Source organism: Falco rusticolus, chromosome 3 (genome assembly GCF_015220075.1).
Source record: "Falco rusticolus isolate bFalRus1 chromosome 3, bFalRus1.pri, whole genome shotgun sequence".
Classification (NCBI taxonomy): Eukaryota; Metazoa; Chordata; class Aves; order Falconiformes; family Falconidae; genus Falco; species Falco rusticolus.
The window spans coordinates 80,971,738-81,032,685 of NC_051189.1; the positions used below are offsets into that span (position 1 = coordinate 80,971,738).

Genomic DNA, 60,948 nt, shown 5'->3' on the forward strand with positions numbered 1-60,948 from the left:
AGACTATAGGGACACAGCGATATATCAAATACATTACAGCTTTCAATTCTGTGGAATCACTTCCCCTAAATCAAGGCTATCCCTTGTGCAGAGAAATGGAAGGGGATAGTCTTGGATTTAAAACATAAGAGGCAGGGAAGCTATCACAGAGCTTTAAACAAATGGAAAGATACTGTCAGAAATTCAAAAAAGGAACTTGATACCACCTGGCCAAGGACGTTAGTATTGTCTGAGTTGCTAAGCAACTATATAATAGTTATTCATTTCAAGATTAAGTAAATTTTGTCATTTAAAGAATGAATTACAGTCTACTCTGTATTATTCAGAACAGACCAAAATGTACTTTGTGGTGATACAGTACTTCTGATTCTTTCACTTCACAACAGCCTGCTACTAACATTTCCATGCACTGGTTAAGAAAAATATAATTCTTAATCCAAATTTGGATACCCAGATAGAAGCAGCCTTTTTTCCTCATTTTTTCCCCTTTTCTTGAGATCTTTTATTGTCACCAAACCTGAAGCTGATCCCTACCACTCCAGTCCTCTTTTTGCATCTGCATCTCTGTCAGTATATGACAGAAAGACATATTACAGTAATCAGTGTTCTGCTGAAGGCACAGCATCTTGTTTGATGCTTATGAGATTTATGAGCTAAAATAAGTCCTGGTCAGCATAGATGTTAACTGTTTCAAAAAAAATGCTGTTGAATCCATCCCAGAATACTATTTCTTTTTAAATGATGACATATTACAATCATTTACAATTCCCAGTTTGCAGCACTGGAATAGATGACGAAGTGTGTTCAGATATTTTGAAGGTTACTCTACCACCTCAAGTTAAAAAAAAAAAATTTTAGAAAGATGCCATAGAGAAAGCCATGCAGGATAAGAGGGGAAATTATTTACAAGAAGATAAACAGCTTAATACACTTTCAGATGTATCTATTTATGTCCTTTTGTGATTTGTATCATATAATAAATCTGTACCACATACTTAATAGTAATACATAGACCATTACTTTAACGCGCTCGTTGGTTAAAATGATTCTGCTTTTGATTGTACCATCAATACAATGGGCCAAATTATAATTGTCAACTAAAAAATGGAGAGGTTTTACAGATCTCAACTGACCAATTTGCACTGGTCAAGCACCTGATTCATTTCTTTTTGTGCAGCAGTCTCCTCACTTGGCACTTCCCAACTGCTCTTTGGGGAAGGAAAGTGATTTAACATTTGTAGTCTGCCTGGGGATCTGTTTATTTTTTAATAAGGAAAAGTTTCTTCTGGGTGTTATTTAAGGGTGAACAATAGCCCTAGAACTTACTCAAAGAGCAGTTCTTAAGCACACAGTTGCATCATGAATATTTATCTGACTGCATGCAAAAGCTGGGAGCATCTTGGCTTTGCTTTTCTCCTTCTGCAAGATACCCTCCTTTGTTGGGAAAGTGCTGCCATAGCAACGAAGGGCGGCAGAAGGCAAGGGGGCTGACAGGCATGTATATAAAGCAGGTTGGATTTTCAGGCTAATTAAAAGGGTTTGTGTTCTGGGTCACCTTGTAAATGAGATATGATGCTCGGAAAGCTGCAGCCAAAGCTGCTCAGCAGAAAGCGGCGCAAGTGCACAAAGGTTCTTCTGGTGTTTACCCTTTCTTGAACACAACCTGTAATTTTCATGGTAAGCAATTGCAATGGCTCTAGAAAATTGGTTCCTAGGTCATCTTGCTAAATAGAAAAAAAGTTGTTTTTCTCAGCCAGACTGTAAAACCATTCACTCTGGGTCTGCTGACTGATTTGTATCAGTAGTCTTCTACTCCAGGATTCTTTTGACATGTTTGTTAAAATGTATTGAAATTAACTTTAATACAGCCTGAATGAAATGGATTTGAGCAGCTCTGCAAGATGATGCTGCCTCAACATATTTTATTATCTTGACCAGTTCTGTGCTCTTTCAGTTTAAGGCTGGTGTGTTTTTTGATTGTCTGTGCTGTACATGTAAGCATTTCTAGTCTACCCGAGGAACAGATCTGGAGGCAGCTGGTGCCTGGTTCCTACATTTCCTCCACCTGTGGCCTCTGTTTATGTTTCTGATTTGCTTTATAATTCTGCACCTTGAACCACACTTGCCACAGGAATATTGTGAAAATTAGTATTTGCACTGCTCTTTGGAGATGCTCCACCCTCACTACTGTTACTTTCTTGGTGACAGTGGGCTAGTACTTTATTCATGCGGTAGGATTCAGTTTCAAAGTGCTGCTTCACATAAATGAGCACCAAGGAGACTTTTAAAAACTGTACAGAGTGTGTATGTGGTAGACTCAGAACACACTGGGGCCGCCTCCTGATGCAGGGTAGGGATGTTGTGAGAACACATACCTGCAGACAGAACTGTGCACTGTGGGGCCCCCAGTCCCTGCGCAGCCCGACATACCTGCAGGCAGCACCTTGGCTTCACGGGCACGTATCTGCAGGGCACGTATCTGCAGGTTGGCTCTTTTGCAGCTGACAGTGTTTACCCGGCATGTTGACAAGGACATCAGGATGGACTGCCGTCTCTCGCAGGCTATTCCCAGCATGCCATTAACAAGACTGATTCTCTTATGGTTTTGGCTTTGTTCCTGCCTTCCTTTAGCGATGTGGATCAGTTGTTTGCAGAGAGAAGACACTGGGTACGGTGAATCATTGCTTTGGTAGCTCAGGTCAGGTACATAACTGATAGAGCTTGCTCATAAATTTGAGGGTGGTAAGGTTTAGTTTTCAAATTACATCAGAACAACTGTGTCTAAAGCCTGTTTCAGGACTTTGCCTGATTTTTAGTGAGTTGTTTTAACCTAACTCAAGTTTTACAACTTAGACTAAGAATACTGAGTGAAACTTCATGGTGTCTAATATGAAGAATTTTGCAGGAATTTAGTAAGGCTGGTAAGATGATCTAGTCTCTTCTGGCCTTATATGTAAGCATTTTTTAAAAGCTTCTTTATCTTATTTATCTTACGTTTGTAGTCACTCTGGGTTTGTAATTTTTTACCTTAGTTACAATAATACTAAATGCTGGTGTTGTATAAGAGATACAACTGTATTAAAAAATCCAATCAATTTGCAAATTCTCTCTGCAGCACTGGGGCAGCTTCTTCATTTAAGGCACATTGGTCCTTTGAAATTAGCAAACAATTTGCTGGTCAGTGCACCTAAATGAGAAACAGGCAGTAAATCAATGCCTGCAATCAAGTTCCTAGGCTCTGCAGTTATTGCAAAAGCTGCAAAATTAAACGAGATTTTATTCTACCATACAGAACCAATTCAGGCCAATGGAAGGAGAATATTATCAGTCCTTCAGGCAAACCTAATCTTTCATCCCACCCTTTCTGGTGCTGCCTCACAACTGTTGCAAAGACAACTACTATAAAAGTGGACCAGAGTAACCTTTTTGCCTGTCCTTCAAATTAGTATCACCTCTCCCAAAGTACTGCTGTCTGTGCAATACCTTTTTCTGTTGCTGTGCCCAGAAGATAAATCAGTTCCAGTAATTTGCAACAATTTATAATTATTGATGAGTCTTGAGGATGCCTCCTTTGAAGGGAATACGTATCCAATTAACTGTGTATTTGATTATTAGGACTGTCTTCAACCCCCTCTTATTTTACTGATAACTCGACAAAATTGTATGGAAAGTGTTCAGCAGTTTTCTTGCTCTTCTGTGTACCAGATCACTTGCAGAAAACAGACTAGTGACATTGTTATAATTCACATCAATTTTTAATAGCTCTTTTGTGCTGTAGCTTTAATCTGTATGAAATTACATAAGGGCTGAGTAAGGAAAGCAGCTGTTACAGCTAATGGAGCTACCATATGACCGGAGCTTTCTGATGAATGAGAGTAGTACTGCACAAAGTACATATGTTTACTTATAAAAATATTAATTATAAAATACAGAATTATAGATAATAAAAGGCTCCCAGGTTCTTACATGAGAAAATTTAAGTACAGTATGGTATTTTCAGCACAGTATGGTGGTTAAGTCACCAGAATCTGAAAGATGCACACTTTCTGGTTGTGCACAGTTGAATGATTGCATACCTGTATATTTAATAGCATTTTTTTATGTATTTACATATAATTGCTAACATGCATCTGAGGTTATTCAAATGATTGTTTGTACAACCGAAGGCCATGCAAGTTTGAACTTTTACATATTCATTTGAATGTGTCTCTCTTTACTTAAGAGCCCCAGAGTGCAGTATAGATAAGAAAAGAAAATGCCAAAACTGTGCGATAGACATTTCTTTTTCTCTCCTTTTCAAAATGCATTTGATCTCCTTCCCAGGTGTTTACAGGAGTGAGTTAACATGATTAACAATACTAATACTTAGTCCATTAAGCTGTTTTCAAATTAAGCTTAATTTTATATCAGTGGCAAGAGAACTTAGACAAAGCAATGTCATTTTATGCTGGACAATCCCTGGGCAAAGGAGGATGTCTTTATATCTCCCAGTTTAATATTTACTCTTAAAAAGCACATGTACCTGATGCAGCAAAGATGATGACAGCACTCCTTGTTGTCCTTTGCCATCACGTATAAAAAAGAATTTGAAAACATTTTATTGATGTTGACAAAAGGTATTTTCATCCTCTGAAAAAATATTGGAGGATTTTATATATGAATCATGAACTGGCATATACTTAATGCAAATGTTTGTTTAAAAGCTGTGTATTAAATGGCATTTTCTGGATAAATATGGTTTGTGCAGAAATCTTTGTATGACAGGAATCTGACTTGCCCAACTACATTTTTAATCCTGAAATGATAAAAAAAAAAACTTTTCAATCATCCAGGAGCAGCAAAATCAAGATTATATATCTGGGAAAGTAAGTATTAGAGAAAAGCTAACACAGATTTTGGTACAGGAAAGGCTTTACATACATATAGGGAAGGCTGCTGGAGTTCTCTAAAGATGTATGTGAGTGTTGGATATCACTGATGCACAGATTAACTCTGTTTGGATTCCCTCTTGGCCTTCCACAAGATCCCTTGTTAAAGAATCTTGAAGAAACTCAGGTTTCAAAAACAACAGGAATGAAAATTGGAAACAGTTCAGAGAAGATTGGCAAGTATGATCTGAAGTACAAAACAACTTCTGTATGAGGAGCAGCTAAACAAAGTAGACTTCAGCCTGGAAAAGATGATTGGGAAGGGAGTATTACCGTAATCTATATAACCACAAGTGACATGAAGAGAAGACATAGGAGATGTCATTTCTTTATCTCTTCTAGTGCAAGGACTAAGTATGAAATTAGTGGATGGCAGATTCAAAACAAATGGAAGCAGACATCTTCATATAATGCTAATATGAATTGAGGAACTCCTTTCCGTGAGATTTTATTAGATATTGAAGTTTAATGGGGTTCAAAGTGCAGCCCAACAAATTCATGGAGAAAAAAAAAAATCTATGGAGACTTATAAAGCTCAAAGGTAATATATATCTAGGATGAGGATGTCCCTACATCCTAAATCAGTGGAGGCTAGAGGAGAATAATACAGTCACCTGTGTACTGCTAAATTGTTCTGAGTCACAATTTTGTCTACTGGGAATCTTCTCTTCACATATCTGTTGCATTTCTTCTATTTGTGTCCTCAAATAAAGATAACGGCAGCAGCAATATTTCCATGATAAGCTTTGTAAACTTTGGAGCCCAATAAACAAAAGAAAAGTGTTTTCACTAATTGCTTCCTTTCACCATAATCTCGAGGAGTTCCAACATGTAATCATAATGGTTCTTTCCCCTCCACTTGATCAAAATAAAGGATCATTGCTGAGCTGCAAATTAGATTTTCCTTGCAATCTTAACACTCTGCAACCATGAGTATCAGCCTCTAGAGATGACAGAGCTTAGAGGTACGCTGAGTAACCCCAGGAAGTTCATCTACATAAAAGCAGAAAGTCTGCCCAATGAAAAAGTGCATCCGTGAAGCTGTGTCTTCTGCAATGTGTTGCATAAGAGAAGAAATTCCCAGGCTAAGGAAAAAGCAATGAAAAAAACCTGTCACAGAATTTATGCTTATTGTACTCTGAAAACATTTCTTGATTTGAAAGTTAATCAGGTTTCTTAATTTGAAAGAACTCTGAAAGAAGTTTTGTTGATTTTTTTTTAAAATACTTCTCAAGTAATATTTGTTCTATCACTAGATCCATCTTTTGTTTTATTGCATACCAGATGCCTATTCAATTGTTCATCTAAGTATTGTAACCTAATACATGATCACCATAAATTATATTAAATAGTATTAAACCAAGTAACATCTCATGTTTGATAAGAGATCTATTCAAAGCCATTTTTGTCTGTTGAAACCTCTTGGGTCCTGAACTTTGACTCTATAAAAGAATATCTCAAGAATGTATTAGTCAAATGTAATAAAATAATAGCCTATTATTTAAAAGGTAATATTTTGAAACAAATAGTAAGGTTAAAGATGGAATTTCTTATATATTTAAATAATAATCTCTTACTTCAGGAGTGTGTTTCTAAGGTGCCTATGGGTAAAACATTTTCACTACAAAAATGGCACCTGCCAGTGATTTTGGTGACAGACAATTATAAACTTCTGGTTTTTTACTGACAAGGACTGAAAATTTTGATGACAGTACAGAAGTGGCTTGGTATATTTATATATATATAAAATATATAAATGGTGTATATATATATAAAAATATAAATGGTATATACCATTACATCTATATAAACACAGGAATTTTGAATCCCTAGCAACATTCCAAGTAAACATTTATGAATGCCAACAATTAACATGAAAAGTAAATGCTGGGTTTGCAGCAGAAGTGATATAAATATGGCCCAGATTCCCACAAAGCAACCTGTCATATTGGATTATTTCACAATTGTCGCGACGGAGGGAAGACACAGTCACTCAATATGAGTGATCAGCAGACTTCATTTATTGTCCCTTACAGTCACCTTTTATGCCTTGTTATAATTAGCTCATACATATTACAAAAGTTAAGCTCATTATTGGTTAGCTGCCTAAATACCAAGCCCGCCCCTTGTTTCTCTTCTGTAGTTATCTGTTCCCACCTGCAACATTCTTTTCCCACCAAAATCTTCCTGTTACTGTGTAACAAGGACAGCCAAAGACAGTGTATTTTGCTTTACTTCAGATAAGCTGAGAGCGATGTGCATTTTTGTCCAGCCAGCTGGACTATGTCTATGTGACCCTTTTCAGCTAGCCAGTTATCCACACACAATAATTTCCAATTACCTTTTCCCAGATTATCTATAAAAGTAGCTTCATCTTCCTTTGAAATATTTGGAGAAGTTTGTTTAATATAATGACCACATTACACATAGCAAGTAAATTCGATTCAGATCAGATCTTTAGGACTGGGAATATTACGTGCTGTTTCTTGGCTCATATAGGGACCTTCTTTCAGTAGAAAAGAAAGAATTGTTTTGAAAATTTTCATACTATGCAGAAAAATGTTTTTTGTTGGCTGCATTACATCTTGTTGAGACTAAACACAATCTAGTTCTCAGCATGAAATATGTCGCCATACAGAAAACACAGATTTCTGGTTTGAATTAATAGTATTACAAGAGCTTTAATAGAAGTATCTTCCAATGTGTGCTCCTCTTTAATTAAGAAAATATACAGAAGGATCTTATGCATGTGGAAGTAATTGAAGTACATGCAGTAAACACAGTGTTCTCAGAGCAGGGCAGATTCTCCTGTCACCTTGACTCTGTGCTCTGCAGAGCTGGAAGGAAATCTGGCAACTGCCCAGAAATGCTACCGCTATTAATCATAGTAAAGTAAGAAATAACTGTGCTGAAACATGAGAATCCAGAAGTATTCTTGACAGCAATATTTCTTTTTTATTAACTTGCTGTTAAGCTCAGTATTTGGAACAATTACAGTTTTTAAGTCTTTGTATATGTAGTTTACCTTTTTAATACATTGATTTAAAGAGGTTTCAGTAAAACTGCAAACTCAGTTAGTAGTTTCTAACTGATCTAGTTAAAGTCTCAAAGATCACTCAGCGCAAAAAAATAGATTGCATGGTTTATAATTCTATGATCATAGGAAGTCAAAGATGAGATTACAGAGTACCTGGGATAACTTTACTGGAAGCATACAATAAGCACTTTCAACCTCTTGGGAGCTGCACTTAAAGAGAGTAATTTACAAAAACATCACACTATAAAATACTTGGGAAATCACCACTCGGCAGTACTTTATCAACCAAATGAATTAGAAAGGTCAATGAAAACCAAACTGCTCCGCCTAGAATGATTTTTTGCATCAAGAACTCTTTTCTGAACAGTATGAGTAACAGATTGCTTCAGGTGCACTGGTGCTTTATCTTATTCTGATAACTGGCTAACAAGAGTGCCTTGATCAGCAAGGAAAATCCTAGCAAGAGCTAGGGGTTAGATATACAAACAGCTGATCAGCTGCAGCATGTAACTCCTGTAACAGGTATTGTCATTACCTCTTAGACTTCACAGTTTGATGTCAGGCATTCTTCATAGGGAGATTTAAAAGGTCTCAAGGATGGAGGAAGGCTGGGCAGCCAACTGCTGCTACTTCCAGTAGAAAAAGGCACAGAGAAGATGCTCAACCTTAGCAGGTTGCAATAAAATCCTTTGCACCTTCTTGATCAGTTTCTTTTCAAGCCCGAACAAAAGAGTTTTATACTGTCTTTGTTTATCCTACAGTGTATAGGAGCACAGTCTCCATCTTAAAGAAGTATATACTCAGCAGCATTATCTAGAATCTCTTCATTTCATAGTGTATATAATAAAGATAACAATATAAGATATATAATAAACATAAAAATATAAGCAATTAACTGTAGTTACATATTCTCTGTTATTTCCAAAATCTTACTAAAAATTAAGGATACACTTGAAATTCTCACTGTTTATAGGCTTTCATACCTTCCTTTTAGATAAATTTGTTTTGCCCTTTAATTATTATAGAGATTTGTGGCCTGGCTGATGTTATTTTTAAATAAAATTCCAGATCACCTCCAACCATTCAATGCAGGTAACAGAACGGCAAAGAGCAAAGATGTAAATTCTCCTTTAACAAATGTCTTGAAAGTTATCATCTAACCAGAGCATACATTAGTGTAATTTATACATGTGCTCCTTTACAGAGAACCAATTAACAAACTAGAGAAAAATTAGTTTAGATTTTTGTGTTCCGTATGCAACTAGAAATTGAAAACACCATTGTTTCTAGCAATTCTCATTCTACACTATAAATTCAAATGCACTTGTTTGAGCTACCTTCCTTCTCTAAAACATGCATAAATTACAACAGTTATGTCTCTTCCATATTATGTTAAATACGGACTGTTTGGGGCAGTTGCAGCAATAGCAATAATTTGCATGGCTGGCCTAGAAACAGTAAGCGAAGCAAGCATAAAATAGCATAAGAAAGTGTCACAAATATAGAACTGGAGCTGAGCAGAATGTAAAACTTGATGGTTTAGCAGGGTTTTTTTCCTGAGTTTTTTGGTGTGGGTTTTTTTTTTTTTGTTATTGTTGTTGTTATTATTATTCCTGATGTATATATCCCCCAAGCCAAAAAAAAATAATGTTTTCTCACACAGACTGCCCACGAAACACACACTGCTGGGATCCCATGATGATGTCACCTGTAAGGAATATTATTGCCTAATCCTCCATCTCCACTAAGTATCCCAATCACCATGTTTACCATGACCACCTAGATATCCAGGGGGAAGTATGTGGTCCATGTGTCATCTGTAGATCACCTTTCTCTGAGCCAAGGAAGCCTGGGACCTTCCATCAGCAAGCATGGACATTGGTGTCACAGGGGTAACCATCTTCATTGTGGCCAGCACTGGGTACTTAGTAACTAACAACAACAATAACAAATTATACACTTAAGGAGCAAACATTTCACACGTTTTCAGGATCTTGGGGCTGTGGAGGTGCTTGGCCCCCACAACTCCACCACTGCTCCAGCCTAACCTCTAAATCCTGTGGGAAGCTATGGCCAGCATGCAGACGCAGACTGTAGCCCTTCAGCCTTTTTAATACCTCCTGCACCTGGAGTGATGCCAGCTCCCCAGACTGTTGAGAGGGGATCAGACAGGGATATGGTGATCTATCAACCAGATGCAGCTCCTCTTCAATGCCTGTGCAGGGACTTACCTGGCAGGCATTAGCTAGCTGTTCAGCAGTTATAACACCCTGGTTCTCATGAACACCCTCTGACTGTGTCACTCCCTGTATGGACCACCATAACCAGAACCCTGCTCTGCCACCCTGACAACTTGTTCATCACTTTAGAGCTGTTTTAGGGGGGGCACAGTTGCTCAGCTGTGACTGAGGCTGCTGCTGGAGCCCTGGAGGGGCTCAGATGGCTGCTGACAGGCACAACTCAGTTTATAAACCTAGCTGCGGAAACTGCATGGGTAAAACAAGCGCTTATTTTCCACCACAGATTAGGGCTGACCAAGGCCATCAAAGTGGAGCTGGCCAGGGCTAACTTGCCCCAGAGCCAGCCTGTCAGATCTGGAGAGGCCCTGACTACATGCCACGAAGACATACCCACATGCTTGCTCAAGGTCCAGCTACTTTTTGCTCCATCTCACCTGCTCACCATCCCTCACAAAAGAGGAGCTTGTGGAGGCAAGTTTCACAGCCCACGGAGAAGCCAAAAGCAGATACACTTCTACAGCTAATAGCAGTTAAGAAAGATGCACTGGCCAAAAGGGACAAAACAGTTCTCAAAAAGGTCCTCTCACATGGAAAGGGAAGAATATATTATTTTGGCAAAATATTCTTCATTAATGTCCACTAAATATGATTGGGTACGAATTCTTATGAGATGAAGGAGAAAAGCAAGATGTGGAGGGAAATGCACTACCTGTGGAAAACGTTACCCTTTATACAATAAAATAATTGTTAAATACTGGAATTCAGAATAGAAAAATCTTTGTTAATTGGGTTAAAAATAGAGTGAACTTTAAAAATAATAGTTCCTATTGCATTTTTATAAAAAAGACCCTGGAAGCTACTGTAATTTTTGTTTTGGAAGTGTGAGAGTTGTTATTTGTTAGAATCCTGTGCCACTGCTGTTTATTCTGCAAAAATCAGCTTACTCAACTACTTTAATAGCATTGCATAACAACAGCAGAGACAAGGCCCTGCTGGGGCATTGTGCAGCTGGCATAATCAAACCCGTGACATGGTCCCAAAATGAGGAGAATGTGGCCAAAACTGAATGATGCTTCACAAACAAATCAAATGCATAGATTTACTCCAAGTCCTTGGTCCAGCGTTTCTAAAAGGATGATGGGGTTGTAACAGTTGCAAAACGAACAGTCTTTTCCACCAAGCACAGAAGACTGCCTAATGCAAAAGTGCACTGGTATATCTGTGGAGTGACATGATGGCTGTAGCCAAGACAGAAAGGATGCGTACTGGACAATTCAACCAATTTCAAAGGCTTCCCACACTAAACCCAGCAAAGCATAGAAAATTCACAGGTTCTATGGACAGAGTTTCCCTTTCACCATCCTCTGCCAAAAAAATCTCATCTCACCCTACCCTGAGGGTGCTCTGAAGAGGTGGAAAGTAGCAGAGCCGTGGGGAAATGGTTCAGCTGCATAGCAGGCAGAGGGCAGCTGTGACGCATTGAAACAACACACAGAACTTGCATTTCTCCTGTTAAGTAAGGGAAATTTTTAGCACACAGAGAAATATTTAATATTCAGAATGTTAAATTTTTAATTCTGTTCAGGTTTTTTTTATTATTTTCAAGGAACAAATACTCTTTCCAGCAAACCTGTGAGTGTTCCTTTCCTTCTCACGCCTTCTTTTCCTATCAGCAGTAGGAGTAAATCCATACATTACAAGCTCTACTAATCCATTATGTTTCTATGGAATATATAGCATGGAATATAGATATGGAAAGAACACTTTACAAAAAAACCCTATACTATATAAAGGTCATTAGCTCTGAGCTGATTAGCACATAAACTGATGGAGATATATGTGGTGCTAAGCTTCACACAACATCTAGAGTGTAAACCCTGTGGTAGTATTTTCACAGTAACCAGCCAAACATTGTGTGATACTGTTAGGAATGAATACACTAGGCTCAAAATTCAAAGTAACCATATGTGTAAAAACTAATTCGAAAATGAGGACTACATTTTAGACTATGGTGTTTAAAGCAAAAATTATAAGCTAAATGTTTTTGAATGGCATCACAGCAAAGGAGTTGAATCAAAGAAGGAAGCAGAATGTAAAACTAAGTATTTGATTTTTTAATAAAAAAACCAAAAAGGTAAGGTCTCTCCTGGTTGAAAACCTGGCTTTTATGTAACAACATTAGTGTCTCTAAAGTTACCAATGGAGAAATCATCATTAGCGTGAGGAATTGGAAACAGGTACAGAGATGCCCGCTAAACGTAGTGGACTTAGAAACGAAGAGAGCAGATGCACTACACAGACAGATTTACCTTAAGAGTTCAGTTCCTCCAGGCCTCACCTTTGTTTCAAAGTAAATTTGACTTTACACATACCTTAAACTCTGATTCCAAACATCTTTTAAATCATTTATGCTCACAACCCAATGCCTTGAAAAGCAAATGAAAAAGCTTCTTGCAGCATCTCTTTGGTACTTCACCTACAGGCATGGGTGCTAATCACAATTTGCGTTCCATAAAAGCAAATGTCCCTGCACTGGTTAAATACCTACTATCATCTGCAGCATACTGCAAGAATAAAAAAATTCATTGTTGAGACTGAGAAGTTGAAAACCTTTCACTGTGTTAAGGTAATAGAATCATAGAAAACAAGAAAAAAAATGGCTGGAAGGAACCTTTGCTTGTTATCTAGTTCAGCTGCCTGTCCCAAGAAAGGCTAAATTTCAATTAGACAATGTGTCTAATTGCTCAGGCAAGATGGGAAAATCTCTGACAGCAGCAGTTCTGCAGCCACTCTGAGCACCTGTGTCAGTGCTTAACCAGTGTCTGAGTGACAAACTTCATCCTCCTGTCCATCTAATTTCCTTCATCGCAGCTCAGGTCCACTGCCTCTTGTCCCTGCTCTTTTCAAGAAACACTTTACATGAATCCATATGGATATAGTACTTTTTTTCCTGAATGGCAAAATCCTATGATCAAAAAAGGGCTGGAAGGGACCTCAAGAAGTCATCTTGTTTCACCCTCCGCTTTAAGACAGGATCAACTATACCAATAGCTCATGAATGTTCTGATGGAAATGCAACAAGACTACACCATTGCTTTGCTAGCCTTACAGTAAGATTGGTTTTGAATGCATAATCCAAATTTCTCTTTCAGTAGTTTTAGACTCTAACCTTTATCCTTTTTGTACTTACAAACTGTTGTTATTTGAACCATAAAGAGCAGAATTATATTTATTGGAAAAAGCCTTTAGAGTTCACCTAGCCCAGCTCTTTCTCCAAGTACAGCCAACTACTAAGTTAAATCAGGCTGCTCAGGACCTAGTCCCAGTGAGCCTTAAAAACCCGCGAAGGTGGTCGGAGATCCTACCACCTGTCTGGTTAACCTGCTCCAGTGCTTCCTCAGGGAATCTGCCTACATTGAAAGAAAATGCCAGCTTTTCTGCAGAGGGATCCTGTATGTTTTAATTTGGTTTTCAGAGTGCTTTCATTTTTTTTCTGAAGGTGATGTCACAAAAACTAAATCTACCAAGGATGCTCTAAAGTATTAGGAGACTCGCCCTGTAAAGTTTACAGATCCAAAAATGCAAATGGCAAGGATAATCTACTTTTTTTTTAATATGAATTCCTAAGAGAATTTGCACAACAAGAGTAATGTATTTTGTAACAAGAAGTAGATATAAGACTTCCTAGAAGCACCAGTTGTAAGCATACTACTCCCCCAAGTCTGACACACAAATCTGGTGTCAGCGCTAGCAGCCAGAATACTCCAGTACCCAGACCAGTACCTGCTGGCTTCTTGTCCCACAATCGTTCTCTCAACTACCATTTAAAACAGTTGCAGCTACCTGCTGCCAATGCTTTTGCTCTCGAGCTCTGCTTCCTGCCACATTATATGCACTGGAAAAATACTCTTACCTTCCTTGCTTGTGCCCTGTATACATCCCACTTGCCAATCACAAGCCTTGCTTCAACATCTCCTGGGGATCAAGGGCAACCCAGGCAGAGCAAAATGCAAGTACGGTGCATTACATCGTTCTTTTCTGCCAAGCTAATACAGTAAAACTAAGGGGGTGAAAGGGAGTGATTAGTGGTGGAAAAAATACAAGGAAAATCATGTGTGGAGACTAGGACTGGGCAGAATACGAGGCAGCAATTAGGTTAGACTGTCAGGTAACAAGTCTTAACGCAGAGGAACACCTAGTTTTCTGGGGGTTTTAATTTTTTTCCTTTTGTTATGCCAGAGCTAGGTCAGACACAGTGTTGCCTGGCATCATGGACGGGCTTTGCTTCAGCTAGGCACTGAGCACAGCCAGTACTTCAGGTGTGGAAGCCATGATGCCAACAACATTAACATACCAAAATCCCCATTAAGGCCTTCAGTGGGCTAGGTAGGTCTGCTACAGAACACACGCACACGGTGCAATTTTAAAGCTCCTGCCCAAAACCACAAAGCTTTGCAACTAGAAAAAGTTAACAAATTCATTTGCTGGGGCAAAAAAATGCCAAATTACATCTGGAAGGACAAATGTAAGCACAAATAGTTCAAGTTTCACAAATCCCCAAGATCAAGAGAGGTCCTCTTGTTTCCACTGTAAAATTAGTCTTCCACACGTGCACTATGCCCACGGGTAGTGCACCCAACATGCTGTTTTGTGTTGGAACTCTTATCTATGCACAGTTACAGATTTCACCTAAGTTTGCAGCTAACCAGAAACACCTCAGGTGACAATTGCTGACCCCCAAGATCGCCTCCTACAGGTACTACAAGAGAAGCTTTCTCCAAAACCAAAATACCAAGTTAACATTATCTTCAGACACAAACTTTTAACAGCCAAGTTCTGACATACATTTTATTTCTATCACTCCAAGGCTATTGTTTGGAGAATGAACTGAAAGCTACGAAAGTAGCAGACAACAGAAAAATGCTGGATATTTTTTTTCCAGATTTTTATTCAACAATCCGCTTACAGAAAATGAATAGAACAAAAGCTTACATTAAATACTACAGAAAATGTTAACATTGTTGAGCTAGTCCCCGAATATGCTCACTTTCTATATTCTCAGCCATCTGCACTGCAGTTCATTGAACAAAACAAGAATATATGAAGGCTTTCTTGGCTGCAATTCATTATGACACATGAAAACTGCAGCCCCTGACAGGCTCCCGTTCAGTAGAATTTGGCAAGACAAAAGCAGTCAACTGTTTTGTACTGTAATAAAAAACAAAGCAGTTTACAAATGAAAAACAGTCAATACATTTCTCTTAAAAACAGATGAGCCCACAACCCTGGAGCACACTTTTCAGAAGACAAAAAACATGATTATCTGCTCTGGAAACGTATTTTGTGGGAAGTGCTATGTATGGATGACCTGTAGGCACCTGTATCTCCAAAACCTTTCAGGAAAGAAGAGATTACCATAGGAAGTTTCAACTGCAATCTTTTGAGTAGAACTCTTCAGAAAGATTCAGTAGCTTCAGACCAGAACCATCAGCAATCATCAAGCTCCTTTACAGTCCATCACTGCCATTTTTAATACAGTTGTTATGACAGCTTGGATTCCCCCTCTCTCCCATCAATGTTTTTATAGAGTGGTGTCAGTTTATGGAATTGACATTTTTAGACCTATCAAAGACCAGCTTAAGGAGGAGGATCTTCTCCTCGAATAGCTTTGTACTTTGCCATGTCTTCTGGGAACACTTTTGTCAGTTCTTGAATTAACAGACTTTTAAATTTCTGGAAAGAGAAAAAATGTATATACATCATCTGCACAATTTCTTTAGATTTCATCAAGCAATGTTATCTGATGAACAGGAACATCTGCACACAACACAGTTCTACATTTCAGTGACCTAAGAGAATGGTTGTTCCCCCCCCCCCAAATAAAAAAAAAAAAAAAACCCCAAAAAAAACCCAAAAAAACCCCCACACCAACCCAAACCCCCACACACAAACCAGGAAAGTTACTCTTTAGAAAATTCACAGAAAATACTCAAGTGAAATCCACTAGGAAAGCACTAAACTAAAATGCTTTTAATTTCCCATAAATTAACTATTTTCACCTAAGAAAAACAAAGTAGTTGGACCTCTCCAGTACATCAATATCTGTCTGACTTTATTAAGCAAAGTTGATAAAGGACATGTCCTCTTGATTTGACATGGAATACTCTCCACCTCCAAAAAGGAACTTACACGTAGCTTAGGAAGAATTACGTATTTCTACAACTTTACAAGCACAGAGCATACCAAAACAAAGAGCAGGTTAGAATGTATGGAGATACATCTACATTCTGCAGCACAAATTGCCATCCTCCACACTAATTTTAAGTTCAGTCAAAGAACATTCTGAAACACAAACAGCCCTTTCTCAAATCTCACTAAACTTCCTTTTCTGTGTTTTGCAGCAGTAATTCCAGCAGTTAAATAGTATAAAAGAATGCTTAGGTTCATATTAAATGAAAGTGCAAGTTCAGAAAACCCTGAACACTGGCATACCTTTTCAGTAATTTTTATAAAGATTAACTCATGCTTATATAGCACGTTTGATATTTTAATACTCTAAGATCCATTCAAGACAGGAACAATATCCCTTCTGTTTTGCTTGTTTCTAAATTTACAAACATCATAGCTACAAGGTACATTAAAACAGTGCGAGGGGTTCACTAGTATTCAAATGGAAACAACAAACCACACACACAAAAAAAGACCTGTAATGCTACATACATCTTTAATCAAAATAAAATCATAGCGACATCTCCATCTCCAGCTGTGGGATGAATTACTATTTCCTTTCCAGAACAGCTATATTAGCATCAGTTAAGATACAGGGATGCAGAGCAATTCCTAATACAAATCACCTAATAAGGGAATAACTGCAAAAGTGAAAAAACACCCACATATTTATAGAAAAATAAAATCTTATCAAATACACTATTACATTGGCATTGCCATTTCTGATTTACCTTCATTGTGTCAATTTTTCCTTTTACTTGCTCATTTTTTGCCAAAGCTCGCTCTAGACACTCTTTAGTGTAAAGCTGAGGATTGCGGCCTTGATCTATGTATCTGAAAATAGAAAAGATACTACCTAAACGATCATATTCCTACTAGGATGTTCTCCAAAGTATAGAATTACTCACCTTGCTGTCTTTTTGTTACTACTGTTATCTGAAACGTGTGTTTTAAAAAACACAGTTTAACTCAGCCATTTTCAAAAGATAGCTCAAGGAGGAGTAGGCCATGGACAGCAAACGTCTATCTTGGTACACTGTTTTAAATCTCTGTTTCTAGAAAGCCTGAAGCTTTGAAAAAAGTATTAAAAGCAAACAAAAAGTAAAACTAGCTAGTTCCTCACAGGCACCCATTCACATGAATGGTGAACGATGGCCCTTTTCCAAGCAACTGAAAGGGCACTAACCATAAAGTACTTCAGTTAGTACATGGTGAGCAATAAGCACATAGGAATATAGCACCCAACAATTCAAGGACGAAGAGGAAGAATACATACCATAGTAAAGAGTAAAAATTAACACACCTGTATTAACAAACCTGTGTCTTTTTGCTTTGTGGTGTGTCTGACAAAGGGAAATTACATCAGTGAATGAAGAAAACAGAACGTTTAAGACTGTCATCACAGATTTACAGATAGAGTGAAAGCGCAACTGCAAAGAGTCCTGTATAGCCACTAATACACTAGAATATAGTGAGCTAGTGACATTTGGATTTACAAGTAACACCAGTAAATTAACTTGTCAGCTATATTGTAAAAGCGGTCTTGTATCACTCTCCCTCTATGTTCATGATTTTTTTAACGTTCTAATTCTCTGCTAACAAGACTACCAATACTGAAACTAAACATCTAAGTACTGGCCTAATTCATTTTCACCTCCAACTTTATAAAGTGCTGATTCTAATCTTGTGTAAAAGTATATTTCAAAAATGAAAGCTTACTTACTGAACCACTAGATTTGACAGAATCTGTCTGACTGCCTACACGTGTAAATACAAATTACAGTTTAAATAATATAAATAATATTTAAGTAAATTTTATATTTATATTTATATATATATATAATAGTAAAAAAAGGAGGTCCAAAAGCAGGTGTACAATTTACCACTTCTTTTACCCTTCCACCTTCTCACAGGCTGCAGGTACTTCTCACCTGCCTGCTGACATTCCCGTCAGGCATTCAGAAGACGGGGTTTAAGAAACAGGCAGCCCTCAAGGAAAACACCCCTGCCGCACAGACACGCCACCTCAAATCACACCGACCACAGCACCTTCCCTTCCAGGTACAAAGTTACTTACTCAAAAACCTCCAAGGGCACGCTGATATCGTGAAGCTGCTGCCGGCATTTGTCGATGTCCTGCAAGCCCGTCACCATGAAATTCCTGTAAGGAGAAAGCGGGTCGGGTTTAGCCAGAGGGGCGCGCGGCGCTCACCCTCACCCTCACCCGGCTGCGAGGCCGCTGACACGACGCCCAGCGAGGGAGACCCTGGCGACCCCCCCTGCCGCGACCCCCACGCTCCGCTAGCGCGGCAGGGTGCCCGGCCCGCCGGCAGGGCCTCCGACACCCTGAGGCACCGGGCTGGGGGCGGCGGCAAGAGCCCCGCGGCCTGGCCTGGCCACGGAGAGGGGCGGCGGAGCGGCGGGCCCCTCACAGTTTCTGGTTGAGACCCGTCTGGCTGCTGGGCTGGAAGTCGCTGACGATAATGCCAAGCTGCCGGATGTTCTCCACGAACTTCTCCAGATGCTCCTCCAGAGAGTCGAACTTCTCCGCCACCGCCATCGCCGCCGCCGCCGCCGCCGCCGCGCTTCCGGCCGCTCGCGCACGCGCGGGAGGAGGGAGGCGGGGCAGCTGGTGCGGCGCCCCGCCGGCCCCAGGCCGCGCCCCCACGCCCGGAAGCCACGCCCCCGCCCGCGAGCCACGCCCTCCGCGCCCCCTCCCGCCGCCGCAACTCGGTGGGCGGCTGCCCCGGCGCGCGGCTGAGTGCGCGCGCTGCGCCCCCGCCCGCAGCTCGGCAGCCGTTTGGCGTTGCTGGTGGTTCGGCTCCGTGCCGCGCCTCGCTGCGCGGGGTGGGGGGCTGGGCCGGGCCGGCGGGGAATGAATTCGAGACACAAATGAGATCTATAAACCCTAAGCTGCGCAAGTCATTATTTGCTTTGGGCGTCCCGGGGTCATCAAACACGTGATCGTAAATAATGAGAAATATGTTTTACCCTGAAGGTAATCAATACTCAATTATAATTAGCACCTTTTATAAATGCCAGATAATTGGAGTTTGACAATAGGGATCATTCAGTAGCCCTTGGCACTGCTTTCCTTTCCTTTGTTACCATATAACATCTCCAGGAATTTTTCAGTAGATCCCAGTGGAGCAGGAAGCACACAATGTGATTAATAACATCTTCGAAAAAAATTGCCAGCACCCCCTCGAAACGGTGGGTCCTGAAAACTCCCTAATCGCTCTGGCCTGCCAGAGGTGGGCTGCTGCATCCAGGTCCTGAAGCGCCTCTCTGCTTGACTTATGGTTCCAGTCTTTCTTGCTAGTCCACTCCTGTAGAACTGCTGTAATTGACTCTCATTGGGGCTTTTGGTCAATTACCCTTTTCTCAGTCCTCAACAAACAGTAGCACATTGCTTGTATTTTTAGACCACCATCTGGAATTTCTCCGCTTTTGAGCTGTTCCCCTTCCTGCATTGTGTAGCCATTAAAACGTGCATCATATTTAGACCCATCCAAAACTTGTGCCTGGCTCCGATTTGCTTCCCACCCCCACCCTGTACCAGATGTTGGTTGAACCTGATCCATTTGCAGCGCAGAACCCACTCCCTTCTCGAAAGCTTTTCAAAAATGTGGCTTCGTGCTTTTCCACAGGCTGCCCTTTCACTGCTAGGTGAGGTCTGCCCATGGCTGTCCTATCACTTCACTAAGTCCCACCAAATTCCGCATTAAATTACTTGCCTCGTTATACACAACTGCAAGCTGCTGTCTTGCTGCTAAGGGCCAGGGTCAGGGATCATCTCTGTGATGTCCTTAGCACAAAGGGACCCAACTCGTGGGTAAAGGCCATACATGCAACTGCAATACGGGTAACTGCATAGATCTAATGAGCAGATATTTTTCTGCCTGTTTCACACCTCGTGTCTGATCAGTAGATATGCCCAGCCCATGCCCGATCCCACTCACTAAAGGAGCTCTCAGACTTCCCTTTTATCTGGTAACAAAAATGTACACCCAGAGTTCAGGACACCTGGATTCTAACCTCTCTTTTTTATCCACAAGGATCAGAGCCTACAAAAAGCTCTGACCTCAGAGGCTAGGATATATTTAGCAGTGGGGTCTGTTCGGTCCCTGGGGCTGTTCTACTTTGTGCCAAAATGAAGTATTGCTTGAGCAATGGGAAAACAGAGTTCGGCATACCACACAAAAAGAAATGGAGGACTTCGTGACTGATTATCTGATAAGGGTTCATTACCTTCCCTACCTGTCTTATGTCTGATAAGGGTTCCTTACCTTCCCCACCTGTCTTATGTCTGCTAATTACAAGTGTTTTTTTCTAAACTGTGTAAGAAATAGAAATGGTAACAGACAGAAGTTCACTTGGTAATAAAAACCACGATGGAAATTACCTGGTGACAAAATAACAGTCTATATTAAATAATCAAGCTATCATCTTCTCTGTGGGAAGATTATCTGACATGCTTAAATTCTTGTGGCATACCACAATAACTGTATGTTTTAAAAATATTTCCAGTATGTCTCTTTCCAGTTGAATCTTAGATCAGTCCAGTAATGTCGGCAGATAAGAATCTGATGCTTTGATTCACAATGAAGGATTTGAATGAATGTTTGAAATGAGCTAAAATAAAATAAATAGATATTATATTCAATCAACAGATTTAATATATTTTATGCATTTGTAGCTAAAACTTGTGACTGTTTCTGTTCCACAGTGAGAACCATCAAATTCAGCAATTGTTAATTTATTGGATGTTATCTTTTTATTAGTTTTATTTTTCCATTTATTATATCAATGACAACAACAAAAATGTAAGAAGTGCTCTAATGGTCAGTTTCTGTTCGGGATTACCATGCTAGTTGGGTCCTTGTTGAATATTCAGGAGTTCATATGATTAAGTACGCTAACCCAAAACTGAAAAGTGAGTGACTGTAGAGAGCACTAAATATTAAGGAAAATAAAGTACTGTGTAAATGTGAAATTGTGAAAACAATCCTAGGCTGCAAAAAGCATTTAATCAGTTCTAGGCCTTGACAAGTATTTCCATCCTATGATAAAACAAATCCATTGTCTATTGATCAGTAGTTGCTGACCATCCTGCTTCCATAGCTGGTAGAACATTCTCTGGGCAGCAGAAGTCCCAAGATTATGAGATTTTAATATAAGTACTTTGCACTGATCACATGAGAGATTTTGGTCTGAGGAACAGAATAGCTTTTTCTAATATTTGGGAAGGAAGAATGTAGAATATGGTGTACTTACCAGATTAGATTTGCATTTGAAGAAGTGGGGGTGGGGGACAAATTTTGAAAGAACAGTCTAAATACATGTGATTGTGTCAGACGTGACTCTGCAGGCACAAGAGGCTGGGTTTCAAACAAAAAGAGTTGCTGTATATTCATCTTTGCTTATAGGCAAACACATTCAACAGAAGCACGGAGCAGAATAACTTGCTTTAAATTCAGCAGAAAAATGGACTTTGAGGTACTGTTAAGGCAGCCTCTCCTTCCTGTTTGTGGGAAAGCCTTTGGCTGTTGGAACTGAGCAAACGTGGTTTCTACTTTGCTTGTGATGATTGAAATCTTATAGATGTCCATTACCACATCTAACTCAGGTAAAGTATCTGACAGAAAAAAAAAAAAAAGGAAGTTGAACATGAAATGTAGAGATATCCAGCCCATCTTAAATCTATATTTACTAGGCTGGTTAGGTTAGATTAATGAATTTTGTTAGAAAAATGTGTGAAGTGCTCTTAAGATTAAAAATTGCTATAAATCTATTACCAGTTGTTAAATTTTTCTCTTGATCACCAACTTGGGCAGTGTTTTCCTATTTGAGGGGGGGGGGGGAAAAGTAAAACAAAGAAACACATGTTCCAATGGAAAGAGAGAGAGAGAAAGAGGAGACAGAAAATTATTAATAGGTACATAGAGACAGAAGGATTTTGAAAGGAAATATCAGGATTCATGGTGTAAGTAAGCATATTTCACTCCTACCCTGATTTCCATACAAAGAGTGAGCAATTACTGGCTTGTAAGCTGGGCATCTGCACTGGGCAGTTAAGTAGGGTTTGTAATAAAGGATAGAATGAGAGGCCATGTGGATCAATATGACCCATTTGGGAAATGTAGCACAGATTACATAAAAGAAAAGCCTGGTTTGCAAACCTTTAATGAATTTTTCAAGGGGTCAGTAAGCATGTAGATAAGAGTGATCTAATTGATACAATCCACTTGAATTTGCCATCAGCTTTTGGTGAAATCCTTAAGCAAAGTATTTAAGGAACTAAAGCAGCAGAATAAGGGGAGAAATCCTAAACTGAATAAAGAACCAATTGTCAGATAGGAAATGCAGGATAGTAGCAAACATCTAATTTTTGTAGGGGAGAATCGTTCCCAGAGAAGATCTGCAGGGAACTAAGCTGAAAACTGTGCCCTTCAATGTGTTCATAGATGACCCAGAAAAGAGATCAGAAGGTGCAATGAGAAAATTGGCTTATAAGAAAGTTAGTTGGCAGAGTGAAGATGAATATGGATTATAGAAAACTGCAGAAGGACCTGAAAAGGTTTGGTGGCTAGGAAAGAGTTTCAGAAGAAATGCAGACAGATAATGTAAAGCGAAACACACAGCAAGCAAAAAGATCCTGGTTTCACATGAAGATTCGTGGCCTCTTGACCATTACCATACAGGAGCAAACTCAAAGACTGAAATATAAAGTCCCATGAAAACATCAGCTCAGGAGTGGTCATTAGGAATTGTTAGGAATTTGAGAACAAGTAGAAAATGTCATTGTGCTACTGCATAAATCCACAGTTCATCCCAACCTTGAATACTGTGTGCAGTTCTGGTTCCCTGGAGTAGAGATGGAACAAAGTCAGAGAAGGGCTTCCAAGATGACTGTAGGTGTGAGGTGGCTTCTGTACTAGGAAAACACAAATAGATGGGGAATCTTTGGCTTGAGGGAGAGCCCACTGAAGAGAGCTATGGCTGATACTTTGCTGTGTCTACAAAGCCATGAGTGGTCTGGAGCTTAAACTGTCTTCCAGAATGAAAACTAGGAGCCATCAAATTGCAGCCAACAGGAGACAGCTTCAAAGCATGCAGAAAGAGGTGATGTTTGTCATGCAAGGTTTAGCAGCCTTGCAGGACTATTTACCAGTGGATGCTGTGGACAGCAAAAGTTTAGCCAGGTCAGAGGGGAAATGGGACTATTGCTTGGTAGAGAGAATCAGAGACAGGAAGATAAACCATACCTGGCTCAGGAAATCCCATGAGCCAAAGGTAGTCCAAGCCCAGGAGAGGTCTCACAGAATCTCTTTAGCATTTGCTTCTGGTTACTGCTGAGCACAGGATACTGGCCCAGATGGAGCTTTTATCTGAATCTGCATGGTTACTGTTAACAAGATCTGCCTGCCTGAATTTTCAAACAATGGCCTGTGCTGTGCAGGATGCAGACCAATTGCATAGTGGTTTCTTACCAAGCAGAGCATAAAGCCGTTGATTTATGTGGCCTTCAGGTCTGGAAAAAGCTCAGATCACTGTTTTCTTATTTGGTGGTATATATACACCAGATAAATGAATTCTGCAGTGTAATATGGCACAATGCAGTGTTTAAGATTAATTACTGAAAGTGCTGATATTGTCACTTTTTCTTCTCAGAAATTTAAAAAGTGGCAAATAATTCATCTGTTTGTCCACCTCTGGAACTGTGATTCTCCTCTGAGCTCCTGTTTTCTGCTGCTGGCCAATAAAGTGGAAGAACTGAACAAAGAAAACAAAACACATGGAGTTCCAATGATGCATGTCTTCTTTCCTTCTGTCTTTCTCACTTTCTGTCTGACTTTGTTGCTATTTTCTTCTGCGTGGTTGTATCTAATGCACCAATTGCTTCCTTCTCGTTCTGCAGACCCAGAAATAGAGGTTGAAATTTCAGGTCATTAACTGGGAGCATCACCTGCCTAAGAATTCCATTTTATGAGCCAGCTATTCTTTGTTTTAATTACAACAGATGATAAGCAAAAGAGAAGCAGAGATATAGATGTAAGCAGCACAGAGAACACCACTTATCTGCTCTTGATATATCAGGCTGATGGTATTTATGTTTAGGATGTTCTTTGACTCACTCAGAAGCATGCTGTATTTTCACATTTTACTGCATAAAAATAATGTGATACAATAAAATAAACAATTTTTAAAATCCCACTATTCAGCTGAATAAGAAGTGTAATTATTTTTTCCGTACAGATTTGGTATCTAGCAACTGGCTCATTAATGACTTGAAATAATACGTCTTACACAAATTAGCAGGATGATGCATTTATGTATCATGGCTGGATCTCAGTTTTATTGAGAGCATCTAAATTTATTTATTTAAGAAGCAGCAGGAGCAGGGTTTTGTTCATACAATAATTTTTGCTCTTCCAAGTCCTGTTAAGTCTTGAGATCTTCTGGGACCTGATCCAAAGATAACTGAACCCCGTGAGACTATTTCTATTGATGGCAAAGGATATTGGATGACAGTCTGTTCTCACAACTCTGGCTCCAAGGAGGTCAGCAAGACACAGCAAAAGACTTATATGTATGTTTCAGGACAAGAATGTTATTTCCATAGTGTAATGACAATCTAGATCTACCATAAATAAAAAAATTATTTCATATTACCCTTAATTTCCCATAAAAGATTAATTAATTTTGTTTTTTAAAAATGTGTTGAGAAATCAACAGAATTATCTGGGTTTCTTCCGCTGGAGCATTATTCTTATTCATCAGACTCAGTTTATATTGCATCCATATTGCTGTCATATGTCATTTAAAGCAAAATTAAGATCTATTCTTCCAAAATGCAGAGTTGCTTTCAATATTTACCAAGTAGCTTCATGTGATTTTTTTTTCCACAGGTGTGGGAAATACAAACATATATTGTACTTTTAGAAAAATATTCTTCTCATTATATAATACCAACAAGTAAGGCTGATTTGCCTCTTGCTACCTGTAACTCAGAGTAACTAGTGCACTGTATTTAAAAATAATACTTTTTTCATTACCAGAGATTCAGTAAAGAAAGCATCAGAATATCCCAGGCAGCAAAATTTACTAAGATCCCAGACCATGTGTGCCAGCAAGTGAAATGGACCCGGGACCAACCACTCTCCAGCACTGAGTCCAACTGGCATGAAGCAGTTATTTGTATTGTATTTGTATTCCAACTCCTGAAATGTGCCTGAAAGCAGTTCTGGAAGAATATTGGTGGTCTGGATGAAAAAGCTGGCTGGGTACCTTTGTAACAGTTAAACAGTGTGGATGCCAGTGTTCCTGGGTTTGTGCCCTTCCCTGGCACTTTTCATTTTTCTAAGGTGGGTCTATTATTCATGGTGCACAAGAAAAAGGAAGTAATGCCTACACGGGTTCAAACCAAAATAAATCAGAAAATAAGAATCATACCTGTAGCCTGTGGTGAAAAGTGTTTAAACAACCAAGTTGTGCCAAGCCATGGTTACGGCCAGTATGGAGCTACCAGCACTGTTGCCTTGGGGCTGGGAATAGTCCTGGGGCTTGTGCTGGTGTCCTGCAGGAGGGGCTGGAATCAGTGAATACTGCAGGCTTCAGCCTGATCAACATGAAGGGTCTTTAAACAGGTTTGACTTACAGAAGTTGCCTGAGGAAGACTCTAATTTATAGCTATCGATTCTTTCAACACCTGTCCACCTGATGAAGAAATGCTTTATTGCCCCATTAGTTTTGTTCTCAGATATCATTTCTGTGCTTTAATCAAATAATTGAATCATCATCCAGACTTCTCTATGATAAATTAAACACGCTGAACTCTTTACATCGTTTTCTTTAATGACTTTCAGCTTTTTCAGTGTTTCTATTTTTTCAATATCAAGGGAAGATGACCTGCGCAACAAAATCTGGCATTGGTCTCTGCAGAGGTATTGGTCCCTGTTGTCCCATGCCTTGCACTGCTCACATATCCTTTCTTGTTAATGCACTGCAGGACTGCAAAATTCCTCTTTGCCACAAGATTCCATGGGAAGCTTGTGTTGATCCAGTACGTTACAACCCCTAACTTCCTTTAAAGTTGGCTGCTATAGAGAATATAGTCTCCAGTTACATGAACTCGCACAATTTTGTCTTAGTAAGATCACTTTGCAAATTGTTTTTATTAAAATGCATTTATTTTACAAACACTACTATTCAATTTAGTCTGCCTCCCCACTATTTATGACTTCACTGGCCTTTCCGTACACTCTTTCTTTTATTTGCAGTGTTATATTTACTTCCAGATAGTCAATATAACTATTAAATTATGCCAGCAGCCAGTAGCAGTCCCCTGGGGAACTCTGCTGGCTATATTGTCAAATAAAATCCTACTCGTGAGTGGCTCCAGGAGCAGATCACGCCTGGTCTGCCACATTGCTCCCAAAAGTGATTTCAGAATGATTAGACCAGCTTGATGTGAGACATATTCCAGTTGAAGTCTGGCATAAGGGATTGCTCCAGGGTCCTATTCTTACAAACTGTGTGGATGAGATTGTGTCAGATTTGCCTTGCTCAGCCCACTAGTTCAACACCATCCCAACTGGCCTTATGTCTCTGCGTGTTGCCACAAGCCCTGTCTCAGGCTATACCATGTACATGCTTATCATCTTATTATAAAAACACCATTTTCATGGTCATTCAGTGTCCCTCACTTTCCAAGAGGGCAGCTGTAGTAGTAGCACAGGCTCTCTGACTGCTTTCTGTAGCATGGAGTCTGAAAAGATGGAGTAGGAAAAGCACCCTCTTGTGCTGACCATCTCACATATAGCTTGGCTCTTCTCTGTGCCTACTGCTTCTCTTTTGCCCCCCAGCACAGATTTTTAGACAAAACCTCAGAGCACCACTGTGCTCAGCCCTCTGGGGAGTGCCTGGTGGCCCTTCTTCCCCAGCAGTTCTTCTGAGGTGTGGTTTCAGTGCGTCCAGGCAAAATACCTCTGAAAAAAAATGTGGCCTAGAGATGGAGGTGTTGGCAGAGAAAATCAATATGAGCTGTCCTATAAAATCAATATGAATGAAATTCACTGTGGTGTGTTGATGCTGGGGACCAACGTATCTCCTTTGGTTCTCTGCCCTCCACGGACAATTCTGAAAGGGAGCTGCAAGTTCTGCCTGATCTCACCTTGGCAGACACATGCTGCTTGGCAGAGGATGGAGAAACAGAAGACACTGAGTGTCCCAGGGGCCGTGATAGAGAAGGCTGGTTGTGCACAGCTAGGGAACAGCCTGCCCTGCTGCCAGGAGAAGGCTGAGGGAAGAGGAAGGGACCATCTGTTCTCAGAACAGGAGGACTTGGTTTACTGGTGGATTTGGCAGTGCTGTTAGTGGCTGGACTCAATGATCTTAAAAGGTCTTTCCCAACATAAATGATTCTATGATTCTATGAAAGCAAGTAAGACAAACTGATTCAGGAGTTACTTGCTCTCCTGCCTGCTCAAGACCCTGGTGCTTACTGGGTTGACATCAACACTTCCACTCTCTCTTTCCTTTATCACCAGAACCACAGTGGCAGACTTGCTTACAGTCTCCTTTAGACAGGTACCACAGGTACAGGGATGAGGCCTTGGCCACGCCTCATGAGACACTTTCAAAAAGAAACATACCTTACCTAGAAGCCTGGATAGATCCTCTTCTTCTGGTTTTCACATATTTTTCTGCTTTTTCATTTCATATACAAATGCCACCACTGGCTCAGAGTCCAAGAATATGTGTGATTCTTGTGGCAAGATTTGTTAGGATGGGTGGAAGTGGATGAAGACCCAATTTAAACCCCTGTCCAGCTCTGTCACTATGACTATATGCCATGAAGGTGAAGTAAACAACCAACCTGCACTTGTCAACTCTCTTCCCCACTAGAAAATGTCTGTCTGTGTTTGGCAGGGCGTGAGAGGAGACCAAGCTGGGAAGCTGGTTGAGTGGTCCAGCCTTGGAGAAACAAAGAAGGTTCTTCAGGGTGCAGCCCCTGCCTTCTCCTTCCCCTGATCTCCTGTGGTCCCAGTAAGAATGACATTTAGCCTCCAGCTCACCCATGCAGTCACAACGGTGCTGGGCCTTCTGTGTCCCTCCCAACCTGGACTTCCCTGTAAGCCAAGCCCCACACTAGGCATTAGCTCCCGGATCCTGCTGTGGTGGATGGATCATAGTGGATATGTCTCTCAGAGGCTGGCATGGGAAGCTGAGGCAAAATTTTGTTTGGACTGAGGGAAATCAGGTGAAAACCAGAAATAATAGTGAAAGTTTTCAGGAGACTATCTGTCTTACTTAGGAAAGGCACCGGTTTTACCAGGGTTCATGGAGGATTGTGCATCTTGTTTGTGATTGTTGTTATAGAGGTACAGAGACAGAATCTAGGAGCAGGGAAAAGGGAAGGGAGGCCAATCCTATTCTGGATTACTGCTGCTATGCTGCTGAGCATTGGTTCAGTGCCAGATGTGCTCATGTGGCCTCTCTAGATCTGGCAACCCTGGCAATGGCAGTACCAGGCTTGGTATTAAAAGTGGCAGAAGCTCACCTTGCAACAACAGAAAAAAAAAAATCTGAAATGGCCAAGCAGCATTTTTGTGTAAGGTGCAGTGGGAATACAAAGTGCACACTGGGGGCTTGCTGGCTGTTGCCACCTTACAAATCGCTGGGCAAATGAATATGCCACAGAGATTGCAGATATTCAGAGATCAGTCAGTCTACATATGCATCTGAAAATGGCCGAAGCAGATAAGCAACACCTGGTACAGCATAGATACACTCAGAGGTCATGAAGGCTCATGGCAGTGGGTGAGAAAGAGAGCTTGGCCTCACTGGGAAAGAAAGATTGAGGCAACGTAAGTCAGTCAAACTATGAAGGCAGTGGTGTTGCATGTGATTCTGCTGTGATAGCCAGCTACGACTGCGTGGTTGTGTTTGGAATAAGCACTACCCATCTTTTTTGTGTTTAGAATAAGCACCACTGTTGTATTCGTGGGTTTGGTGTACACAGACTTAATTTAATTTGCTGTGAAGGCATGTCTTAAACCCAAGATGATTTTCTGTTTCTATTTTCCATATCTTAGTCTGGAAACAAGAGTGTCTTGGGTCATCCATTCTGTCTCAGACATCCAGATAAAGCAGTATGCTTTAGAAACCAAAGGAGTTATTGATTTCTTCTGCTATAGTTAATTGCAACATATTAGCTTTCACAGGAACAACCAGGTATGAAAAAGCAGCTGAAATTTGCTGTATAGTACAGCCATCCCAGTCTTGGCAAACATCTTCTGAACTGCACAGTAGCCCAGTGACTGTAGTACCTCCTGGTGCTTCCAGGACCCAAGCACAGGTTTGTTCCTACTGCCCTCTTGTAGCAGATGTTGAAGGAGAAAGTGAATGTTGTTGCTAAACCTAATAGAGAGAAGCCTCCATCTTTTGGCTTGCTAATGACAAACTCAGCAGCCTATCTACAGCATCTGATAATCCACAATCTCCGTGTGCATCTTCATGTATACAGAGCGGGCAGGAGAGGACCTGCACTGATCCCATAGCTGGGACAAAAGCCCTGCTCTTACAACATCTATGACTGCAGCCACAGGGTGACAAACCATTTGTTCTTTGTATGGTATATAATATGGTGCTGACTAGATTCCTCCTTACACTGGCTTTGCAGAAGCTGCAGTGTAGCACTCAACAAACTGACATTTCTTCTTCCAGAGGACAAAGGAGCTGCTACCCCAAAATGTATTTCTGGAAACTAAGTGGTGAAGGACATGAATGTCATCTAATCGTAGAAAGGACCAGTGTTGCATGTCTGATGCTATGAATTTAGTATGCTTGCTGTTCTAGCCATGCCCATGGGTAACTGCTGACTGTGAATTCTGTCTTTGGTTGATACCATTAACATAATACAGGCCCTGTCTTTTGTCAAATTCCAAAATGTACTTTGGGCTGGACCAATGTTCCTGTAACTTTCTGTAGATGTGACCTCCTTCAGGGCCTACCTGCCTTCCTGGACTTCCTCATCTCTCCAGCCAAGGAACCAGTGAACTACCAGCTGGTGGCAGCAGCAGCTTCTCCAAGATCAGGGTATGAGGACTTGATCACAATTCCTGGTGACAGTGTATGACAGTGTATGTAAACACACACTCCTCACTTTTGAGGAACTGAGCCATTACCAGTAATCTTGCAACTAATCTATTTTTTAAATAATTTAGCTTCTCTAATCCTTTTTCACCCCTTTTGAACTTTTGCCATGGTAGCTTGGGATTTATAATTGTCATTGAGAAACAGGAAGCTAAAGCATGTCTCGCTATTGTTATGACAATGCTGATGTCAAGATCTTAGGGAAAAGGAGGAAGAGTTCATTACCCATAAATGCATTGCAATTGACCTTTCTTGTGGCTGTGTGCTGTAAAGTAGAAAATTAGAAAATATGGTGAGATTTAGGGGAACACAAAGGTAAAGTTGGTCTCCCTGTGTTAATTTTGTGTGCTCCACACTGACATCCACCTGTTACTTAGGTGACCTAGAGTCTTAGTGCCTTTGTCTAGCTGGGGCTTAACCCAGTGCTCTGAGCTGGTAATAAGCCATATTTGTGTGTCCCTTTGGTGCTGAGCACCAGAGTACTGGAGCACCTGCAGTGCTGCTTTCAGGCTCAGCCACTGTGCACTACCTAGTGAAACAGGTCTGCCACCAGCCCTCAACTTCATGTGGAGTGGACTGCAGCTAATGCAAGACACCCATCAGACTCTTCCTGGAGTAAGGAAAAAAAGCCATCTATCACCAGCTGGAGACTTTGCAAAAAAGGGGCTACCTAGGGCTCAGATGCATTTTGTTTGCTCCCAGTTAAAACAGGAGAGCTGTAAGGCCTCAGTGATAGCCTTGGTTCTCCAGTTATATACAGAAGCCCGGAAAAGTTCACAATCTCAGAACTTCAGAAATTTTAGTCAGAAAATCCAGAGTCACTGTCTGCAATGACAAATGAATTTCTGCATCCAGGGTAGTGTGACCATCATATAGTTGCCATTCCTCCAGCCATTCCATGAGATACAGCTTCCTCACTGAGCAGCTACAGAATGACTGTAAAGGTGGTACTGTAAGATGAAAATATGGCCAGAAGATGTCAAGGCTGAAGGTGGAACAAAGTAAAAGGATGCATTACTTCTGGAGAGATTTATGAATTATTTCTGTGCTTTACAGTAAGACTTTTCTCAGGATTAAACTGTGGCATGACCATATCTTGCATTGGTGTATGAGTGCAAGAATTTAAAAATACCTGTGTGTATATGGGATGGTCACCTCTGACACAAAGTTCTATGATTCAGAATTCTTGGGTGCAAATCCCTTTTAGTCAATAAGTAGCCATACATGAAGGCGAACACCATGAACATAAAAGCCTCTTCTGAACATTTCCAATGTTGTGCAGCATTAAAAAGCAGACATCCAATCATATTCTCCAAGGATATTGCTTACCTCACCCATTCTGAAATGCCGTTGCTGTGATATAATGGCTATTCATTTACCCAGGTAGCCTTTGCATTTACCTGGGTTTATCATGTCCACGGAGTGGATGTTACCTCAAGAATTTTGTTTATCTAACTCAGTGAAAGAGATTAGAAATGCCAGATGGACTTCCAACACTGAGAAGAAGGTAACTTTGGAGGATGTATCAACAGTGACAGGGACTGCACGTGTATCTCTACAGGCTTTCACATACCAGGAGTGAACACTTGTGTAGGTTTTCTTCATTCATTTGTTTGTTGCTGGAAATGCCTTTCCTCTGAATATCCTTTTAAAAATAAGTGACGTTGTCACTTTGGAATATGAAAGGAGGTAGACAAATAATGAGTAATCAAAGGTGCCCAGTGAGATGCTAGTAAGCATTGGGACAATGCAGTCAGGCAAAGGAGGGAGAGATGAATAAGTAACTTGCTTGTTGAAAAAGTGTGTGTTTGCAGGTTTACACAGAAGTCGCTAAATAAAACCTAGATAATAATAATAAATAATTCTAGAGAGGAGGCTGTCCCCCATGCTATAAAGGAAATCAGTGGTGCCTACCAAGCTGATCTAGGTAAATAACTGTAATTTTAGAGGTCCAGGTCTAAAAGCTGGCCTAATCCTGAGTATATGAGCAGGACACATACACCCTAAGATTTTAATGCCACCTATAACTATCTGCAGACCTGCAGAGGAAGGCAAAAAAAGACCAGTAGAGGATAAATCATGCATCAAGAGGAATAAAATAAAATCATTCCCAACTCCAGTGGAAGCCCTGAGGCATGGAATTATTATAAGTATAATGCAAATTGACAGTGATCTAATCTATTTTCTCACACATTTGGGGATACTGACAAATCAGATGCCCAGGGACTCATAACATAAGCTTAATTTTCTATCTTTAGGCATTTGTCTGTTATATTGTGTTGTACAATTACATCCATAAGCTTCTCAGGCTCCATCCTACAAGACTGAAAGCTACTGCTTCCAGTGCTCCGGAGAGTATTCAAGCCCTTCATTCATCAGATAGCTGGAAGCATTTAGATTTCCAGTCCAAATGTATTCAGGATTACTCACTGTACATTTGATCATGTGATGAAGTCAATACCCCTCGCTGACATTTACTTCTCAAATATATTTATAGTGTTACCACACCCCCGTTCAGTCTTTGCTGGGCTATACTAAACAAGACATGATCTTCTAATTCTCCTAAGATGTGTATTTTGCTCCCCTAATCATCCTAGAAATGCTTCTTTGCACTTACTCAATGTAAGTAACATTTTCTAACACACACAGGCCTAAAATTCTGCTGCATTTAAACGGAAGCAAACAGCAGAAGGGGGGGGGCAGCAGAAGGGGGTGGGCTTGTTGATCTCCTGGAGGGCAGGAGGCTCTGCAGAGGGTTCTGGACAGGCTGGGCTGATGGGCTGAGGACTATTCTAAGGTTCAACAGGGAGAAATGCTGCGTCCTGCACTTGGGTCACAACAACCCCACACAACGCTACAGGCTTGGGGCAGAGTGGCTGGAAAGCTGCCTGGAGGAAAAGGCCCTGGGGGTGCTGGCTGACAGCCGGCTGAACATGAGCCAGCAGTGTGCCCAGGTGGCCAAGAAGGCCAACAGCACCCTGGCTGGTATCTGAAACAGTGTGGCCAGCAGGACAAGGGAAGGGATTGTGCCCCTGTACCTGGCACTGGTGAGGCTGCACCTCGAATGCTGTGTTTGGTTTTGGGCCCCTCACTGCAAGAAGGACGTAGAGGGGCTGGAGCATGTCTAGAGATGGGCAACAAAGCTGGTGAAGGGTTTAAAGCACAAACCTTATGAGGAGCAGCTGAGGGAACTGATGTTTAGCCTGGAGAAAAGGAGGCTCAGGGGGGACCTTACTGCTCTCTAAAACTACCTGAAAGGAGGCTGTAAGCAGGTGGGGATTGGTCTTTTCTCCCAGGTAACAAGTGACAGGAGGAAACAGCCTCAAGTTATGGCAGGGGAGGTTTAGACTGGATATTAGGAAAAAATTCTTCACTGAAGGGGTGGTCAAGCATTGGAACAGGCTGCCCAGGGAGGTGCTAGAATCGCCATCCCTGGAGGTGTTTAAAAAATGTAGATGTGGTGCTCAGGGACATGGTTTAGTGATAGACTTGGCAGCCCTGGGTTAACGGTTGAGCTTGATAATCTCAAAGGTCTTTTCCAACCTAAATGATTCTATGAATACAAATCTGAGCTTTTGCTGAGCCCCAAGTAACTCCTTTTCTGCAAATTCAGTAAAAATGAGAAAAATCACTGGCCAGTATTACCCTGCTAGACAAAAGCACCTTCCTGGTAGCCCCAAAGAACACCAAACTGGTATTGCAATAGGAGTTCGGGGCTCTGAATCTCCAGCTAGTGACAGATGCCTCTCTACTGCAAGAAGAGTCTGAGATGCCCTTCATCAGCTGCAGTCTGCTCCACGTGAGGCTGACGGCTGCTGCTAGACCTGAGCTTTGAATGCTGTCCTGTTTCACTGATCAGCGTACAATGGCTGAGCCTGAAAGCAGCTCTCCAGCTAAATATGTAAGAGAAGTATCTGCCAGAGGTCAGCCTGTTTTTCATACCCAGATGCCCTTTCACCTCCCTGATTCTGAAGTCATTGCATCACTCTAGGGTATCTTTATGTACTGTAAGTGGATCAACCAGTCCTGCTGCAAGACAAGGATATGAGGGCCATTTCTGGGAGATCACAGGCTAGTTCAGTTTGACTCCTGCACCTGGCAAACTGGTGAGAATGTACAATAACGAACAGAGTTAATATATATATTTCTACTATGTAAGACACTATGGAAGAAGAATTAATGAGGAATCTATAGAGAGAGATCATGGACCAAATTTGTTTGGAGTATTTTGTCAGTCAATGAATAAGTGGATAAGGATGGTCTAGATGATACAGGAAGTCTCCCCTGCAAGCTGTTTTACTTCTTGTTTTGCTGCAAAGGCCCTAGATTTGCAGCCACCCCAGAGGCCATCCTGGACTAACCCACTAATTCCCTTGCTGACGGAGCCTGCGTATGAAAAAGAGTTCACTACATCACTTCAGCTTTTTTACCCTGCAGACAGTACGGACACAGGTGGTACCAGATTTCACTACTTCCAGCACGATCAGAGCAGTCCCCTGTTACAGCAGAGCACTGCTTGGCTGGGCACACCTATTACACCTTCCGAGTTGCTGGAACAGCTTTCTCATCACTTCTGTTGTTAATTTGGTACCGTTTTACGAAACAACTGCACAAGGCCACAGAAGGGCTGCTTGGCCCTGGTCTCCCTTTGCAGAGGCCTTGCTCTTTTTTTATGGCTTCACCACTGGGTAGATACCTCAGCAGTTGTATGAGACAGGAAAGTAACTTTCATCATGTTACATTTATGATAGTGGCTCCTGCTGCCAACTGTCGCAAGAACACCATGCAGAGAGCTTTCAGTGTAAAACATTAATGTAGCCAACACAAAGGCTCAAGTTGCTAATTGGCATTCTCGTTCAGTTCAGCATCTGTGCCCCACCAGCCTGCCTTGTGCTAGATACTCAGCCAGGGACAACCACCTAATGCCTTGCTCTGCACAACCACCCACCAGGACTGAAGCTGTGGGTGAAGTTTCTGTGACTTCAAGCTTTTGCCCAAAGCAGGAGCAGCCTGCTGACCTGTCCCATTACGTTCTCTGTGCTCTGCTCCATCTGCTAACAAAAGGAACAGAAATCACCCTCTGTGCCTTAGCTTCTCCCCCTGCAAGTCCTGCTCGAGTCATTTGCTCATCAAAGCACAGATCACTGCTTACCTGGAAGCATCACACACCACGAAATGTCTGCCAGCAGTTTGTCTGCACTCCAGAAATTTCTCAACTCCAGGGATGGGCCATCAATAGCGGCAGGGGGCAGCACGTGTGGCACTCCAGAAGGTCACTAGCGGAAGGCTTGGACGCACTTCCCAATAGCCTATAAACTGGAGGTTCCTCATTCACTCAGGAAGGGTGGGCTATGGTGAGAAGGAAGGTAGGAGAGGAACATGAGATGGACAGAATGTTCCCAGATGCTTCAGCCCACCGACCTTACATTCCCCAGGACTTCTGACCTCCCAGGAAATACTCTGTCAACAGTATTTCACATGCAGATCTCCTCAAAGTAGGGAATTCAGCAAACACCTTCTGCAAGAGACCCCGGCTATCTGCACATCACGAAGGATCAAGGCAACCCCAAGGGTTATCACACTGACAGGCCTGTGGACTGGGAAGGTCAGCAGCATGGAGGGCAGGAGCAAACAAGGACTGCGTTGTGGCATCTGTGCTTCCTGAGCCATCACCTACAGTTAGCCCACAGCTCTCTATCTTCTCTCTGTTCAAAGGAGGCGAATGAGAGATGCACCAGATATCACATGTGGGTCAGCTCTGCTAGCATCTCCTGACCTTTCTGTACAGGGTCTTCTGCAGGCAAGAGGAGAAGGCCTCCACCTCCAACTCCTTCAACCCTGCTCCCCCAAAGTGAGCTGAAGAACGGTGCCACCATCCCGCCAGTCCCTCAGTATCACGGTGCAGCCAACAGCAGTGCGGCCCTGCCTGGGCCACGGAGTCCTGCTGTGCCCCTCCTCCTTCTTTACACCATGTGGCCCATAATTCGGTTTACATTTGTTGTGATCTCCTCAAATACGGATCCCACACAGTGAATTTTCTTGCTACCTTATTAGGTAAGATTTTAAAATAAATAAATACTTCTGCACATTGTGTGCATTGCACAAACTGGTAAAATAAATGAAAATGATGAACAACATAGTAAGAAGGTTTCTCAGCAATTTTATGAAGATGATTTTGAGCCTTTGATAACTCCATATTAGAAAAACAAATATAACTACCTCTAGGATCTTGATTTTATGATCAGCAAGCTTTTTAATCTGTGGCAGTTCAGACTGACCTATCATTTGGGTCCATTTGTAAAGCCTGGCAAAGAGGCTACATTTCACACTGTCCAGTTTGATATAATGGTCGCAGGCAAATGGTCACCTCCCAAACATGGACCTGTTGGTAAAAGTGGAGTGATTCAAGTAACAGGAAGATGAAAGGGAAAAACAAGCTGAAAAGTGAACTGACCCCAGTATTTTTTTGGAAGTGAGTCAGTTGCCCAGTTTTGACGAAAACATAAAGTGCCTTGCAGATAGCTTTCAAGAAACTCAGCCGTTTTTCTCTGGAGATCTTTACAGCAGCACAGCATCCCTTTCCCAGCATAGGCCGCTCTTCAAAATCACAGCAGACAGTATTTTAGCATGCTGCTGGCAAGGGGGGTGTTTGCTTTGGAAAGGTGTTAGGGAATATAATGCTGCTATATGCACACACTGCCCATTGCTTTATGTCCTCTGCAGAACAGATGTCATCATGCTTTGGGCCTTGCCTTCACTACTCCCTCGTTCAAAGCATTTGGGGGTTTTTGTAGGGTTTTTTTTTTCCTTTTTCGGTCTCTGAAGGCAAGAAAGTCTGTGGGGACCGAGATTTTCGAAATCAGCTTTTCCTCCCTGTACTACAGAGTCCCAGGAGGATGGACATACCCGGTGTGGAGGTGAGCAGGTGTAAGAGGGGTGGAATATGCATACCTGCTGTGCTGAAGAAACAAGATTGTCACATCATTCCCTGACACAAAAAAATGCAGAAATACGCGCACACACACACACACGCACACATCTGTATTTGTATCTATTTTTCATCCACATTTATGTATCGATTTTTATAGGTATATGCTTTATATATGCGATTATCTGTCTAGGTGGGTAGATGTACACACAGTAAACACATTCACAGAGACGCATTTAAAAGCAATTATGTCCCTACACACGACCACACAGTTTCCGTGTATCTGCATTACATGTGTGCCCTACACATGGGCACTAAACCCTGACGGCGTGCAATCTCCTGGCCCTGGGAGCGACGACACCCGCGTACAGACCCGCAGGGGTGCCACACCTCCCCCCACACCTGCGGACCTGCCCCCGGGCCGTGGCTACCGCGCCCCAGCCCGCCACCCGCGGCCGCCGCTCCGCCGCCCCCGGCCCGCCCGGCCGGCGGGGCCGCGCTGCCCGTGCTGCCGCAGCGCGGGGCGGAGCGCAGCGGAGCGGACGGCGCGGCGCGGCCGGGCGGCGGCGCTGCGGACCGGGCCGGGCCGGGCCGGGCCGGGCCGGGCCGGGCCGGTCGGGGCCCCGCCGCCTGCCGCCCCGCCCCCGCCCCGCCGAGGCCCGCAGCGGCGGTGCCGCCAGGCGCGTAGGCAGCGCGGGGTGCGCGGCGCGGCGGCGGGGGCTGCGGCAGGGCTTCCCCGAGCGGCCCCTCTCCCCCCGCCGGCGGCGCCGAACAAAGGGCCGGAGCGCGCTCCGCCGCTGCGGGCGAGCGCGGAGCCAGGGGGTGCCGCCGGCCTCCCCCCCACCCCCCTCCCGGGGGAGGCGCCCGGCGCGGCGCGGGGACCGGCCCGCCGGGGAGCCGCCGGGGATTGGCTCGGCCGGCTGCGAGCCGAAGGTGCTGGGAGAAGCCATCTGCAGCGCAGGCGATTTCGCCCGCTGTGCGTGGGGGGGAGGGGGGCTCTCCCTTGCGGGTGGTTTGGGGTTTCTTCTCCCTCCTTTTTAATCTCTCTCCCTCTTTTTTGGGGGTGTCTTTTTTCCTCTTCTCCTTTTCACGGGATCATGGCCACGGCAGCGGGGCCGTGATGTCCCTGGGAGCAGCCCCGCTGCTGCAATGCTGCCCGCAGCAGCCGTAGCGAGGGGAGGCGTTTGAACGGCGGCCGGCGGCCGCACACCCTCCCCGCGGCAGCGGCCTCCCCGCCCGCCCAGCGCCGTGCCCCCCTCCCCCGCGAGCAGCAAATCCGCTGAGCAGGGCTTTAAATTAATAATAATAATAAAACCCCACCGACCCATAAAGGCGAGAGGGAGAGCGGAGCCGCGCACAACATGGCCACTCTGCTGCGGAAAATCGGGCTGATCCGGCTGCACAACCGGGACACGGAGGACCCCAAGCACCACCACCACCACCACCACCGCAGCAGCAGCCAGCAGGGCTCCTCGCTCAGGGGCAGGGGCAACCAGAAGAACAGCAGCAACAAGCCGCAGCCGCAGGCCCCCCCCGGGGGCGGCGGCGGCTGCAGCAGCAGCAGCAGCAGCGAGAGCAGCCCCGGGGGCCACAAGAACAAGAAGGCGCCGGAGCTCTCCAAGCAGCCCTCGCAGCCGCGCTCGGGCGGCGGCAGGGAGAAGCCGCGGGAGGCGGCCAGGGAACCCGGCGCCGGTAAGGAGGCGGCGCAGCGGCCCGGCCCCGGCCCCGGCTCCGGGTGCGGGTCGGGGCCGGCGCCGCTGGTGCCGCTGCCGTCGGGGTCGGGGCCGCTGGCGCCCGCGGGCCGGCAGCAGCACTGCACGCAGGTGCGGACCCGGCGGCTGATGAAGGAGCTGCAGGACATCGCGCGGCTCAGCGACCGCTTCATCTCGGTGGAGCTGGTGGACGAGAGCCTCTTCGACTGGAACGTGAAGCTACACCAGGTGGACAAGGACTCGGTGCTGTGGCAGGACATGAAGGAGACCAACACGGAGTACATCCTGCTCAACCTCACCTTCCCCGACAACTTCCCCTTCTCGCCGCCCTTCATGAGGGTGCTCAGCCCCCGCCTGGAGAACGGCTACGTCCTGGACGGCGGAGCCATCTGCATGGAGCTGCTCACCCCCCGCGGCTGGTCCAGCGCCTACACCGTGGAGGCCGTCATGAGGCAGTTTGCGGCCAGCTTGGTCAAGGGGCAGGTAGGGGGTCGGTGGGCTCCGCTCTGCGTGCGTGGGGCAGGGGGCTATGTGCCTGCGCGCCTACTTGGATGGGAACCCCATAGGGCGGTGGGTCAGGCCCCGCCTGTGGCCGACCTTGGCCGGGCCTGGGGGACGGGTGTCCGCCGAGGACCCGGCGTGGCTGGTGGGAAGGAGGCAGGGACACACGTGTTTTGCCCGTCTCGGGCAGGTGCGGTGGAGGTACGGGGCAGCGTGGAGGGGCAGGGAGCACAAGCATCCATCGCAGTCTCCTGCGTGTCTTTTGTTGTGTGCGGTGCCAGGATGTCACTCTCGTTGCCCCCGAGGGCCACCTCCCTCACCACAAAGTGAAAAGGGCTCTTCAGGCTCCAGAGGGGTTTGGGGTTCAGGTCCTCCGCCTCCTGCCCTTCACCAGCGCGTCAGCCATACTTGCTGGTCTCCTGCATGAAGTGCTGCCTCTGGTGCAGGGCGCGATGCTGGAGCTGCTGCCCCCGGGTCTTTGTCTGGTGCTGTCCTGCACAGCATCCCTCAGGGGGTGGGGGGGAGGAGAGGCCACCCTGGGCCTGGGGTTTGGCACACAGGGCAGAGGTGCAGCACAGGGTCACGCTTGGAATTGCTGCGTGAGCTGCCAGCAAAGTTGTGCCGCTTTAGAATCTCCCTGCCTGAAAGGAACACATAATTTCGGGTACGTGCTGCAGCTGCAGCGGCCAGACGGTTCCTGCCAGCTCTCCTCTCCGGAGGAGGTGCATGGTGCCCCTGGCAGAGGATCTCGCCTGAGCTGAGTCAATGTGGTTTATGGATTTTTTTGTTTTGTTTTGTTTTTTTCCCTTTCTCTCCTGCAGAGTATCCTTAGAAGAGAAGTATTTAATAAGCGGTTTTTAATAAATGGGTAAATACTGCCGTGAAACTTGTAGCCAGTCCTTTATGGTTATTGTAGTGGACAGGGTGATTTTCCTGTTCACTTCATGAATGCCCTTGAACCCAGGGGACATGCACAGCTCCACATCTGTCAGTAAATGATGCTAGGTAACTTGAATTCATATCTTGGCAAGGAGGAGGGGAGGAAGAGTAAATAATAACATACGTTCTGTTGGTTTAAAAAGGAGGTTACTCCTGTTTGCCTCCATGGAACTGCTTGCATGAGCAGAAGTAAAGTCTTGGTTTCTCTTAAGACTGAAAATTAATTTTTATTATTTAATGGACTCTTTTGTAAGTGGGTTTTCCTCCTTTTTCTCAGTTTGATTTGGGCTACTGCTCCCTTTTTTTTTAATCAGGTAGTATTTTTCTCTGCACTTTGTTTGAAGAGGTCAAGTTTCCTAGGTCACCTTGGGGTATAAAAAAAAAAAAATGTACCAGAAAAAGAAAAAAAAAAAGGCTTACTTTACATTGAGCCCAGGGTATGTTGGAGTTATGTAGCTACTCTTGCTGCATCTCACTATTTGTTAATCCATCTCTTTTTAAATAGAGATCATAGTTCTCATTATTTTAAACAGGAATTTAGAAGGACAATGCTAAATTCTCTCAATTTTCTTAAGAATTCAGCATCTTTCTGCAGTATTGAATGTTGAATGTAAAAGGGTTAAATTAAGTTTTACTGGGATCATGAAACAGCTCAGTGAAGAAAACCACTAAATTGTTTTATTAGCAATGAATATTAAGCTATATAATCTGACAGTTTTTTTCCCGAAACCACTTAAGAGATTTCCAGAAAGTGGTAGTAATTTCTGATAAGAGTGTTTATGTGTGCATCATTAATAAATACATTTAAAATGCAGGCATTTCAATAACATTCTTTCAGAAGTTTACAAAGTTAATTATAAAAAAAAGATAATCCGTGCGAGAGGAAAAAAAAGCTGGAATAAATTGCTGCCAGTAATTTAGTAGTTAAATAGGCGTTGCGTGTACGTTTCAACATCTTGGATCATTCACTCCAAGTGGAAAGGTTAATAGGTGGTACTGACAATAAGTGTAATTTCTTGGTTGCAGAGGTGTAGACTGTGATGGGCTGCCAGCCTGTCATCGCAGCCGGGCTCGGCATCACAGGAGCCACGCTCCTGTAATCGCACTCCCCTCGTTATGTAATCTCCACTCCATTGCATAATAGGGCTCAGGATATGACAGGCACTCCCCTATTTTACAGGTAATCTACTTTTGATCATTTTTATTTTTTTAAATGAAAACTGCCGTCGAACACTGAGCACCGAGGTGCAGCATTGCCCAGATCTGCAGGGCTGGTTTTGGGTAACTTGGCCATGCTGTGGGTAGCCTCAGTGCCTGCGAGGAGCCGTCCTGAACAAACAACGATGGCTTACTCCAGGTTAATTGTATAATTTCTGTAAGCAGCCTGCACCCTGCAACAGCATGAAATATTCAGCATGCTTGCTATTAATCAGGAAGGATGGAAGGGTGAGGTCCGGCTTGCACAGCCTCAAAACGACCCTGCACGAGCAAATGGCGGCAGCCACGAGGCCAAGTGGGAGATGTGGCGCTGCCGGCACCGGTGGGTAAATGGGACCTTCCAGAGAAGCATCACCATCGTGCAGCACCGTGATTTGGCATGAAATCGTTCTGAATAAGCCAGTGACTCATCTGAAAGCGCACCTCACCAGCGTGGGCTCGGTGGTGTATGAGTGGGCAGGGCTGAGCTTCCCGCCAGCGTACGTTCCTCCTCTTGGCACTTCGAGTGATAAAACTGAGGTGGCTGATTTAATTCAATGGTTTTTATCAGTCCCGTTTGCTGTGGTAGCTGTAACACTGCTGTTCTCTGCTGGTTCTTCGGAGAGAAACATAGCTCTTGGTCTGTTGTTTTGTCAGAGCTAATAGTACCCTATGAACCTATGTGACCTTTTTTGATGAAGCAATCAAAAAGCAGACAAAACTAACACTGAAAATACATTTTTGGGCAGTCAGATTTCTTGGCAAATTCAGATTTTTTTCAAAGGATTTCACAGACCTTTTAGCAGAGTAAAAGAAAAATTGAGAAGTCGTTCTGACGTCTCTCAAGGTAGAACATTTCACTCAGGAATTACATCCATAAGGAGATGTTAGCGTGCAACGCAGAAATTGAAAGGTAGCACTTTTTGGTTCCTTGTCAGCATTGCCCTTGTATGTGGGGAGACCTGGGTCCAGGTTCCCAAACCTGAGCAGGGACTGGATTTTAAAGCAGGGTGGCTGTTTCTCCAGGTTTCACCAAGCAGGAACCATACGCCTCAGGTGACCTTGCTTTAGAGATGTCCCACCTTATGGGATGCATACCCTTGCTTCCTATCATGAATCCAAGTATGGCATTTTCAGACATTTTTTGTCTGGAAAAAAAAGGTTTAAAATGGAAGAAAGAGAACTTCTGTTTGAATGAAACAATTCAACAGTCCCAAACTACGCTTTCTTTTTTTTTATTTCAGTTTTCAAGGAAAAAAAAAGTTAATTAACAAACAAGTTGGGGTTTGTTTGGTTGGTTGCTTCAGCTATTCAGCTGAGAAAATCAATTATTCACACAGCTCTAGTCAGTATCTTGAGGGGAATTTTCAGTACATCAAAGGCCTAAGTTTGTTTACTGTTTGAGATCCGGAATCTTATTTTAAAAAACTTGGTGTTGTCCTTAGCTCAACTGTAGCCTTAGTTTTAAGAGGATGACTTTGTCCTTGCTTCCTGCACGGTCAGTCAGCTGCTCGCTGGCTCCCGTCGTCATGGGTGAAATGCTTGGCCCTGCCAAGCCGATGAAATGGTAGCTGTGAGACGCGACGGAGCTGGAGTGTCAGCCAAGGAGGTGGGGTGATGCTAACAAAATAATTTAAATACCAGTTGTTTGTTGTCCTGGAGGCAACTGTTCAACATGCTTGTCTAGGCAGAGCCTCCCATGTCTGTCTGGCTCTGTCTGGGATGTGGAAGTGGCCCGTTAAGTGTTCTTCCTTCTTAGCAGCACCCTTAAAATAATTTATTGATAATTTAAGAGAGAGATCTGAAAATGAGCCTGTTGCTCTCCACATCCTGGTACAGTGCCATTGTCATGATAATATTAATAACTGAAGGAAGGAAGAAGGAACAGTGCTGGTCGTAGGAGAGAGGTGAAGCAGCGGGAGGTTTGTCATGGCTCTCCTTGAGCGACACACACGGCTGAGCCCAGCGCCTGTGTTTCAGGGAGCAGTCATCTCTCTCCTTTGAAAACACAGCGGATAATACTGTGCCGAATGAAAAAGAGCAGACTTTGCCCAAAAGTGGGAGGAGATTTTGTGTCCTCTAATAGATACGTTGTTTCTCACTGGAGAGGAATGATTTGACACTAGTTTTGTAGAAGTTTAAGAGGACAAATCTTACCTATGCTGGTGTCCAAATAATGCATCCGGATTTTTTAATTTTATTTTTTTTTGAAGCTGCACCTGATGCCTTGAGGACTTCCAGCAGTGCTCACCAGTAGCTGCTGTGTCCTCTTTTTTACAAGTCACTTGTTGACTCTCGGTGGATGCTGGGGACAGGACTGCCCGCCAAAGACAGCTGTCAGGTAACTGGTGACTGCAGAATATGTCATGGAAAAAGTTCTTCCTTTTTGAGGAAAATACTCCCTTACCATTCCCATGAATAGAAAGAGCATAAAAAAATTTGTCAGGACATACTAAAATAGGAATAGGGAACCCCTAGTTATGAGTATTCTTGTGGTGGGCTTCTGTATGATGCTTTAAATCAAAATCAAAATATAATCTGTAATTAAGATTTCATTTTCTGTTGGAAAATTCCCTGAATTTAAATAAAGTTTTTTGGTGTATAGTACTTTCATCCCTTGTGTTGTAATGTTAGAAATACCTCAGTGGAAAATCATTAGTTTACTTCAAGAGCTATGTGCCTAGTGTGACTATTGGATTAATTTGTCCTTCCATTTTAAAAATATGAGTGTCCCATCTGACTTCTACCAGATTGAAACAGGAGAAATAGGCTTATTTTATGAAAAACAGATACAGAAGGTAGCTGTTAATCAGAATCTAAATTACTCCCTCTTCATCCTTTCAAACAAAAGTATGAGTGAGCAGATAGCAGATGGGACTTGCATGGTGTCCAGGAGGTCAGCAGACTCCAGGTCTTTCAGATATGCATAGCAGAAATTAATTGCAAATCCATGGGTTTTCATACTCCAGATGCTGGGTTTGAGGACTGTGGCCGTGAATAAATCAGCTAATCTCAAAGGCTGGGGAAAGATATAGAGAACACAGTGGTTTCTGAATTATTTGGAGCCATTGTATCATATTAGGGCCTTACAAAATAAAACTGGCTTTTTGCTTTCTATTAGTTGCCCGAGCAAATGATGTCAGTTATTGTCAAAGGAAGAAATGTTGCTTTAGGTCTGTGGTTGAAAAGCACATTGATTCATATACAAAGATTACAGAGGAGACAAAGAGTGTGTTATGGGGCTTGTTCCCCATGAAAAGGTATAAATGCTAGGCTGGAAGTTTAAGTGGGAGCATACATATTTGCTATGTTGAGATGCTGGGACTGATGAATGGGCTGGAAAAAATATTGTTCATGTGTCCTCTGATATATTGCTGTTCTGACTATCCATTATTATTATGCAAATATATTCTGCTGAGAGGAATGAAGACACAGGGATTCCAACTCATTGAAGTAGGAGGCTGTTTTAATTCTTTCAAAAAGCAGGGAGAACATAATATACATTTTACCCCTTCAAAGCATAAAAAGGAACATTTTAAAATACTTTAAGCTATCATCCTTATTGTTAAAATAGTCATCAAATAAGTTAAATCACTAAATTGAAACAAACTGCTTATTTTAAAACATGCTGTTATGGCAAGTAGAACTAATTCTTCCTGGCAATACTTGGCTGATCTCCTAAATAAGAATTTAAAAGAATTGCTGCTTTGCATCATGAAAAAAAATCATTTGCTCAGAAGAGCAAAATTCTTCTTCCCTGACTTATAAAAGAAGTCCTCATTTTCTTCAGTGAAAGTGTTCGCTAGAGAGACGTGTGTAGTATTTGGGTGTTTTGTCAGATATTTTGCCGAAGAGCTGTATTTTTTCAAATGCAGAAAGCTTGGTCCCGAGGGGTTGTGTTGTGTCCTCCTCCTGGAGGAGTAACCTAAATAACCCACTTTCTATTGTGAGGAAGATTTACTCTTCCTTACACAGGGTAACCTTGAAAATAGACAGATTTCCTAGCATCTACATAATACCCAGGGATTTCCGTGCATGACCAGAGGCTTCCAGATCAAAGATATGTAACTCCACAGTAATTCTGGTCCTTGTATTGTGGGAGTCTTATTGCCACTTGCAATCTGAGGCATGTCTTCTGAGTGGGCATCCACTCTCACAGGGTGGGATGTTGGTTAAGTAACGTAATATTAGCTGTGTTTCTTTTTCCCTTCTAAGCTCCTTTGAGTTGATAGTCAGTGAAGATCTCTTCTTTTCCTTGATGTATTCAGTCCTTCACATGCAGCTTCCAGTTTACGAAGTATCTTCTTCTGTAACTGTCAAAAAAGGCAATGCTGACATTAGGTGCAAAGGGAGGTGGGAGGATAAGAGAATTGCTGGGTGCAATTACTCTGCGCTTAGACAGGGGGAACTTCAGTGGTTAAGCTCAAAATATGTCTTAAATTTAATGTGCGCAAGATCCAGTTGTCTCACTTATAAATGGAATACCAGGTTCCTCCTGAACATCACTGTATTTTTGAAAAGCGTGTGGCTGGTCTGAGTTGTACTCCACAGAGCCATTTATAGAGGGTGCTGAGTGCTCCACAGCGTTGGTCTTTAACTCCGGCTGGAAACAGCGGTCATTGAGTGCATCCTGGAGGTTGCAGGACAAGCTGCATGGGAAGGACATGATACTGTTCTTTAACCTGGCTGGCAGTGAAACCAGCAGTGCACTGGGAATCGGAAGAGCATAAGCTGAGGAGAAGCGTAAGTGTGTTTTGATGAAAATGGATTTGCAGTCCTTATTGATCTGCACAAAACAGGGAGGTGGGCACCACACTTAAGGCGTTCAGGTGATTCCCTTTCTGAAACAGGAACAAGGTGCCAGTCTGATTTGGCCCGTTGCAGTTAAAAGTCAAACTGAGGAGTTTGACATCAGGTGTGCCTGTACTCAGCCATGTGTGGCAAATGTGTGCCTGCCTCGTGCACGTGCAGAGCTTGTCCTTGGAAAATGTTTTTTTTATCTGCTTCATGATTTCATATGTGTTGTTAGAATCTATGATCCTCATTGATTTAATCCTTTTGTGTGCAGGCTCTCCAAAACCCCTGGAACCTCTGCAGTGACTCCTTGATAAGAGTTACAAGTCGGTCACAGTCTCAAATCTGCATTCAAAGACAAGTGAAAATAAACCTGAGGAAGGAAGAGTAAGGTTGTGTTATGACATGGCCTGGAACTCAGATGCTTCTCGTGGTCAGGCTTTATGAGCTGTGGAATGACCAAGTATATCTCCTGTTTATAGGTGTGTGTTACAAATGGTAACAAACCCCCAGCTGCCCTAAAAAGTGTAGGGCTTATTTCCATACCAACATGTCCATAAAAAAACCTACAGCATCACAAAGCAGAAGAAATTGATGTTACTGATTTTTCAAATTCTCTATGAATTTCTATAAATGTCAAATTTTCTATAAATTTCACAAGATTATTTCTGTTAAAATATACCTAGTATTGAAGTGTTCTATAATTATTTGGGGGGAGGAGGACATTTCACAGTTAGAGCACTTAGGCTGAGGGGAGGTGATCTGAGTTTAGCTTCCAGGTTTTGCCACTGACTTCAGGTGCAGTCATGGGCAAGTCATATAATTTCACTTTATTTGTCTGTCCTACCTGTGAAGCATAGATAATCCTCTTTCCAAAGGTTGTTTGAGGATACGTACTGAAAGCACTCAGAAGTGGGGGCTCTGTGAGTAGGTGTCTGTGTGCATCAGTATGAAACATATCATACTCAAGAGGCTGACGCATTTGTGTAAATAGGAGGGGGAAAAGCGCATTGGGTTGTGACTCTAATCCTGCCAAATTTGGTCTTAGCTTGATGAAAGTGTGCCCAGAGGTAGGTCTGCTTTTTACTCATCGGGGTTTTTTTAGTATGGTGAAACTTTGGGAAATGTGGTGATAGACGTTGTTGGGGTTCTGGCTCCTTTGTCTTTACAACCCTTCACACCAGATTGTTTGTTTTGGTTGGCTTTACAGCTGTGGGTGTCTTTAGCTTTGATAACTTCAGGTTCGTGATGTGGAGGACCTGTGGGCTGATGCAAAGAGGGGCTGTCATGCTCGCAGCCTGTTCACCTGGACTTGTCCTCAGTAACTCTGCTGATACCTGGTTCCACAGACAGGTAGTCCAGGATGCTCAGCAGAAGACTGAAAGAAAACAGTTTTCCCTTTGTCATCTAGACTAGCAGGTGCCCGTTTGATGGCAGGGAACAGGGACGACCTCTTTTGACAGAAGCCCACCGTGTTGTAAGATGGCACCTTTTTCCCTGGAGATGCTAGAGGCACCTTCCAAGAATGTGGTCGGCTGCCAAAATTTTCTTGTTCTTTCGGCAAGGCCAAGTTTGTCCCACCTGTAATATGCAGTAAGGGAGATTCTTAACCCTTGTCTGTACTGAAATTGTGCTGCTGACTCTGTGCTGACTTTAGAGAAAGGGGAGGAAGAGCAGCGCAGTGCTCTGCAACTGTCAAACAGGGATTGGGGCTGCAGGTGTGTATTGATTAAGAGCTACTTTCACCAGGCTGCACACAGATGAGCGAACATTAATAATTACTCAGCTGGAACTCAGATCCTGGGCAAAGAACAGTCACACTCCCAGAAGGAGCAATTTATAGGATACTTTAAAGCCAGAACTTGCTGAGTTTTCACTTCTTTGTGTGGATTATTCTTAAAAAGGAGACCAAAAAAGGCGTGGAAATACTGCTTCAGAAATTACACATTTGCAGGAAAACATCCCATTTTTAATTCACTTATGCTGCAACATTAGCAGTATTTGTCTGCATCATTATCTATACTGCTTTGTTTTAGCTATAGCTAATAATTATATATAGTGCAATATAAATTGTGTGCAGTTTTTGAGACATGATTTAACTGTGCCTCATCAGTACATGAAGGAAAAAAATTATAAACCATGTAATTGGGAGGAGAGGCTGTGTATATTGCACTGTAACAGTGATGTTGTGACACATTGCAATCATTGCACTGAGAGCATGACAGTCGCTCACTTCAGCATTACTCGACTTTTGATTGCTTCCATAAAGCCAGTGGAAATATTTTTCTCTGAAAACTTGTTTAAATATTCTAGCGTAAGGCCGGTTCAGGCTTAAACACTGTATTCTTCTGTTACTTACCAGAAAAGATTTGATTATGTTTGCATAGTACGTGACTTTGAACAGTGGAGGCCCGAAGCCGTTAGTCACTGGCACGTTAGTGGAACATTACATGCTGGAGACTCATAGTGTGCTCCAGCTCTTAGAAAACCCACAATTTTTGCATCATCCACGGAGAAGCCTGGGACAACAGACTTGGAAAATGGGCATGTCCTTGTGGGTCTCCTTCCTGTCCTTGGGAGAGATCACTACAGCTGCAGCATGTGGCACAGTGACTTCCTAGTCTTTTGTGTTGTACCTCTCTAAACCTTTGCTTGTTTTCTGTCTCTTGACGTTTACGTAGAAGTGGGTCGCTAGAGCCTGCCATAGAGGTCTCTTAAGAGATGAAGGGAGAAAATGAAAATGTAGCCGTGCATCCTTATGCTGGCTTAAATGATGGGCCACATTTAGTCGCATGTGTGGAAGGCAGGTATGATTTGCCCTTGGAAGACCAACCTTGAGTTATTTGCATATCCAGGATTAATGAAAGGAATGCAAGGCTGAGGCGTTTGGGTCAAGACCAGCACTAATAACGTGAGGCCTTGCCTGCTTCCAAGTCTGTTAGCTGGGTCCTGTTTGCAATGGATACAACTTTTGGTTAACCAGTCCAGGAAAAAAATATCTGGATGTGCCTGAAGGGGTTGCTGTGGTAGGTCAAGGATGCGTAGCACAGGGCCTTATGCTGTTCCCAGAATAAAACAGAGTCCTGTAAGGGCTGATGACTGCATAAAATAAATCTCTGAAAATTTGGGACCTAGTAACACAGGCACTTGCATCAGGACTGAGCACAACCTTGAAGGATTCAGGACCTGGCTTCGCAGTGCTACTACTGACCTGTGTCAGCAGCTCAGCTCCAGGTGTCTAAGTTGGACTTGGAGACCTCTGTAGGTCCTTTCCAGGCAGCACTTGGGTGACTGCATGATCCTGTGAGAGGCTGGCCACTGTTACATGGTCCTGTCCTGCCAGGTAGTGCCAAAAGTGATAGGACGTGGAAGCACAACTGATGCTGTGTGCTGTGCCAGCACTGCTGGGTTTTGACCTGGGAGCTACTATAGTTGGTTTGACAAGAGATAAAGCCCTTCCTGTGCCAAAGAAATCCCCTTGAGGCCATCCTGATTCTGGAAATACCAGAAGAAATGTCAGGACTGTTTCTCATGACACACAGGCCAGACGTGGGCAGATACATGGCTGTAGTGGGATTACAGGGCTAAAGAGTTTCAGGCTTCGTATTTGGTATCTCTGTAGAGGACATAACTCTTGTCTCAGACCACTTTGTGATGTGGTGGTGTTTGGGAAGAAGAGATATGGTACATTGCTGATAATGACGCTGAAGGACTTTCAAGAGCTGCTAGATGTCGAGTTGAATGTTTTTGAGGATGTGCTTCAGTGTCACATAGTGTCCTCAAAGGGAGGACATGCTGATGGGTTCATGATTGTAAAAAAACATGGGGACTGCTGCGGCATCGCTGAGAAGTAGAAAAGCTCCCAGATTTGCTCACACTGGTCTGTAAAGGTGGGTGCCAAATCATGTGAGATTTACCCCAGGTTTTTTGCTGAACGTGACGGTGGGGAGCGGTCCCTGGGTATGGCCATGGCCCTGAGAAGGCTACCCGCAGTAGGTGGTGCTCCAGGAGATCTTTCTTTTGGCAATTACCAGTTATAGACTGGATCCTTATCAGCTGTTTGTTCAAACCCATTAGGCAAAGAGTAGATGAGTGGCATGCAGTTGCTTACTGTGCCATGCAAACTGGGCGCAATAGGAGCACCAGTGAGTGAGGAAGCTGAGTGCAGTACCTGTCCCCCTGCATTTCAGCATCGTTGTGTAAATCAGTCGGATGCTGTGACATTACTTTCACCTTTCATATGTTTCTAGCTTGTTAAAATTACATTTGATAAGTACATGAAGTCACAGCAGATGGCAGAATCTGAAATGTTCTCTCCAACTCTTTATTTTAATTTTCAGTTATCGCTTTATGAAAAGTACTCTGTGAGTGAAAATATTGGAAGTATTTAAATAAGCTGCTGGTGTGACTTCTCAGAGGTAAATTGACATTAATATATTTATGCAAGGCTTTCTTGGGTTATCTCTGTTGGTTTTAAGCTTTTGTGGAGTATCTTGATCTTGTTCAGGTATCGGTTTGATACCTTTTCTTGATTCGGTGCTGGACACATCAAAACACTGGCCATGCAAATGACCCGTATTCCTTACCATGGCAGTAGTGACACGCGTAGTTTAGAGATTGGTCAAAATATAGTTGTGCGCAGTCGACCTATGGTTAGCACCATATTTACATACTGTATTTACCATGTTTATCACAGAATGCAGCAGTTCATAGTCTTCTGACCAGAGTTAAAATGACTGCATGTTTAAGTAGCAGTCTGAAAATAAACTGTAGTTAGAGCTGGTAACGGTGCCTGCTAAAACATTTGACACTTGGGTCCAAAATGCCATTTTTCAGTTGAACTTGGGAAGAGCTTTGTGGGAATGGCAAAAAGCTAAAAATCATGAAGATGGTAGACACACCCGAGTATAGGCTCAAAAGCATCTGAACTGGTTGACTGAAATTCCACCCTCCTTTCTTTTACATCAGGTTTACTTGAGGCACCAAAAAGGGTAACTTTCAGTCCACAAGGTTAAATTTTATCCAAATTATAAACACCTGGCAGGATATTGGTTAATAAGAGACAGTGCTAACCATGCCACCCATGGTTTCTGTATAAACATAGAAATACATGGGCTACAGTGGGGTAGAATTAGCTGATCTTTGATGATGCAGTTTACATACAGCCTGCATATGGTGCCAGAATGGAAGTGGATTTAATGATCCGTTACATTAATAACAAAGAATTATGAGAAAAAAACTCACAGAAAGATGCTCATTTCATCTGCTGTGGCTCCAGAAACATTTTAGATGATGTAATGATATTAATTGTGTTATTTCAACACGGAAGGATTCCTACTTTTCCTTGTTTGAAAGCAATATGCAGCTGACACTGAACATAAGCGATAGCTGTTCTCCATACAAAGATCCTATTTCTAGGTACAGATTAGTATTAATACCTTCATAAAGCTGAGGAAGATGTGGATCATACTGTGCTAGGCGCTATGCATGAAATTCAAAAAGGTATCAAAGCCTTAACTGATAAAAAATAACGTGTAAGACAAGAGATGGCAAATGGACCTAATCCAGAAATTTAGTAGTAGAGTAAGTTTATATTTACTTTCAGAAGTATTGCATTGGTGAGCTTTTGAATACAGCATTTTCTCTACTGATTTCATCTTCTGTTGCTTTATCTTTTCCTGTGTTTCTCTAAGTATGCTTCCAACAAAGGCTCGGATTAAGAAGAAAGTGGAAAACATGTTTTGTAACAACAAAAATACTCCTGCAGGAGATGCAAGATAATTAGTCAGTGAGGTTTTGGAAAAATGTTAGCTAGTTTTATTATTCCTTTTGTCATAACTAAAAAGGAACATTTTCTGAGAGAATTTATTAGCGGTGTTAAATCAAGTACCATTCATCATCCTTATTTGGGATATATTAATTGCCAGATTAGTATGGAGATGGGGAAGGTGTCTTGCTGTTTAGTTGATCAGGGGGTATTTAAAGAGGAAATACATTGCTAGTCTGTAAATGGTGACTAGGGAAAGGCATGGAAAAGCATCAAAAGGTAAAATAGCTATTCTTGTGAAAACCTAGTGGGTATAAATTGGCTGTGGATAAATCGAGGTGGGAATTAGAGGCTGTTTCTAATCTTTAGTTAAGGTAGGCTCTAAAAGAGAAGTCAAACTGCACAGAAAAATGACTTGTTAGAACAGGAGTAGGAAACAGCTTTTTTTGTCACATGTCCATAGTTTTGTAGTAATAGGAGTGAAGCTGAACACAAAAGCGTATCTGTGCAATACTGTGACAGCTTTCTATAGTGAAATGATTTGTCCACATGGCAGACTGATCTTACTCATTTTAGTCTGTAAAAATAACTTTGATACTCCGAGGACAGTTTGTTTTCTTTTTTTCTTCTTTTTTCCCCCTCCATATACCTGACTATTGTCTCAGTATTATTTGTTGCATGAGATTATGAATGACAAATTTTGATTTAAATTCCAAATTGACAGTAAAATATGGGGGGCAAAAGATGCAGCCTGATGCATCATTTTGAGGAAAAGAATGGAAAAAAGGAGAACACACTAACTTGGTTCTTAATAATTGTAACACTGTAGTATGGTATCCACTCATCAAATACCATTTATTCTAAAAAAGGCTTTCAGTGCAGTCTATCAAACAGTTATAAAATTATTAGACTTGTGACTTTAATAATTAAACTTCTGTTCTGTGACAAATCCAATTGGCGTCAATACTTTGAAGGGTATTATTGTTGTAGAGTGTAATAAATCTTTCTCGTGTCTGTTAGTTGGTAATTGACATGGACCAATGTGAAAAGTGAAGTAAGCTATTAATAACTCAGTAAATATCTCTGTTGCAAAACAAGTATTTGAAATTATATACTGCCATGCATTTAGAGATAGTGTTTAATTGCAAAGTAATAAAGATGCAGTATGTTTAAATGTGTATGTTTTCATTTATTATCAGACTTGTCACGAAGTGGTGATAGCCGAGAATTTTTTACGTAGGTTGGAAGCAAGTTGTTTTTAAGGTGCTCCTGCTTTTGAGAAATGCCAGAACTGTTAACTTCTCATGGGTCAGATAAGAAGAACGGAGAGTGTTTTGTTGGATGGATGTAATTTTTAGTGACATTCTGTGTTGGGGGCGGGGGGGGGGGAGCGTTGTATGAGATGCAGGTAACCCTGAGACATAGCACACAGATTTTGTGATGGTTCTCCAAGGTAGTTGGCTCCGTAGTACTGAGCACCTTGGATTATATTATGTGTGGTATCAAAACTGGTTTGAAACCTCCTGTTTCTGTTTCCCCAGCCCTGAGCTGGTGCCTTGATACCACTTGCAGCAGAGATGCCTTCTCCACCTGCAGCCACTGGCCTTGGGGGACCAGAAGAAGCTGGGGAGGCTGGGGAGCCCTCTCCTCCCCTGCAGCTGAAAAGGGCTGTGGGGGACGCTCACAAAACCCGTGTGTCCCCAGGAGCCATTGGCAAGTGGTGCCCCGCCATGCCCAGGTGCTGTGTGTGTGGCATATTGGTGTGCTTCTTGTGGCCCCTGGCTGCTCAGGGCTGCAGCCCTGACCATACAAGGTGTGCCAAATGTGTGGCAGAGGTCCCTTCGTTTGCTTGCAGAGGTCCCCACGCAGCAGAGAGGGAGGCGAGCTGTGTGGTGCGGCTGCAGCGGCAGCCGCTGGTTGCTGCATGCAGGGCAGCGTGCCAACACAGGGGCTCGCTGGGAAGAAACAGCCCGGCAGATGTCTTTTTTTCTGTGTGGGTTGTTTTTTTCCCCTTTACTGCATATAATTTTTTATCATCTCTAATAATGCATTTGTTTTCCCCAGCTTGGGAACTCTGCTTTCTGGTACTTGTAAGTGAATGCGTCTCGGCTTGATGTGTTGAAAAGTTAAGCTGTGGTTTCCAGCTGCATGTTCATATGTTTAATGAAGGTTTTCTTTTTGTTTGGTGCAGGGCCGTATCTGCAGAAAAGCTGGCAAATCAAAAAAGTCATTCAGTCGAAAGGAAGCTGAAGCAACATTTAAGAGTTTGGTGAAGACCCATGAAAAATACGGGTGGGTCACCCCACCCGTGTCTGATGGCTGATGTTAGCAACCTGCACTTGACAAAAATGCTGAACAAAAGTACTGTGACATCTCCTCAGTGCTGTACACCGCCCATCCTTTTCTACTTCAGCTTCAGTTACATACCATGAATGTCAAGGAGACATCTAAGTTATTTATGAACAGATGTGTTTACAGAGGGAGAGAAAAAAAAATGCTGTGTAGGATTATATTTCAAGACTGGAGAATGCTCATCATTGAAGTCACTTGAGCGGATGCTGAGATTGCGTCATTTGCCCCCATACAGCCCACATTGTCTTCAGCTTCTTTCCATGACAGCAGCACCAAACAGCAGTACTGGAAAGTCTATCCATTACTGCTCAGTTCATTTAAATGTAAATGAAACAGTTAATATTTAATAGGGAAGCAGTGCATTGCAGGTACATGTTTGCTGTGCTGTTTATCTTTGTCTCCTAGCAGGTCAACATAACTTGAAGATTTGTCTTTATGTGGAACTGTGGTCTGCTGTGACTAAATTTAGACCTCATTGTGCTCTATATATGACCTTTAATTCCTAAATGAAACCAGAATTAAAATGCTGAAAGGTCCTAGTGTTGAAAAATTAAGTGGAATCACCCAACCAGTTACAATGTGCTATCTATGCCGATATTGTGATGTGCTGTTCAGAAATAAACCAGTGCCGTTAGCTGAAGGTTAGGTGGTTTTTTTAAACACATCTGCACCAGGGCTTGGAGTGGTTGGCTGGTGGTAGCAGAACCATTATTACCCTGCCGGTACCTTCTGCAGTAGCATGTGGCCTGTCAGTTCTTTCAAATGGCAAAACAAACAAATGGAAAAGGACAAAGCAACCTTAAAATGATCTGCTTCATTTTAAAATGATATGCCAGTAACAGAGTAAAAGTTTTCAAGTCAAATGGAACATGGTTTGTAAGATGATTTGCATGACTGGAATTTTCTTTTTTATTTTCACTCAATAGACATTGTATGTACTTAGAGCCCAGTATCTGAGAAATCCACTGATGTATATAAATGTCCTATTATTTAATCGTTAAGATTTACGTTTTCTGGTAAACAAATTGAAAAAAAACTTTCCAAGGGACTCCATAAAAGCTGAAGGTAATGTTTAGAATGGTATAAGAAAAGCATTAAAGAATGTGGATTTCCAAATGGAAAATCGTATTGGACACATGCCGAATAAAATCACCAGTATCGTTTCTGTTGCCTCAGGAATTCAATCATTTTGTATTCAAAGTAATAGGTTTTCTATTGTGAAATTCTAGGCGCCTTGTAGATATATCTGTTGTGGTGATATTTTAATTGAAAGCAGGACGGTATTGATTGTAAGACTGATTTGGAGGGGGGAAACTGTGTTTGAAAACACTTTCCATTATATGGCTTAACACAAGACCAAATTAAAGTGGTTGACCAGTTTCTGTTTGTATTATAGCAACAGTGGAAACTATACAGAGAGTTTGGGGGTTTGGAGTTTGATTTAAAACTACACACAGCAGAGAAAAACAAAAGAGTACCGAAGGACAATGGAGTTCAAACACAAGCAAAGCAGCAGCAGATCCTCTTGCAGTACTGATGCAAAAACATCACTCGGTTTATCTGTAGATGCTTTGCCAGCGTAGCAGCTTGTCAGCTAGATAGTGGAGGCTTTGATTGTTTTTCTCCCTAAAATGGTTATGCGGGTCAGAGCCACTCAGTTTTGTGGACATAACTGGTTTCTTACACTTCTCATCTCCATCAGCTGCCTCTTCTCTTTCTCCTCCAACTGTTTGCGGTACCCACCTGGTGTGCCTTATCTCAGTTATAAATGGAAATGCTTCGTACCACAAATCTGCACAGATCTTGCTGTGATCTATCTCACCCTGCTTTATACTTGGAGATGATGCTGTAAATGGTGCGTATGTACTTTTTCCCTCAGTGTATCAATTCTGTGCATCCAACAGCAGAATGTGTCTTTTGAGTGAGGAATAACATTTCAAGTAATTTATTTACTCAGGTTTATATTTTTTTTTCCTGCTATCCTTTATGAAAGAGGAAACTAGTACATTTAGTTAGGTATCAAGTAACTTGCAATCCCTAGTGGTACTCCCTGAGAACATATAGAGGGATCTAGCACTGGAAAGCATAAGGTTTGTTATTTGGCTTTGGAAAAGCTCTTCTCTCATCAGCACAGTAAAATGACTTTGAAAGCTGTGTGAAGGTGTGGTAAGTCTTTGGAGGGGGATTATATCTTTTTCTGCTGTTTTTTAACCTGTCTCTTTTTTCTGTCAGTGGGGTATTTTAAGTCTTCCTGAGAACCGTATCTTTAATATTTAATTAAAGGGTTAGCTAAAAGGAACGTAGTGGGTGGATTGCTACCACTTCCCTCAAACCTACTTATTATATGTCTTCTTAAGTGCGCTTTAAATAGTTACAGCAAACATCATCACTAAAAATCACAGTTACTTTCTGGCTGTAGGAGGTTCTCTGTATCGCTCAGAGTCTTGGAGCAGGGGGAGAGGCACATGAAAAAACCTGGAGCGCTTTGAAGCTGTGGCAGGAAGGGAGCAGAGCGTGTGCGATAAGCTGCAGCAACAAATTGTGCAAGGAAGAAAGAAGGAAAAGTGCACGGCGTGAACTAGGGCAGGATGAAGTTCCTGCTGTACCGAAAATAAGACTGCTCCTATTGAAGAGATGATGGCTTGTAACAGTAGCAGCCTGTGCTGGGAGAGATGCAGGAAAACGAGGACAGCAGGGAGCACAGAAGCATTATGCGTCTGACCAGGGAGGAAGGGAGATGGCTGGGAACATAGTTAATTAAGAGATTTAGAAAGGGGGCTGATCTATTTTAGGGGAAATTAGTTCATGGCTTTTGTCTAGCTGTATGCTAGACAGGTTATGCTTTCCCCGCAACAGACAGGCCTGAAAAAGTAAATGAGAAAACTGGGACAGGAAAGGTGGGTGAGAGGAAGGAAGGGAGCGAGACCTGAGGGAGGGAGAAGTGTGGTCCAGGGGGGATGGAACCGGGCAGCTAAAACACAGTTTAAAAAAGGCCTGAGGGTGGAAGGGTAGAAAAGAAGGGGTCCAGGGAGAAAAGCAGAGGACAGTACCAGAAAAAGCTACAAGGAGGGCTGAAGGACAGCGTTTAGGTAGGACCTACTGCAGGAGCTGATTGCAGAGCTGCTCCTGGTGCCTGTGTTGAGGGACCTTTAGTTGAAAAGATAAGATAGTGGCCTTTTTGTTGGTATCCTGGGAAGTGATATGTGCTGCTTCTTTCTTCCGTCCTCCTCCTAGCAGCGGGGAAGGATGTTAACATTTGGAGCTGTGGCATAGCACTCAAATCAGGCCGTCGCCTCACTTCTGTGACGGAGAAATAAAGCCAAGTGTCATTCCCAGATCCTGAACTCGAGGAAGGCCAAAATCAAAATAGATTGGCCAGTTGTCTCCCATCTGTCTCCTATCTGTCAAAGTTCTTCAATATCAACTAAGTGGGAGGATTATTTTTGCAGACAGCAAACATCAATATTTCTCCTTTAACCAGTCAAAAATCTCCTCGGGACTCCTTGTAAAATTAGCAGTCAGCACAGGTCCTCCAGCTCTCATTAGACCCATTTTATCAGGGATATTATTTTCCATCTGCTGTCTCCAGAACAGATGATTAATTTGAAACTAGCATCTGGGGAGGTGTGAAGTTGTATTAGGAAGTCACTTCATGGCTTTTTTAGAATATGTCCTTTTGGAGGACATGAACACTAAAAAAGCTCCATGGCTGAACACAGGCATGAACTAGGAAAGCTTACGGTAAGGGACGAAAGCTGTCTTTGAATACCTGAGCACTGAAAGATCTCCACAAAGAACAAAGAAGTTATTTATATGGGAATGTATTTCTGTGTCATTATAAGTTGGTCATAAAAGTTCAACAATCAAAAAGTCAGCAAAGACCTCTTAAACTTGCCTTGTTTTCTTTCCCAAAGGCAACATGTTCCCTTCATTCCAGCCTAAACTTCAGTCCCGAGTCCAAAGAACGATAATAGGTATGGTCTGTTTGTTTGGTGCTATGACACTATATTATACAAAAAAAATAAAAAGATTGACTCCATTATCCTTGTCCAAAGCAGTACCTAAGATCCTAAAGCAGAGCTTCTTGCACAAACAGCAGGGTTGGGACAAAGCCTTTCTAGTATAAAAAATACAGATGACATGACTCTGTAATATATGTACTTTTAGAAAACTCATTTAGAAAGACATTCAGAGCTAGAGCTGCCAAGCAGGGATTGCTGTGTTGGCCCGTGCTCTGATGTGTACGTACTTTCCATTCCACAGGAACTTGCAATAGAGAGAAATCTAATCATGATAGGCTGACTGTGCAGAGGGAACACTATAGAATTGGCATTGCAATTTAAATCTCAGGGGTTTCTTCACTAGGTTTTACTTTTTTTTTTTTTTTTTTCTTGAAGATTTTCAGGCACAAACATGGAGCTGTAGTGTCTTCGTTTTACACTAGCATTACAGCCAGCATGTTTGTTTACGTGACTCCAGCAAGGTGATTGATTACAAACACACTTCTTGATGATGAAGTTTTTAAAGGATAACTGTCTTCCAGCTAAATGCCTGGGTGTGGAGCTTGTCTGACGTACTGGGGATTTACTTTTTAGTGTTACGTGAGCAAATTTGATGCACGCTTAGGCATCAGAAAGGTTAGCTGAAATTACATGGGGAAGCATTTGCACGGAGTCAGTGTGAAAGGTTTATCTCTTCCATGCAGTAGGTAACTTCTGGTGGAGAAGGTTCCTTTCAAACTGTACTATGAACTGTACAAATGGAATTAAGCAAGCCAACGTGCTGGTGCAATTTTTTGCAGTTACGTATCCCCTCCCTGAAAAGCACCAACCTATATTAGCCTGCTATAGATGTCACATTTCAGAAGATGACAGCCAGTGGAGATGCTGAAGAAAAACTCCTGGGTATGTGTCTCCTCCAGCCTTTCTGGTGCATTCCTGGGGGTAAGATGCAGCTCTGATTCAAGTAACCAAGAGAGACTGAGAGGGCTGTGCACATGCACTAAGAGCACGCACTGCCCTGCAAAGTGCCAGCTGTGGGAAGCTGGGGCCAACATTACCTAGGCCAATGTGCGTTCAGGTACCAATCTTGCAGATACTTTGCAAATACGTGTATTACTTGGATTGAGTCAAAGGGTTCAATACATCTCTGACCTGAGTTCAGATTTGCAGAGCAGATGGGTTACTAAATATGCCCTGGAAGTTTTTGCGTAAGTTAGTGACACATTTAAAGTTTTGCTTTACTTACTCTGAAGAATAAAGTGGCTGTCAAACTAGGTCTGAGGACAAATCGGTTGAAAGTGAGTCACCTGCTATTATCAGCACAGCTGCACTGGAGGGGTGGTTTTATTTGTGCATCACAGGGTAGAGGTGGGGTACTGCAGCAAGAGCAGCCAGTAGGACATTGCACAAAGTTACAAAAACAGAGGTTGCCTCTCTCTTCCTCCACCCCTTGTGTTATTGACTACTTAATTGCATCCTCTTTAAAGTGCATTGCTCTGCTTTATAGGTATGGCCCTCCTTTATATCACTTCAAAGTTCTACTGATATGCTAAGGAAACATTAAAACAAATCATGTAAATCTGCATCTAAAGCCTGCATTTCAGCCAGAAGCATGCAAACGCCATGCTGACACCTGTCAAATTTCACCAACAGCTTCCCCACACTAGTAAGCCTTGGACAAATCAGTGAGGATGGTAGTTAACACAAAAATAGAAACTGTGTAATTTGGACGTTTGACTTAGTCTTTTCCCTGATTGCTTTGTCTTTCAGTTTGATTGACTTCAGTTGAGAACATCAAACTAACAGCAGTGAAACTGTCATAGTGTTGTTTATTTATAACAGTTCCTTTTGTTCATGCTGCTGAATAAGGTGGCAATAAATATTCATTGCAGTTGTGTTTCACCAAATGGAAATTCAGAGATAACTCCTCACACTCTGAAAACTTTGCATTTCATACTTGGTGTTTACCACCACACTTAGCCTTCATTATCTTTTGCTGTCAATTATTCTTGTGTTTTCTTATTCAGTGACCTCACGTGTTTTAAATTATTTGTGGTTTACTAACAGAAATATTTGAAGTATGTTGCAGGTCCTTTTAGCAAAATCAGTGCAATGTAACTTTGAAATGAAATTTGTGACCAAATCTAATTTTTTAGAGGAGCTC

General features: G+C 42.6%; 2 protein-coding genes across 3 annotated transcripts; one reads left to right on the forward strand and one right to left on the reverse strand.

The window, feature by feature from the left end:
* Window positions 1-15,133: 15,133 nt before the first annotated feature.
* Window positions 15,134-20,117, reverse strand: MED10 (mediator complex subunit 10). The gene is made up of 5 exons (XM_037380019.1): window positions 19,986-20,117; window positions 18,866-19,332; window positions 18,511-18,594; window positions 17,165-17,267; window positions 15,134-15,938 (listed from the first exon to the last, which is right to left on the reverse strand). Exons 1-5 carry the CDS (start codon window positions 20,115-20,117, stop codon window positions 15,843-15,845), a joined length of 882 nt encoding a protein of 293 aa, XP_037235916.1. The 3' UTR covers window positions 15,134-15,842.
* Window positions 20,118-38,168: 18,051 nt separating this feature from the next.
* Window positions 38,169-55,948, forward strand: UBE2QL1 (ubiquitin conjugating enzyme E2 Q family like 1). Of its 2 annotated transcripts, XM_037381526.1 has the most exons (3): window positions 38,169-38,454; window positions 38,854-39,716; window positions 54,623-55,948. In XM_037381526.1, the coding sequence occupies exons 2-3, from the start codon at window positions 38,883-38,885 to the stop codon at window positions 54,752-54,754; spliced, it is 966 nt and encodes a 321-aa protein (XP_037237423.1). In that variant the 5' UTR covers window positions 38,169-38,454; window positions 38,854-38,882; the 3' UTR covers window positions 54,755-55,948. The 2 variants fall into 2 exon arrangements, with proteins under 2 accessions (XP_037237423.1, XP_037237422.1); XM_037381525.1 differs by having other exon boundaries at window positions 38,170-39,716.
* The last annotated feature ends 5,000 nt before the right edge of the window (window positions 55,949-60,948 follow it).

Coding starts and splice junctions, on each gene's coding strand:
- UBE2QL1 (XM_037381526.1), top strand. CDS start 38,883: ATGGCCACTCTGCTGCGGAAAATCGGGCTGATCCGGCTGCACAACCGG. Junction 39,717..54,622: donor CCAGCTTGGTCAAGGGGCAG/GTAGGGGGTCGG, acceptor TGTTTGGTGCAG/GGCCGTATCTGCAGAAAAGC.
- MED10 (XM_037380019.1), bottom strand. CDS start 20,117: ATGGGCAGACCTCACCTAGCAGTGAAAGGGCAGCCTGTGGAAAAGCAC. Junction 19,333..19,985: donor CAACCAACATCTGGTACAGG/GTGGGGGTGGGA, acceptor TAGGGTTTATAG/ATCTCATTTGTGTCTCGAAT. Junction 17,268..18,510: donor GTGCCCTTGGAGGTTTTTGA/GTAAGTAACTTT, acceptor TTCTATTTTCAG/ATACATAGATCAAGGCCGCA.